Consider the following 72,089-nt stretch of genomic DNA (forward strand, 5'->3'; position numbering starts at 1 on the left):
CCCGATGAGAGATGAAATAGCCTAGATAGTAGCATCTGTAAGAGGCCGAGGCTGAGGTCGTGGTGGTAATGGGAGACTGATAGATCAGAGATCAATCTCCCATACTATAGTTATACCAATCGAGTTGGTGGACTTGCTCGTGTTTATGCTGTGAGAGAGTCGTAGGAGTGTTCGATGATAGATGTGCTAGCAAGTACCTTTTTACTAAAATCCTTCTCTTTATTTTCGCTGATAGACTCAGGTTCTACTCATTCTTATATTGTGAGAATTTGGTGAGCGAGTTGAGGATTTTGGTAGAGACCATTAGGCAAGGATTGGTAGTGATGAGTTTTCTAAGAGGAGGTGCTTTGATTGATCGAGTTTATCGAAGGTGTCTGTTGGCAGTACAAGGATACACTTTTCCCATGGATCTGATGAAGCTAAAATTTTGCAAGTTTGGTGTAATTCTCAAGATGGATTGGTTGACCGACCACGAGGCAAGGATTGGTTTCGAGATGAAGCATATTACTTTAAAGGTCGAAGGCAGATTTGAGATTGTATTCGTGGAAGAGAGACCCAAATTATTCTCTAATACGGTGTCCACGACTAAGGCTATAAAGTGATTACTAAATGTTGTGAAGCTTACTTAGCCTATGTGCTATTTTTTGGGAGAAAAGGTTTGAGAGTTCAGGATATCTGTGCTATGAAGGATTTTCCTGACATCTTTCCAGAGGAGTTACCCAGTTTACCGCTAGATCGGGAAGTTGAGTTTGGTAGTGAGGCTTATCTTGGTACCACACTAGGGTTCATTGCACCTTATCGTATGGCACTAAAAGAACTTAAGAAGCTAAAGATCTAGTTGCAAGAGTTGTGGATCGAGGGTTTATTCGACCAAGCGTATTGCCTTGGAGTGCATCGATGTTATCTGTAGAGAAGAAAGATGGTACCTTGAGGTTGTGTATTGATTATTGATAACTGAACAAGTTAACCATCAAGAATAAGTATATGTTGCCTTGTATTAATGATCTACTTGATCACTTCAATGGAGCAGTAGTGTTTTTAGAGATTGATTTGTGGTTTGGGTATTATCAATTCAAGGTGAAAGAGGCAGATATCCTAAAGACTACATTTAGGACTCGGTATAGGCATTACAAGTTCCTAGTTATGCTATTTGATTGATGAATGCACCTATAGTGTTCATAGACCTGATGAATCGAGTTTTTCATTCGTATTTGGATCAGTTCATAGTTGTCTTTATAGATGATATTCTTGTGTATTCTTATATCGAGGATGGTCATGATGCATATCTACGGGTTGTATTTCAGATTTTATGAAAGAAGTAGATGTATGTAAAGTTAAGTAAGTGCGAGTTTTGACTTTGGGAAGTGATGTTTCTCGAGCATGTGGTGTCTTTAGAATGGATTCATATGGATCCAAAAAAGGATGAGGTTATTCTAGAGTGGAAGCAGACAAAGAGCATTACTGATAGCACTAGAAAGAACATAGGTTTTCTCCCTACATATTGGTTAAATTGTTCCCATTTAGTTATCCTTAGCATATATTTTACCATTTTCAATTTTGTAAATTGCATTTTATAACTCAATGAATCCTAGCCTATTTTATCCTTAGTTTTGCTATCTCATTGCATTAATGTCGCTGCATGAGTTAAATCTAAATTGCATCCAGAATTGTCGCCACACCTGACAGATGTCCACAGTGTCACTATATGTGTTAATTCCAGGTTACGTCCAGAATTGTTGCTGTACCTGATAGCTGCTCAGATAAGAACCAAAATTGCCTGAGCTGTTCAATCTGATATAACCAACCTGTTTGAATAAGGACAAAATAATTTTAGGGAAAGTACACTTGTACTGTGGAGAAGAACATAAGGTGGAGAAGAGAGGAAAAACGAGCGGCTATCGCTTTTTTATCCAACATCATCTTCATCATCCGACCTTGAAGCTTGCAACCATGAAAGCTTAAGCCTCTCACGAGTGATCCAGTGTGAAAACCAGATGCAGACTATCTTCTGACGAGGAGACCTAAGTGTGCAACAAGAGGGAATAAAGAGATTCAGTCAAGTTGTCTAGGAATAGTATTCTCCATTTGATTTTTTCTTATTTTCTTCTAATTGTTTGTGGTTACTCTCTAAATTTTGATTGTATGGAAGTACTAATGAATTCTTGGTGAAATTGTAACACCCCAAACCTGGCCTAGACATTATAGCCGAATCTGGCGACATTACATTGAAGTGTTTTTCATAAAGCGAGATATTGTTGAGAAACCCAGTCTCTATTTAATAATCTTTGATCGATCTTAACAACGTTTGTTTAGGTTCAAAATGTAAGTTGTTTGCCAAATTTTATTCATATTAAAATGTCCTTGTTATATTTTAAAACATTATTCATTTCCAAAATATTATTTTATAGCGGAAGCTTTTTAAAATAGTTGTGTACTTTCCGTTCACTTTGAAAAAACATTATTTATTTTGAAAACTCGTGTTTTCCTAGCACTAGCAGTTATAAACCAAAGAAAATAAAAATTTAAAATCCATAAAGGCCATAATTACAGTAAAATACCCCAAAATTTAAATCACTTATAAATTAAAACCAAATATGAAAGCATGAGCGGTCGTGTGGCCATCTCCGAGTCCCTCGTTGCACTGATCCTCCTAAGGATTACCTGCACGGTTAGACAGATGACTGAGTTTACAAAAACTCAATGTGTAATCCCAATAGTAAACAACAGTGAACAACATAGTCTGGCCTAAGCCCATATCAGTAATAATTCAATATCAGTTAGGGCCTTGGCCCACTGCAGAAATAGTAGCAGTGGCAGTAATCAGTAAAGTAACCATGATCAATGCAGTAATAGTAATCAGTGCAGAATGCAAACAGAAAATCCTAGCCATCCATCCTCTACACTCCACTCCGTCTAGCCCTACACTCCATGTGGGGATAAAATCGACTCACCCATCCCTACACTCCAAATATAGCACCGGTTGTAGCACTAATCAGTAATTGCAACAGAGCTACCAATAATAGGATTAAAGCCATCAGTAGGTCCACAGTCTCTTAGGCGACCTATGCGACCATATCAGTACAGTACACTTCCTCCAAAATAATAATCCCAACCCCATGCAACATGTCATGCATCGTATCATAGTATTTTACATGGATGTAACATACATATAATGTGGCATGCTCAAATACAGTCGTACACATCGTAGGGCAAATCAGTCATTTTACTTTACAGGGGTATTGCAGTCATTTTACCCTATAAGGATATTTCGGTCATTCTACCCTACGGGGGTATTTCGGTCATTTTATCACATGAAGAAAAAATTGACATTTTATCACGTGAGGGCAAAATCGTCATTTTATCACATGAGGGCAAAATCATCATTTTATCACATAAGGGTAAAATCGTCATTTTATCACATAAAGGCAATATCGTCATTTTATCACATAAGGGTAAAATTGTCATTTTATCACATAAGCGCAATATCGTCATTTTATCACATAAGGGTAAAATCGTCATTTTATCACATAAGGGTTCAACTATGCTTACCGACCCAACAGAAGGTCACAGTTGTCTCGGACGACCCGTGCAACCTTAACAGTCAAACAGTGAAAATGGGCCCAAAGCCTATAATGCGGGCCCATGTCGGCCCACACGCCCGTGTGGCCCATGTAGCCCAATTATGGCCTTGGTCGTGTGAACTACACCACCTGGCCCAATAATCTCCACATATCTGTGTAGTTTACCCATGTGGGGCCTACGAGCTCGTAGGCCCACACGACCTATTCAGCCCAACATGGCCTAAATCGGCCTAAGTCCATGGTATCGCCTATGGTGGCCTCTCATAATTTAGTCCCCAAGTTTATGCGTTCGAGGTTACCACACGAGTGATCGCACGCCCATGTGGCATCAACAGTCTTATTTTCTGACTTTTGCCGATTTACGGTAATGGCAGTGTGTTACACACTTGTAATGAAACTGTAGCCTCAACAGTTCCGAGATTTAAAGCACCTATGATTCACAACAACAACTCCACCATTAGTTCATATTTGCAATTAATCAAAAAACCATAGTATCGCCAATACTTTAACTGAATCATCCCTACTTACCAATCGAACTATCGCATAACCCCTCTTGCTCCAAACCCAACATACTCTCCCCAAAGCTTTAACCTTTACGAAACAGTTAGCCGGTTCATCAGAAGTTATAATCCCTTATCAATATAATCACTACTTAAAATACTTACCACGAGTGAAAAGATCACTTGCCATGAAGGAACAATCGGCCTAACCCCTTGACTATAGAGATCGCGCCCCAATAAACAGCCAAGACCCCAGTCTAGATGCCGCCTACATAACCAAAGGGGTATTCGGTTTTAGCAAGAGAAGGTAGCACGATTAGGAGGGAGAGAAGAATCGACCACAAATGCCAGACATATTCAGCCAAGAACTATTTGACCAAGAGAAGAAAGAATATTGCAACAAGGTGTTCGGTTTGCAAAACAGAGTATAAGGGTTCGGCCAACACAAAAGAAAAGCAAAGAAGAATCGATGGAGAGGGAAGTGTTACTCAAGCAATTGGCCAAGTTGAGACAGAGGAGAAGGCAAAATCAGCAGAAAAAAAGATAGGGGATAGAAGAAATCAACCAAGAATAAAGGGAAAGCGATAGCACACCTGGAAACTTTTAGGGGCTACTTGAAACCAAAAGAAGAGAAAACGCAAAATGAACTGTTTGAAAACTTGAAAAATAAGGAGAGGATTCGACCCTAGCTAGACTATGACCGAAATTTACCAACAAAAACCCCTCTATTCGGTCAATGAACTTCCACTTACTCCTCCACACACCTCTACCTAAACTGAAACTCTGTGTTCCAACAGTCCAATTTTGGCACAACACTTTCAAACCACTCAAACTCCCGGATTTCCTCTGCAATTTCTTCCCCTCCATCTATTTAGATTCAGCTAACAACCAATCCATTCAAACCTAATCAAATTCTTGGTGTTTCGATCAAACACAACTTCCTCCCATTGCCAGCAGCAAAAATAACCTCTCCATTTGCACAAGCAAGGATTCGAACCTCAGACCACTAGCACACTCTACATGCCACTATCCACTAGACCAATAGGCTTTTTATGTCATACTTTACCAAAATAAACTGCTAACCCTACTGGCCAAAGATAGGGGTTTTATCCTTAAAAAACCAAAATTTTGTGGAAGCCAGGGCTTGAACCCATGACTTCCTAGACACTTCTAGAGCACACAACCACTAAGCTAAACACACAATTGTTGCACTTCCTTGCACAATTAAATATTTATGTGCAGTCTCCTAACTGCACCCTTGCTCAAAACCTAATACTTCTAGGCCCAAAGCCGGGGTGTTACAGAAATGTTATCTTATTTAATCTTGCTTTTATTGTTTAATCTTGGGGTTTGAATGTTTTTTAACATCGAAGTGTTATTGCAGTCACTGACACTGGAAAGTGCAGTGACAGTTTGAACCAATAAGCATTTGAATAGAAGTTAAGTGAGGATTAAAGGAATTTAGTCCACTTGTTCTTAATACTGTCGTATTGCTTTCATCAAAAGGGGAGTTTAATATGTATGTTTAAGTCTCAAATTAAATAGAGGGGTAACACTAGGTAAGATATACATTGAATTTTATTGCATCGACAATCACCTATATTTTTATACCTTGTGAGCACTTAGTATTCTGCTGAAGATTCATGTTGGGGATCCCAGTTTATCATCATCATATTTTATTTTATTGTTTTTAAATTATTTCATCGACAACTATTACCTGCATCGATAGTGTACGCTTGCACATTATTACTGTGACATTAAACAGCCGACCAAGTGTTTGGCTCTATTACCGGGGATGGCATTTGTTTGATTTTATTTTTGCACTTTATTTTCTTTATGTAATGTTTAGTCTTCATTAATTGGTTTTTTGACCCAAAGAAATTTGGATTTTCTTGTCCATTTTGATCCAGAAATTGAGAGGATTGTTCAAAATAGATTTCGAGAACAAAGAGGTATGGCTTTACCAGGGAACAATGCTGCCATACCCCCGATGCAACAGCAAAATGTTAATAACCCATTGTTGTCGCAATATGCTCACCTACAAAATAGGACTATACGCGATTTTGTAGTACTTTCCTTGGATGATTTGCAACTAGGAGTTGTTAGGCCAGCAATCCAAGCTGGGAATTTTGAACTTCATCCAATAATGTTTCAAATGTTGAATTCAAATTGACAGTATGATGGGCTACCACATAAAGATACGATAGAACATCTTAAATCCTTTTTATTGATTTGTTCTTCCTTTAGTCAATAAGGCATTCCTGATGATGCCTTGAAGATGCAATTATTTCCTTATTTCTTACAGGGAAGAGCCCGTACTTGGTTTTCTAGACTACCTACCGGATCAATTACTTCTTGGGATGCACTAACAACACAGTTTGTTTTGCGATTTAACCTACTGACAATGAATGCTCATCTTCGAAATGATATTACTGCTTACCATCAGTTGGATGATGAAAATCTTCACACCACATGGGAACATTATAAATCTTTACTTTGACTTTGTTCCATGCACGACATTCAACCAGCAACACAAATTGAGGTTTTTTATAATGGGCTGAATTCACATACAAGGAATCTTGTTGAAACATCAGCCAATGGACCTCTGCTCAATTGTACTTATAACAATGCTGTGAGAATTCTTGAGAGAACTATTCAGAATGATTATCAATACCCTATCTCTAGAATTGCATAAGCAAAAACTACTCCATGAGTTATTGAATTGGATGCAATAACCGCACTAAGTGCTCAAGTTTCTTCTCTCACAAACATGATTAAAAATATGCAAGGGACGAGTGGAGTTACACGTATACAAGTTGCTTGATGTTCCTACGTTTTTTTTTTTGAAATTTGTGGTGACAACCATAGCTACACAGATTGTCCACAACATACAGAGAATGCTTGTTATATTAATGTCTACAACAACTCTTATGGAAATTCTTACAATCAACAGCAGCAGAGCTACAATCAGCACACTTCGATTCATCCACAACAAGGCCAAACACATCCACATCAAAAGCCATTGTTGCTACAACACTCCTCAATACCGAATCAACATGTTCAAGGATATCGACAGCAATTGTACATTCAAGCTTCTACTTCTGACCCTTTAGAAACTCTTGTGGCGTTAATGCAAGAGCATATTACTCGAACGAAAGCTATCGTACAAGGGAATTCATCTTCCATTTGAGCATTGGAAGCACAATTAGGACAACTTGCTTCAAATCTGAATACAAGACCACCAAGTTCATTACCTAGTGACACGTAAAATCCTAGTCTAAGTGGAAAAGAACATTGTAAGGCTATCATTCTTAGGAGTGGTAAACAAACTAGCAAATTGATTATCAACTCTAATGTAGCACCTCAAGATACGGATGGAGTGATCATTAGTGAGAAGGTTGAATCTGAAGAATTTTTCAATGCCTTAGACAAAGAAGTTACATAATCTGTTAATCATATGCCTACTATCCAACCTTCAAAATTGTCGATGCAATCAAAGGTGTCGGCACAAGTAGATATATCTCTACCTTTAACTTTCCCACAAATATTCAGAAAGAATGAGCGTGAAAAATAGTATCAGCAGTTCCTGGACATACTGAAGCAACTGCAAATCAACATTCCTTTAGTAGATGCTCTAGTACAAATTCTGAGCTATGGGAAATTTATGAAAGACTTTTTGTCTAAGAATGAGAAGCTCACTGGTATTGAAACTATTGCACTCACAGAAGGCTGTAGTGTTGTTTTGACAAACAAGTTGCCACCTAGATTGAAAGATCCTGGGAACTATAACATCTTATGTTCAATTGGAAATTATTATTTAGGTAAGGCTTATTGCGACTTAGGACCTAGCATTAACCTAATGCGGCTATCTACTTTTAGAAAGTTCAAAACTAGTCACTTGAAATCTATATATGACATTACAATTAGCCGATCGATCATTAGCTTAACCTGAAAGGAAAATAAAAGATGTCTTAGTTCGTGTGGATAAATTTATTTTTCTAGCTGATTTTATCATACTTGACTGCGAGGCAGACAAGGAAGTTCCCATAATCTTGGGACAACCATTTTTAGTAACCGGTCGAACTCTCATTGATGTTTATAAAGGTGAACTAACTATGCGACTGAATGATGAGCAAGTCACCTTCAGTGTTTTTGAATCTATTTAATGCAAGGACAAAGAAGAATGCCATACTGTCGATGTGCTAGATGATCTAATTGAGAAAGTATTCAGTGACCAAAGCTTAGCACTATCTAAAGAGTTTGCAGTGGCATCTGATGCGGAATGCTTAGATGATTGTGACAGTAGGGTTGAAGCTAATAATCTTGAACTCAAGCATGGATGGCAGATTGAATCCTTAAACCTAGCCAATAAAATAACCCCAATTTTGAAACCACCTATTGAATAAGCTCCTACTCTAAAGTTGAAACCACTATCTTATCATAATAAATATGTATTTCTAGGTGATTACAATACTTTCCCATTTATTGTCTCCGCAACACTAGACACAACTCAAGAAGAGAAATTGGTCCATATTCTCAAGCAGCATAAACGAGCTATTACTTGGATTATTACCGATATTCAAGGTATAAGTCCTTCTTTTTGCATGTACAAGATCAAGTGGAAGACAAAGGCAAGCAATCAATTGAACAGCTAAGAAGATTAAACGAGAATATGAAAGAAGTTGTTAAGAAGGAAACTATAAAATGTCTTGATGCTGGAGTTATTTACTCGATTTCTAATAGCAATTGGGTATGTCCAATGCAATGCATGCCTAAAAAGAGTGGCATCACTATAGTTCACAACAATAAGGACTAATTAATTCCTACACGCATTCCTAAGGGATAGTGAGTTTGAATGGATCATCACAACTTGAATGCGACCATAAAGAATGATCACTTCCCACTTCCCTTCATTGACCAAATGCTGGATAGGCTTGTTGGAAAGGCCTATTATTGCTTTTTAGATGGTTATTCTGGGTACAATCAAATTACTATTGCATCGGAGGATCAGGAGAAAACAACCTTCACCTGTTCCTTTGGTACTTTAACTTTTTACTGTATGCCTTTTGGTCTTTGCAATGCACCAGCCATATTTCAAAGGTGCATGATGACGATATTCTCAATATGATCGATGACTCTTTAAAGGTATTTATGGATGATTTCTCAATCTATGGGAATGATTTTGATCATTGCACTGATAATTTGGATAAAGTATTGAAGCAATGTGAAGACACACATCTTGTCCTGAATTGGGAAAAATGTCATTTCATGGCAACTGAAGTAATTGTGTTAGAACACTGCATTTCTAGTCAAGGCATTCAAGTAGACAAAGTTAAGGTGGAAATCATTGAGAAATTAACTTCACCGACAAACATGAAAGGTATTCATAGTTTTTTAGGATAAGGTTTTATTAACAATTTATTAGAGATTTTTCAAAAATTGCAAAGCCTTTATGCTCATTGCTAGAACAGAATCGAAAATTATTCTTTCACAATGCATGTCTAGATGCCTTTCTTCATTTAAAAAAGAAGCTAGTGAATGCACCCATTGTCATTGCACCCGATTAGTCTCAACCCTTTGAAGTTATGTGCGACGCAAGCGACTTTGCTGTGGGTGCAGTTCTAGGACAACGAGAGGGAAAAATATTTCATGCCATCATTATGCTATAAAAACTCTTACAGAGGCTCAACTCAATTATACCACCACTGAGAAAGAATTGTTGGTTGTAGTCTTTGCTTTCAATAGGTTTCACTCCTATCTTGTCAGCATAAAGGTTACTGTTTTCACTAATCACTCGATGTTGAGACATCTCTTTGTGAAAAAGGATGCCAAACCAAGACTAATACATTGGATATTATTATTACAAGAATTTCACATCGAGATAAAAGCCGTAAGGGTTCAGAGAATCAAGTTGCAGACCATCTATCTTGATTGGAAGTTGGCAGTGAAGACGAAAACACATTTCAAATTGTCGATGCATCCCCTAATTAGAAGTTATTTACACTAGATACAACCCCTTGGTATGCAGATTTTGTTAATTATCTAGTGTGTAGAAAACTCCCATTGGGTGTCAGAGATAAAAAATTCCCATTGGGTGTCACAAACCATAAAAAAAAAAAAGATTTCTTTATGGCGTAATGAAGCATCATCGAAATGAGTCGTATTTGTTCAAAGTATGCAATGACAACATCATTCAACGTTGTGTTATTGAAAATGTGATGCTTTCAATCCTGAAGCATTGTCATGATGCTTCTTGTGGAGGTCATTTTGATGGTATGAGAACTACTGCTAAAGTTCTCCAATCAGGATTCTACAGGCTAAATTAATTCAAAGACGCCCACAATTTTATAAATCAATGTTATAGGTGTCAGTACATCGGTTTTATATCCCGATGCAATGAAATGTTGCAGCAACCAATTATGGAGGTTGAGTTATCCGATGTTTGGGTTTTGGATTTTATAGGACCATTTCCAAGTTCATTTGGAAATCTGTATATATTAGTAGCTGTTAACTATGTTTCAAAGTGGGAGGAAGCTGTCACAGTCCTAAAAGATGATGCAAAGACAGTGCTAAAATTTTTCCACAAGAATATACTCACCTACTTTGGTACACCAAGGCATTGATTAGTGATCAGGGTACACACTTTCATTACAACCAAGTGGCGACTGCTCTGAAGAGGTATGGAGTTAATCATAGAATGGCTACTACTTATCATCCGCAAACCAATGTACAAGCTGAAGTATCAAATCGACAAATTAAGAACATTCTTGAGAAGGTTGTAAACTCTTCGAGGAAAGATTGGTCTTTTTGATTGGATGACACTTTATGGGCACTGCGAACAACATACAAAACTCCATTAGGGATGTGGTCATATCAATTGGTTTTTGGTAAACATGTTACCTGCTAGTCAAATTTGAAGACAAAGCAATGTGGGCAATTAAGCAAGTGAACATGGACTAAGAAGCGGTTGGAAAGAAAAGATTGTTGGATATCATAGAATTAGAGGAGATTCAGAGGAATGCTTATGAAAATGTTGCAATCTACAATGAAAAGACCAAACGATGACATGAAAAGGTTATTGTACAGCGACAATTTGTCGAGGGTTAACAGGATTTTATTATTCAATTCTCGACTCAAATAGCACCGAGGTAAATTGCGATCACATTGGTCTAGATCTTTTGAAGTTGTCACCGTATTTTTCATGGTTCAAACACAATTTGAGATTTACATGATGGAAACCAATTCAAAGTGAATGGATAGAGGTTGAAACACTATCTTGGCAACAATGATCAAAAGCAAGCAGAGACCATTAAATTGATCAAAAAAATTTAACTTTTAATTAGTACTTTGTGATTTTAGTTTATTTTATTTTATTTATGTTTTGTTAAAGTTCATTTTCCTTCTTTTTTACAGAATAATTAGGTACCATTGTCAATGCATTGAAATTTTACCGTTAGTGAATTCCATAAAGTTGCAGTACCATTTATAACTCATCAAAATTCAGAAAAATTTTGATTGCTGGTACGTGATATTCTTGACAGGTTTTAAAAATTTATAATTAATCGTTCTTGAAACTAACTATTATCATGATAAAGGCAAGTGTACCTATCAAACAGTAGTATAGCTTTAGCAAGACCGGATTGTCGAACCCAAAGGAAGCAAGAGTACTAGTATACTTTTTTTTATTATCTAGCCTAAAAATTAAGGGATTTGTTTATCTAAACTAATTAACTAAACTAATAGTGCATAGAGAGAAATTGGGAAAAAGCTTTTGGGAAAATTCAATTGATTAAGACAATAACCAAGGAAAAATCCACCTAGACTTCACTTGTTATTTGACTCTGAATCAGACGATTTATTCATTTGACTTGATCCGTAGAAATCCCTAAGTTATATTATTATCTCTCTCGACACTAATAACGTCTAACCCTAGGTTGATTAATTGAAATCTCTTTCTAATTAACGCCCTAGTGTTGCATTAACTCGATCTATGGATCCCTATATTAGGTTTCACCCTAATCTGACAAAATCTTATCATCCTATCTCTAGGCGTGCAATCAACTCCTCTTAATTATGACAAATGATACGTGATATTCGCGACAGGTTTTATATATTTATGAAAGAATCATTCTTGAGACTAACTTATTATCATGATTAAGGCAAGTGTACCTACCGAACAGTAGTATAGTTCAATAAGACTAGCTTTGTCGAACCCAAATGAACCACGAGTACTAGTATTTACTTCATTTTTTTTATCTAGCCTAAAAATTAAGAGGTTTGGTTATCTCAACTAATTACTAAACTAAGAATGCACAGAAAAAAAAATTTTGGAAAATACTTTTGGGAAAATTCGATTGATTAAGACAATACCTACGGAAAAATCCACCTACACTTCACTTGTTATTTGACTTTGAATCAGGCGATTTATTCATTTGACTTGATCCGTAGAAATCCCTAAGTTATATTATTATCTCTCTCGAGACTAAAGACGTCTAACCGTAGGTTGAATAATTGAAATCTCTTTCCAATTAACATCCTAGAATTGCATTAACTTGATCTATGGATTCCCTTATTAGGTTTCACCCTAATCTGGCAAAATCTTGTCACCCTATCTCTATGCGCGCAATCAACTCCGCTTAATTATGACAATTTTACTCTTAGACCATGTTTATTCCTCCTCTAAATAAGAGCATTAACTTGAATCAATATCCTAGAATATTAAAACAGGAATTAAGAACACATAATTAAGAACAAGTCAAATATATATCATACAATTTAGATAATAATAATAACAAGATCTGTCTTAAGTTTCATTCCCCTTAGGTATTTGGGGGGTTTAGTTCATACTTATGAAATAAAACATCTCAAAAGCATAAAGAGAACAAAACACAAGAAAACCCAAAACTCCTAAAGGAACTTGAAGGGAGATCTTCAGTCTTGATGATGAATCCGGCTTCTGAGATCGATCAATCAGCTTTCCTTAAGTAATTCCTTGCTTCCTACTCTGCGTCCCTCTTTTAAGTGCCTCCTCAGGTGTTTAAATAGGCTTTTGAATGCCAAAGATCCCTAAAAATTGGCCTTTTCCGAATAGGACTATACTTGGGCTCAGTAGGGACACCCCCGTGTGCGATTATTCTAGCCCATGGTCAAGGCTGTTGAATAGGCACGACCGTGTAGTCTACCCGTATAAGTTGTGCTTCGATCCTGCCAAATGGACACGACCATGTGACACACCCGTGTGAGGAAGTCCAGGCCATCTTGATTTCCCACGTGGGTCAATTTTCTCCGTTTTCGGCACATTTCTCACTCTTTTTACCCTCCTATGCTCGTCAAAGTATAAAACATGAAACTAAAGGATTAGAAGCATCGCATTCACCAAATCTAAGGAGAAATCATCCGTAAATGTGCTAAGCATGGGATAGAAATATGTATAAATTACGGTTTATCAAATACCCCCACACTTAGGCGTTTGCTTGTCCTCAAGCAAAAATCCTCAACACACAATCAAAATAAATTCTTCTCAATTTATAATCCTTATTAATAATATCTCAAAACAATCCATAAGTATTCATACATTTAAAATTCAAATAAAACTATATCAATGTTTCAAACATTCCAAGTTGAGCAGTTTATCACGAAAACATAGGTGTCTCCTCTTATCTAAGTGATTACCTTTGATCAAAATATCGCAGAGTTTAACATCCTCACTAAAGATTCACTCAAATGACTCAAGGTGTTTAAGGACATCAATTAAAGCACTCATTAGTCAATATGAAAAGTTATTACCATAGGCTTGCTTGAAAATAAAATCTCCACAACTATATATTGAGTCGATACATCAATCAAAAAAGTCTTATAGAGGGTTGTAATATGGCTTTTGTTAGAAGGTGTAGTCGCAAGCTGAAGGAAAAGGTTAGAATCAAGATTGAATTGAAAAATTACCTAGCTAGAAAAATGACTAGTCATCTGTTGAATACAAGTGAGCTTCTTCTCAGAATATGGAATTAACACTCAAGCTCACAAATGATGAATTACTACTAAAATGCATGTAAGTATTGTTTATTTTTTCTTTTTAAGAACAAGTCAAATACATAGAGAAACAAAACATAGCTAAGCAATTAGTTTAAATCAAATCTCAACAAAAAAAAGAGATCAAATTAGGGGATTTCAACAATAATGGGTTATGGGTTAATATTGAGGGTAATTCAATCAATGGCTTGTTAGGCTTAAAGGGGTTCACTAAGGGTTAGTTATGAAGGTAGGCTTTTGTGGAGTGAGTGGGTTAAACCTAAGTGCCTTTATCATCTTGACATATCAAATCAAATGGTGTGGTCTTGACATGCATAATCAAGCAAGTTCTAGAATAACAAATCAATACTGACACGCTCATAATGAAAGTGAGCATGAAAGAAATAAAATATACTCTAAAGGCTCAAGATCTCCAAAAATTATGGCTTTTTGATGTTTAAACTTGTGAATTTCAACTCATGATAATACCTAAACTTAGGGAAACAACCTAAAAGTTTTTAATTCTTCAAAAATCAACTTATCATGCTTGATTCCCTAATGTCTTAAAGTTTAAACAATCAATACATTAATGCCTATGTTTTAATTCAAGACATATCAATAAAAACCATAAATTAATTAAAATTCATTCTAATAGTGATATGAGACCCCCCACACTTAAGATGTACATTGTCCTCAATGTACAAAGATAGATATATAATCATAAGATAGGTAGAGAAGTGAAACTTCCTGAGTGATGAATGAACTCCTTGAATTGGAGTTATGGAGAATAATCGGCCAAAACAATAATGACGGCGGAGGAGGATACTCCGGTGGTGGTAGAGGTTCATTATTCCATAATTCCCGTGCCAAAAGAATATTATATCTGGTGGTAGTTACGGTCGTGGTTGAGCAGGACATGGCAGTCGTGGAGAGCCTTTCCCAGTGGTGTTTTTAGTTCCTATGCGATGATCTTTGGAGCTCTTTATAACTGTGATAGAATCAGGAACTTTTTAGGGAATATAAGAAAGCATAATTACTCATAATGAAATAACCAAAACTATAAATTATTTAATAAAAATTATAAAAACTAAAATAAAAATAATATTAAAGAAAATGAAAATAAAAAGTACTTAAATAAGATAAATAAAGATAAAAGTGAAAATAAAAATAATAAATAAAAAGTTTTTAAATATCGTCATCGTCAGATGGTTCTCAAGGTGGTGGTGGTGGTGAGATGTGGAGGTGCTAACAAATCTGATGAAGTGTAGCATCAATGTGATCAAAACAATGAAAACAATGTTGCTCAAATCGAGTAAAGCACTCAGAGATGTCAGAGTATTAAGCCGCCTCATGAACTGGACGATGGATGGGTGGTGGCTGAGACGGTGGGTCCTCATGACGTGGAGCGACATCATCAGTAATGTCCTCTAGGTCCTCCTCCTCAGTGGACTAGACGAGGGGGTACTGAAGAGGGTAGGTGCCACGTCATTTCTCGATCATCCTCATACTTAGCATGCTCGAGATGCCCTGTGGGGACATCTGGCCGTTGAGAGTGAGGGAGGATAATTGTGCTGCTATGTTGAGGAGCCCAAAGTCTCGAGCCAATCGAGCCACATAGGGCCCGATAGAGATGAGCCCTCTCCTATGTCGCTTTGTCTGATGGCGGATGGCGAGGGCGATGAAGTAGGCAAGGTCAAGGACGTTCCCGTTCACCATGCTCTATAAGAAATAGGCGTCGTGGGTGGTGACTATGCTGGTGGTCTCTCGTCATCCCATCAGAGTGTGGGCCAAAATAGAATGTAGGTATCGTAGGGATGAGGCGAGGGCCGATGCCTTAGAGCGGCTAGGATCATAGGTGGCTGAGGCAGGGACGAGGTCCCTCTAGCATTTTGAGGAGGAGTAGTGGATATGGCAGTGGAGGGTGTCGAGTTCATTGTCGTCCATGTACTCCTTCGTGTACAGCCCTAGTGCAATCCCGAACTCGAGTGCGCTCAACTGGCGTACTAGACCACTAACGCAAAACTGGACCGTTCCAGGATCGTCGAAGTTGGTCATGACGGTCTGAACATGAAACGTCGAGTAGAGGTCCAATGTGAACTTCAGATACATCGGCTCGACGATCTCAAAGAAAAGCCCTCACAGGTCAGTCGTCAAGAGGACTCAAAGCGCCTCAACCAATTGTATCTGTTCAAGTGCAGCCCAGTCAATGCAGCAGCCCACACCTAGGGGTCGGGCCCATAATATCTGATATAATTCCTCTTAGGCTCCCAAGGGGAACTCGAGGAAAGGGTGGCAGATCTCAGCGGTAGGACCCGAGGATGACGCTGCTCCTTCCCTTTTCTTCGAGGCGGGGACAATGGTCTTCTTAACACGTGAGAATGACATTGTATACTTGCATTTAAAAGTCAAAACTCAACCAATACGCTCCAAAAATAGCATGTAAAAACAAAACTAAATAGGAATAATTCATGAGACTCATGTACTAGATGAAGTAAACAAAACTAAAACAACTAAAGCAAATACACCAAGTTATTAAAATAGGACTACGAGAATAATGCTACAGGAAATATCTAATGCGTGAGTGCATGTGCATAAGAATAAAATCTATGGAAACAAGAAAAAGGGATGAATGTAGTATGAAAAATGGTAACATTTTTTAATGACAAGCATGATATTTCTATTATTCTACTATGAATATTCACTTAAGATAGTCAAATGGATCAGAGATATCATGAAATAGACAAAATATTGAAAGAATATAGAGAGAAAAGAGGAAACAAATGCAAAAGGGAGAAGCATGGGTCATTAGAATCAGTGTTGTAGGCGGCGCACGGGCGTGGCAGGTAGGGCGTGTGGAGTTGCAGCGGCTAAGGTTAGGGATTTTTGGGGAGGGGGATGATGAATAGTGAAGGGTTTATATAGATTTTGGCCTAATTTTTTGCCTGTGTGTTTCGCGATTTTTAAAATTAGGGGCGTCTGGCATTTGCCCCATGCCCATGTTCCTTGGGCGTGTGGGTGCACACGACCGTGTCACACGATCGTGTCTTGCTTTGTTCACTTCTCCCACGCCCGTGTACATAGGTCCACGTCTGTGTTCGTTTGACAGTGTCAACCACGGGTGTGACAGCCCAAAATTGACCCTAGTCGAGAAGTGGTTTCGGGACCGCTAAACCGAGTCACCGAAATGTTTGAACGTAATATTTATTGTCTAGAATATGTATATATGAATGTGTGAAAATTTCAAGCTTCGATTTAGTCGATTGCATGTGAATTCAGTTATTAGGACTTGTGTGACACTTTTGAAATGTGATAGGCTAATCTATAAGGACCTAATAGTGCATGTAATCAAAAGGGAGGACTTGCATGTCAAATTTCCCCCCCAATAGCTAGTGGCCGGCCTAGACAAGGAATTATGGGCAAAACATGTCATGAAACATGTTGTGACAATGGTGTATGTAAGAAAAAAATAAAATAATGAGCATGGGAATTGAATAATGAAAGGGAAGAAAAAAAAAAGAAAGAATGTGTGTGTTACCCCCCCATTGCCGTGAGTTGAAGAAAAGAGAGAAAAAAAAAATTGTTGTTCATCCTTTTTTCATTTCTTTGAGCTGAAAATTCTAAGGAAGAAGGAAGGGGTTTTTGCTTCATGCTTGGTTTGGAAGAGGATTAGGAGGAGGTTTGGCCATACTTGTATCTAGATTAAGGTATGTTGAGGTTGTGCCATGAGATTTATGCATGTTTTAGTTGCTAGCTTGAGTTCTAATTAGCCCATGGTTCAAATCCTTGCTATGTCATGGGGTGGTATTCGCCAAGGTGGATTTTGTGTTAATGCCATTGCATGTTAAATATGAAGCTTGCTAATGATACATGTGATGGTGGATTGATGGCTCTTGGACTTTCTTTTTAGCATTTTTGAGTGAGACATTAAGTTCTTTGTTTAACCATGACCAAAATTGAAATGGTATGGTGTTGTGATGTATTCGGCCTTGGTACATCCATAAGTATAATTTATGCTTATTGCATGGTAGGTAAGATTTGTGTTTTGGATTTATGTTCATGTTTAGTTATAATCAACTTTGAGATTCGGCTCTAGCATATATATATATATATATATATATATATATATATATATGTTTGCACATGATGTATTGGTATGACATATAAACTATCTCAAGGTATATATTTTCATATGATGATGTTTCGGTTATGAAGTAAATGATTGATGCGTATTGAGTTACAATATGGAATCGTTAGTTAGTAAAATGTATGCCGTTTATGTGTGGTATTAAGTGTATAATTGGCCTCAACATGGACATGCATATTCGCCACATGAGGGGATTGGTGTGCATGCATTCGGTTAGAGGCAAGCATATTGATGCCTATTCTTGGCTTGGAAAATTCGCTAAGGAGAGTACTAACTAATGTGTTGAGTTTGATTCATGATTTCGTACATATGTGACTTTAATGTCTAATGAAAATATGTGGGCTAAGTACCTTGAATTCCTCTTTCGATGCTCAAATGATTAAATCAATTTATTTGTTAAATTAAGCTCAAGAGCAAAAGGGGAGCTAAATCCGATAAAGGGAAGGAAAAAGTGGTCGAATAGCCATCGGAATCATTCGACAACATCCGAGGTAAGTTCTTGAGTAATAGAGCTTAAATTATGATTTGATTAGATTATGTTTTAAGCAAATCGAAATCATGCTCTTTGTGTGTGGCTATTGAGCCAAAATTGTAAATATGATAAGTGTCTTGTGTTTGAGCTTTGGTAATGAGAATGTAATAAGAATGTGTTATGATTTGTTGATATATGTGCTTGGTTATTCGAATGGTATCCGAGCTAAGTCCCGAAGGCTTTTGTGCTAAGTGACTAAATCCGGGTCAATTCCCGAAGGCATTTGTGCGAGTTACCAAAACCGGGTTAAGTCCCGAAGGCATTTGTGCGAGTTACTAAATCCGGGCTAATTCCCGAAGGCAATTGTGCGAATCACTATAACCGGGCTATGTCCCGAAGACAATCGAGCGAGTCTCTATATCCGGTTAAATTCCGAAGGTACGTGATTCGGGAATGAGCAATCTTGCTATAAAAATTTCAGTTAATACGCTTACAAAAATTCCAGCAATGAGGTATGTCCGTATGTGCTTTGAATTAGTTGAGCCCTTACAAATAAGTATTCGCTCAGTTGATAAATGAGCTACCGGCCTTTGGCTAAGTTGATCTTTTGTGTATGAACATAAGGGTTGGTAATGTGAAGTAAGTATGGTATTGAGAATGTATGCATATGAAATTATCCGTTAGCTATATGAATGCTATGCTTTTGTTGTGCTGGAATCCCTTGCTCAAAACTAACTAAGCATAAATTGCTTACTCCGTTTCTTTGCTCTCTGTTTTATAGATTTTGGCTCGTTAGCTATCGGACTCAGGATTTTTGGAAGTCAAAGTCTCCCACACTATCAAAGTCCCCTTTTGGTACAAATTTTGGTTGAACTTTGAAATGGCATGTATAGGACTACTCTTTCGTTTGTTGGTCATAGACCCCTTTGATTTTGTATAAATTTGGATAGCCATGCGAAAATGGCTTATATACACTTGGGCATGGTATCATAATCATTTTGTATGTTGTTCATTAAAAGGTATGGAAATGTTTGGAAACGATTAGCCATTGGAATGGTTAATCATGATCATTCTTTGTGCCATGTATGCAAAAAGGGCTAATTGAATCATGGAAATTATGAAATAGGTAAAGTCTACCTCAAAGGCAGATGCTAACAGCAGCAGTGATGTGGATGTGAAAAATCACTAAAAATAGTAGGGATGGAATTAAATAGTGAATAAATTATGTAAATGAACCTTGATTAATCTACTTTCATATGGAAGAAACAAAACGGTCATATGAGTTATATGTGAAGAGATATTTAGGTTTTCGTGGAACAGGGCCAGAATGGTTTCTGGAATCCCTGTTCCGAATTTGGAAATTCATTGTAAATTAACCAGAGATAATTAGGAGTCATTCCATATATTTATAGATTCCTCTTTGAGTCTAGTTTCTATAGAAACAAACGGCATCAGTATTGAAGCCCTGTACAGGGAGATATCCAAGTCATAATGTGCGAAGGTCAGTGTTGTCGATCCCTGTAATAGGGGAGACTTTAACTAATAAACTGTACTAATTGACCTGACCAAAAATTCTAGAAAAAAATATGTAGATGGAAATATGAGTCTAGTTTCAGGGAAAAATTACGAAACTGATTTTCGAGCTTTGAAACTCAAGATATGATTTTTAAGGTGACAGTGATGCAGTAACCAGCTTGTCTAGAAATTTCTAAATGGACTGTGAAAATAATTAAGTTAAGTCTGTGTGCACCTTGTGTTCGATTCCGGTAACGGACTCGGGTATAGGGTGTTACAATTTTATTGGTATCAGAGCTATGGTTTAGTCGATTCTAGGACTACCGTAATGCGTTTGGGTCTAGCTATACATGCCATTTTATGTGATTATTTGATAGTGTGGTGATTTCTGACAATTTCAAATGTGTTTATTTATAGTAATGGATTCCGATCCCGACCGAAGCAAGATGGTGATGATCTTGAGAGTGTAGCGCTTTGCTCCTCAAGACAAGGGACAATGGCGGACTCTCAACCTAATGCTAGTAATCCAAATGATGAAGCTAGACAAGCTTTTATAGCATGATGAATGATTGGTTCAACCAATACATTCGAACTAATACTGTTGTTCCACAACCTCCATTCCCAACAAACACACCAAGACCTACAATGCCTCCCAGAATCGACCAAATAAGGTCGAATAAGCCCCCAGTTGACAGAATCCGAAAACATGGGGCTACTGAATTTAAAGCTACGGATAGCGACGATGCCGAGCAAGCTGAATTTTGGTTGGACAACACTATCCGGGTACTCGATGAGCTATCTTGTACACCCGATGAATGCCTAAAGTGTACTATCTCCTTGCTACGCGATTCTGCCTACTATTGGTGGAGTACTCTGACTTCTATTGTGCCCCGAGAGCAAGTAACTTGGGAGTTTTTCCAAACTGAGTTTCGGAAAAAGTATATCAGTCAGAGATTTGTTGATCAAAAACGGAAGGAATTTCTTAAGCTTAAGCAAGGTTCTATGTCGATCCGCGATTACGAGCGAAAATTTGTTAGACTTAGTAGATACGCTCAGAATGTATTTAAATGCGAGGCTATCATGTGTAAACGCCGAGGATGGGCTGAATGAAGATATAAAATGTTCGTTGGCATTCTTGAAATACGAGAGTTCGTAGTACTTGTCGAGCGAGCTTGTAAAGTCAAGAGCTTAGAAAAGAAAAACAAAAAGTTGATGTGGGACCGGAGAGTTTCGTAAAAGATCCTCGGAAAGTCTCTTCAACAGCATCGAAGAAATTTCATGATGATGTGGGCGGTCTAGAGGCACTTGGCCTTTTAGGCGAGATCATGACCGACCCACAATGGGTACACGAGGCACTTCGCCGCCGGTGTTGGGAATGAACGTCGAGACGAGCGGAGTGTCGACATTGTGGCAAATGGCATTCGAAGTTGTAGATTCCATGACCGCTCCTGTTACAAGTGCGGATCGTTGACCACTTCATTAAAGATTGCCCGAGGTTGCTTGAGCAGAATGTAAATCGAGTGGGAAACCGGCGCTACCACTTGCTCGGGGTAGACCATCTAGAAATATGGGCAATGCTAGTGGTGGTCGAGAGGATCTAGAGATGCTACAACCAGATCCGAGGCTCGCGCTCTGCTAGGGCTTATGCAATCTGCACGCGAGGATGCTTCCTCGCCGGATGTTATTACTGGTACTTTCACTCTCTTTGATACTAATGTGATTGCTTTGATTGACCCCGGTTCTACTCATTCTTATATATGCGAAACCTTAGCATCCAAAGAAGACTTTACCTATTGAGTCTCTCGAGTTCGTAATTGATGTCAAATCCCTTGGGTCGTTCGTGCTTGTTGACAAAATGTGTAAGAAATGCCCCTAGTAATTCGAGGTTCCTGTTTTCCGGCGGACTTGATGCTTTTGCCGTTCAATGAATTTGATGTTATTCTTGGTTTGGATTGGTTGACCGTGCATGATGCGGTTGTGAGTTGCAAAAGCAAGACTATGGATTTGAGGTGCGCAAATAACGAGATGATCCGAGTTGAGTCTACGGACTTAAAGAGGTTGCCAGCTGTAATATCATCAATGTTGGCCCAGAAATATGTAAGAAAGGGGTGCGAAGCATACCTTGCGTATGTACTTGATGATAAGGAGTTAGAAATAAAACCCGAGTGCATGCGGTGGTTTGCGAATACGAATGTTTTTCAGAAGAATTACGGTTTGCCACTGTTCGGAGATAGAGTTTGGTATTGAGCTTGTACAGGACTACACCAATTTCGATAGCTCCGTGATCGTATGGCACCAACCGAGTTAAAGGAGTTGAAAGCTCGATTGCAAGAATTGACGGATAGAGGTTTCGCTCGACCAAGTTTCTCACCTTGGGGTGCACCAGTATTGTTTGTGAAAAGAAGGACGAAACCATGAGGTTGTGTATTGACTATCGTCGGTGAATAAAGTGACGATAAAGAATAAATATCCGTATCAGCGTATTGATGATTTGTTTGATCAACTAAAGGGAGCCTCGGTGTTTTCAAAGATAGATTTGAGATCGGGTTATTATCGATTATGGATTCGAGATTGGACGTACCCAAAACCGCTTTCGAATGAGGTACGGTCACTACGAGTTCTTAGTGATGCCGTTCGGGCTCACTAATGCCCTCGCGGTATTTATGGATTTGATGAATCGGATCTTGACAAGATTTGGACCGGTTCGTAGTTGTGTTCATCGACGACATCTTGGTCTATTCAAGAGATGAGACCGAACATCTTTGAACACCGAGATTAGTGTTGCAAATTTTACGGGATAAGCGATTATATGCTAAGTTCAGCAAGTGTGAGTTCGGTTAAGGGAGGTTAGCTTCTTGGGTCATGTGGTATCTGCAGACGGTATTCGAGTCGACCGAGCAAAATTTCAGCCATACTTAAGCGGAAGCCTCAGAAATATTACGAGGTTCGAGCTTTTGGGACTTGCGGTTACTACCGAACGGTTTGTGAAAGGTTTTCGATGATAGCCACACCCATGACGGCTACTTCAAAAGATGTTAAGTTCGAATGGACGGAAAAATGTCGAAAAGTTTTGAGCAACTGAAAACTTATTTGTGGAAGCTCAATTTTAGTGCGGCCGAATCGGGCAAAGAGTTTGTCATCTATAGTGACGCCTCCCTACTTGGGTTGGGTTGCGTATTGATGCAAGAAGGTCGAGTTGTGGCCTATGCGTAGAGACAATTAAAGCCACATGAGAAAAATTATCCGACCCATGATCTCGAACTAGCTGCCATCGTATTCGCTTTGAAAATATGGCGACACTACCTATTTGGGGAGAAGTGCCATGTATTTTCGGATCACAAAAGCCTCAAATATTTGATGACTCAAAAAGACTTGAATCTGCGACAAAGACATTGGCTCGAGTTGTTAAAAGATTATGAGCTTGTCATTGATTATCACCAGGGAAAGGCTAATGTGGTTGCGGACGCCTTAAGCCGAAATCACTTTTTGCTTTCTGACGATGAATGTACACTTGTCTATTCTACCCGACAATGTGTTAGTAGCCAATTAAAGGCCAAACCATTATTCATTCATCAAATTCGTGAAGCTCAGAAAGTCGACGATGAGTTGGTTGCAAAACGGGTGAGTGTGTTCGAACAAGGAATCGAGTTTCAAATTGATGATGATGATTGTTTTAGGTTCGAAGTCGTCTGTGTGTTCCAAGGAATTGAACTCATTTCGATGATTTCGAACGAAGCCCATTGTAGCCGAATGTCAATTCACCCGGGAGTACGAAGATGTACAACGATTTGAAACGTCGGTTTTGGTGGCATGGTATGAAACGAGACATCTCCGACTTTGTTTGAGATGTTTAATATGTCAACAAGTGAAAGCGGAACATTAAGTGCCTTGAGGTTACTTCACCGATCACGATACCCGAGTGGAAATAGGATCGAGTCACAATGGACTTTGTGTCCGGACCGCCATTGTCGACAAGTAAGAAGGATGCGATTTGGGTTGTTGTTGATAGGTGACTAAGTCACTCACTTTATCCCCGTGCGTCTGATTTTCATTGGATAAACTAGCTGAATTGTACGTTTCTCGTTGTGAGATTACACGGGTACCGATTTACTGTTGTGTCGGATAGAGATCCGAGATTCACCTCGCGATTTTGGAAGAAATTGCAAGAAGCTTTGGGTACCAAGTTGCATTTCAGCACCGCCTTTCACCCCCAAACCGATGGTCAATTCGAGCGGATAATTCAGATACTTGAGGATATGTTGAGATGTTGCATCCTCGAGTTCAGTGGTTCATGGGAACGGTATTTACCTTTGATTGAATTCGCTTACAACAATAGTTTTCAATCAAGTATTAAGATGGAGCCTTACGAGGCCTTGTACGGGCGTAAATACCGTACACCATTGTTTTGGCCCGAGCTTGGTGAAAGAAAAATTTTCGGAGTGGATTTGATTAAAGATCTTTGAATGAAAGTAAAAGTAATCCGTGAAAATCAAGATAGCCTCCGATCGTCGAAGTCGTATGCGGATCTGAAACGAAAAGACATTGAGTATCGTGGGAGATAAAGTGTTTCTTAAAGTTTCGCCTTGGAAAAGATACTCGATTTGGCAGAAGGCAAATTGAGTCCGAGGTTCATCGGGCCATATGAGATATCCGAACGAGTCATCCGATTGTGTATCGTTTGAATTTGCCCTCGAACTTGAAAAGATTCATGACGTCTTTCATGTTTCGATGCTTGACGTTATAGATCCGATCCGTCGCACGTAATTAGTCCATCGAGGTTGAAATTCAAGCCGATATGAGTTATGAAGAAGAAGCGATTCGTATCCTAGCTCGTGAAGTGAAGGAGTTGCGAAACAAAAGGGTTCCGTTAGTAAAAGTGTTATGGCTCAAACACGGATGGAAGAAGCTACTTGGGAACCCGAGAACTCTATAAAAGAGCGATACCCAAACCTATTTACGGTAAGATTTTCTGGGACGAAAATTTCTTGTGTGGGGAGAGTTGTGACAGCCCAAAATTGACCCTAGTCAGAAGTGGTTTCGGGACCGCTAAACCGAGTCACCAAATGTTTGAACGTAATATTTATTGTCTAGAATATGTATTTATGAATGTGTGAAAATTTCAAGCTTCGATTTAGTCGATTGCATGTGAATTCAGTTATTAGGACTTGTGTGACACTTTTGAAATGTGATAGGCTAATCTATAAGGACCTAATAGTGCATGTAATCAAAAAGGAGGACTTGCATGTCAAATTCCCCCCCCTAATAGCTAGTGGCCGGCCATGACAAGGAATTATGGGCAAAACATGTCATGAAACATGTTGTGACAATGGTGTATGTAAGAAAAAAATAAAATAATGAGCATGGGAATTGAATAATGAAAGGGAAGAAAAAAAAAAGAAATAATGTGTGTGTTACCCCCCCATTGCCGTGAGTTGAAGAAAAGAGAGAAAAAAAAATTGTTGTTCATCCTTTTTTTCATTTCTTTGAGCTGAAAATTCTAAGGAATAAGGAAGGGGTTTTTGCTTCATGCTTGGTTTGGAAGAGGATTAGGAGGAGGTTTGGCCATACTTGTATCTAGATTAAGGTATGTTGAGGTTGTGCCATGAGATTGATGCATGTTTTTAGTTCCTAGCTTGAGTTCTAATTAGCCTATGGTTCAAATCCTTGCTATGTCATGGGGGTGGTATTCGGCCAAGGTGGATTTTGTGTTAATGCCATTGCATGTTAAATATGAAGCTTGCTAATGATACATGTGATGGTGGATTGATGGCTCTTGGACTTTCTTTTTAGCATTTTTGAGTGAGACATTAAGTTCTTTGTTTAACCATGACCAAAATTGAAATGGTATGGTGTTGTGATGTATTCGGCCATGGTACATCCATAAGTATAATTTATGCTTATTGCATGGTAGGTAAGATTTGTGTTTTGGATTTATGTTCATGTTTAGTTATAATCAACTTTGAGATTCGGCTCTAGCATATATATATATATATGTTTGCACATGATGTATTGGTATGACATATAAACTATCTCAAGGTATATATTTTCATATGATGATGTTTCGGTTATGAAGTAAATGATTGATGCGTATTGAGTTACAATATGGAATGCGTTAGTTAGTAAAATGTATGCCGTTTATGTGTGGTATTAAGTGTATAATTGGCCTCAACATGGACATGCATATTCAGCCACATGAGGGGGATTGGTGTGCATGCATTCGGTTAGAGGCAAGCATATTGATGCCTATTCTTGGCTTGGAAAATTCAGCTAAGGAAAGTACTAACTAATGTGTTGAGTTTGATTCATGATTTCCGTACATATGTGACTTTAATGTCTAATGAAAATATGTGGGCTAAGTACCTTGAATTCCTCTTTCGATGCTCAAATGATTAAATCAATTTATTTGTTAAATTAAGCTCAAGAGCAAAAGGGAGCTAAATCCGATAAAGGGAAGGAAAAAGTGGTCGAATAGCCATCGGTATCATTCGACAACATCCGAGGTAAGTTCTTGAGTAATAGAGCTTAAATTATGATTTGATTAGATTATGTTTTAAGCAAATCGAAATCATGCTCTTTGTCTGTGGCTATTGAGCCAAAATTGTAAATATGATAAGTGTCTTGTGTTTGAGCTTTGGTAATGAGAATGTAATAAGAATGTGTTATGATTTGTTGATATATGTGCTTGGTTATTCGAATGGTATCCGAGCTAAGTCCCGAAGGCTTTTGTTCTAAGTGACTAAATCCGGGTCAATTCCCGAAGGCATTTGTGCGAGTTACCAAAACCGGGTTAAGTCCCGAAGGCATTTGTGCGAGTTACTAAATCCGGGCTAATTCTCGAAGGCAATTGTGCGAATCACTATAATCGGGCTATGTCCCGAAGACAACGAGCGAGTTGATATATCCGGTTAAATTCCAAAGGTACGTGATTCGGGAATAAGCAATCTTGCTGTAAAAATTTCAGTTAATACGCTTGCAAAAATTCCAGCAATGAGGTATGTTCGTATGTGCTTTGAATTAGTTGAGCCCTTACAAATAAGTATTCGCTCAGTTGATAAACGAGCTACCGGCCTTTGGCTAAGTTGATCTTTTGTGTATGAACATAAGGGTTGGTAATGTGAAGTAAGTATGATATTGAGAATGTGTGCATATGAAATTATCCGTTAGCTATATGAATGCTATGCTTTTGTTGTGCTGGAATCCCTTGCTCAAAACTTACTAAGCATAAATTGTTTACTCCGTTTCTTTGTTCTCTGTTTTATAGATTTTGGCTCGTCAGCTATTTTTTGGAAGTCGAAGTCTCCCACACTATCAAAGCCCCCTTTTGGTACAAATTTTGGTTGAACTTTGAAATGGCATGTATAGGACTACTCTTTCGTTTGTTGGTCATAGACCCCTTTGATTTTGTATAAATTTGGATAGTCATGCGAAAATGGCTTATATACACTTTGGCATGGTATCATAATCATTTTGTATGTTGTTCAGTAAAAGGTATGGAAATGTTTGGAAATGATTAGCCATTGGAATGGTTAATCATGATCATTCTTTGTGCCATGTATGCAAAAAGGGCTAATTGAATCATGGAAATTATGAAATAGGTAAAGTCTACCTCAAAGGCAGATGCTGACAACAGCAGTGATGTGGATGTGAAAAATCACTAAAAATATTAAGGATAGAATTAAATAGTGAATAAATTATGTAAATGAACCTTGATGAATCTACTTTCATATGGAAGAAACGAAACTGTCATATGAGTTATATGTTAAGAGATATTTAGGTTTTCGTGGAATAGGGCCAGAACGGTTTCTGGAATCCATGTTCCAACTTTGGAAATTCATTTTAAATTAACCAGAGATAATTAGGAGTCATTCCATATATTTATAGATTCCTCTTTGAGTCTAGTTTCTAAAGAAACAAACAGCATCAGTATTGAAGCCTGCACAGGGACATATCCAAGTCGTGTCTTGCGAAGGTCGGTGTAGTCGGTCCCAGTAACAGGGAGATTTTAACTAATAAATTGTACTAATTGGCCTGACCAAAAATTCTAGAAAAAAATATGTATATGGAATTATGAGTCTAGTTTCAGGGAAAATTACGAAACTGATTTTCGAGCTTTGAAACTCAAGATATGATTTTTAAGGATGAAGTGACGCAAAGAACCGACTTTGTCCGGAAATTTCTAAATGGACTGTGAAAATAATTATGTTAAGTCTGTGTGCACCTTGTGTTCGATTCCGGTAACGGACTCGGGTACGGGGTGTTACAACGGGTGGATGGCACAGGCGTGTCGAACGCCCATGGTTAATTGAAAGGTTCACCCACGATTTCAAAACACAGGCGTGTTGAACGCCCGTGTTGTTTTGGCAGTTGCGCCCACGGCCTTATCACACGGCCGTGGCGACTTATCGCATCCTGTGTTGGGGAAAAATTTTACCCTATTTTCACACGGCCGTATTGTACGGCCTTGTCTCCTCCTGTGGTGTGAGTAGCCTAAAGCATGCCCGTGTGCTTGGCCATGTGGATGGGAAAGCCCTGTGTTTCAAGACACAGTTAGTAGGTTAGATGTGAAAAACTAGAACTTAAATAAATCATTACTGTTAGTGCTCGGGTTGCCTCCTGAGAAGTGCTTATTTATAGTCTGAAGCTAGACTTACCTTTCTGGTGCATGGTCATAGTGGTGCGAGGAGATTGCACTCCTCATCCCTACTATCAATTTTATCAAAATAAGGTTTAAGACGAGTACTGTTTACCTTAAAAGTGCCGAATTTGGGATGAATTACCTTGATTGTACCATATGGGAAAATATTAAGTACCGTAAGAGGGATTACTCCGTTAGGTTCGGAAGTGGCAATGCGAGGGTCTACTGCATCTAGTAGTACTTTGTCTCCAACCTTAAGTTGATTTGGTGCGACATTGAGCTAGTCCTGGTTCTGTTTCAGTTTCTCAGTTGTTCTCAATTTCTGTGTCTGCCATTCATCTAGCTCCTTGATTTGTAGCCTTTGTTCTTCACAGATAGGTCCTTTGATATTGCTTGAACACGGCTCATATGTGCTTTTCGAAACTGCTTTCTGCATGGAGGGTTTCACCACATGATCAGTACTAGTAGTATGATTTATGCAATCGCCCTCGATTTTTGATGTGTTACTCATAGTACGAGCTTGAAGGGTGATTTTTTTGTCTCCCACACAAAGTGTGAGTTCACCTGTACCGACATCAATAATGGTTCTAGCAGTTGCTAAAAAGGGTCATCCTAAAATCAAAGGTGCGTTACTATCCTCTTCCATGTCTAGAACAACAAAGTCTACTAGGTATATAAATTTATCGATCTTAACAAGAACATCTTCAATGATACCCCTAGGAAATCTAATGGTTTTATCAGCTAATTGAATGCTCATCCTAGTTTGTTTGGGTTTCCCAAGACCTAGCTGTTTAAACATTTTATAAGGCATAACATTAATGCTTGCCCCTAAGTCAGCCAATGCATTATGAACATCTAAACTACCAATTAAACAAGGAATCATAAAACTCCCTGGATCTTTCAATTTGTTGGGCAGCTTATTCTGTAGAATGGCTAAGCAAACTGCATTCAACTCCACATGCGACGCCTCATCCAACTTTCATTTGTTTGCTAGAAGCTTCCTTAAAAATCTGACTGCGTTTGGCATCTGCGAAAGAGCTTCGATAAACAGTAAGTTAATATATAATTCTTTAATAGTTTAAGGAATTTACTGAATTGTTCATCTATACGGTCTTTCCTTATCGCATTGAGGTATGGCACTCGTGGTTTGTACTCTTTACTTACCATTTTTTGCTCACTGTAGACTACCTCACCTTTATCTTGACTTACCACAATGCCTTGCCTCGGTTCTAGTGCAAGCTCAACTAACCCTTCTTTTTCATGAGTGGTAATCGTATTGAGTTGTTCCCTTGGGTTAGATTTCGTGTTACTCGGCAAACTACCTTGTGGTCGTTCAGAAATCAGTTTAGCGAGTTGACCTATCTGAGTTTCAAGCCCTTGGATTGACACTTGTTGATTCTTAAGGGCTGTCTCGATATTCTAGAAATGAGTTTCTGACACCGAGATGAATTTTGTTAACATCTCCTCAAGGTTTGGCTTCTTTTCTTGCTAGTAATGTGGTTGTTGAAAACCCGGAGGATGTTGTGGCCTTTGATTTCCTTGACCCCCACGAGAAATTGGGATGGTTCCTCCAATCTGTATTATAAGTGTTACTGTACCGGTTATTTTGGAGTCTAGAGTTATTGTTACTCATATGTTAGGCTTGTTCCTCCTCGATGCTAGGGTCGAAGGGTTGATATTCTGTGTATGTTCCTCCTCCATTTGAATCACACCTCGTCACTGGATGTACCTAAGTAGAACCACACAAATCGTCAATCTTTTTATTTAAGAGTTCTACTTGGTTAGATACAATAGTAACCGTATCGAGGTTGAAAACACTGACTGCTTTCATCAGCTTTGTCCTCATAACTTACCACTGATAGTTATTCAGTGACATCTCCTCAATAAATTTTTAAGCTGCCTCAGGTGTCTTATTATTGATAGTTCCACCAGTGGCTGCGTCAATCATCTGCCGAGTCGAAGGATTCAGGCCATTGTAAAACGTTTGAACCTGTAGCCAGAGTGGCAACCCATGGTGAGGGCATCTCCGCAAAAGGTCCTTATATCTCTCCCATGCATCGTAGAGTGTTTCTAAATCCATCTGCACAAAAGAAGAAATGTCATTCCTCAACTTAGTCATTTTAGCCGGCGGAAAATATTTAAGTAAAACTTTTCGGTCATTTGTTCCCAAGTATTTATTGACCCTCGGGGTAACGAGTGCAACCACTATTTAGCTTTGTTCCTCAATGAAAAGGGAAACAACCGAAGGTGAATGGCATCATCAGAAATGCCATTGATCTTAAAAGTATCGCAAAACTCCAAAAAAATTGTCAAGTGATTGTTTGGATCCTCATCTTGCAAACCATCAAACTAAACAAACCATTGTATCATTTGAATTGTGTTAGGTTTTAGTTCAAAATTATTTGCAGCAATAGCAGGTGTAACTATACTTGACTCAATTCCTGTTAAATTTGGTTTATCATAATCATACATAGTGCATGGAGGAAGATTCTGATTTACTAGAACAGCAGCAATCGCAGGAGGTAGCGAATTTCCTTTGTCTTCAGCCATCTCCTCAGTTGTGGTTGAAGTATCGTCCTCTTGCTCTTCCTCTATGTATCTTAGGCTTCGCCTTATTTCTCTTCGGTTTTTACAAACTGTGCGATGGATCTCACTGTCAAAAAGTAGTGGTCCTGACAGGTTTCTTCTGGTCATAAACTAGAAAAAAATAACCTGTCAGAAGTAAATAAATGAAAAATTAGAAAAGAAAATAAAAATTTAAATTGCAATAAAAGTAAAATGGCTAAAGTAATAAAAATCGAGTGTTCCTAATATCCTAGTTCCCCAGCAACGGTGCAAAAAACTTGATACGTGATATTCATAACAGGTTTTAAAGATTTATGAATGAATCATTCTTGAGACTAACTTATTATCACGATTAAGGCAAGTGTACCCATCGAACAGTAGTATAGTTCAGCAAGACCGGATTTGTCGAACCCAAAGGAACCATGAGTACTAGTATTTACTTCCATTTTATTATCTAGCCTAAAAATTAAAAGGTTTGGTTATCTAAACTAATTACTAAACCAAGAATGCACAGAAAGAAAATTTGGGAAAATACTTTTGGGAAAATTCGATTGATTAAGACAATACCTACGGAAAAATCCACCTACACTTCACTTGTTATTTGACTTTGAATCAGGCGATTTATTCATTTGACTTGATCCGTAGAAATCCCTAAGTTATATTATTATCTCTCTCGAGACTAAAGACGTCTAACCGTAGGTTGAATAATTGAAATCTCTTTCCAATTAACATCCTAGAATTGCATTAACTTGATCTATGGATTCCCTTATTAGGTTTCACCCTAATCTGGTAAAATCTTGTCACCTTATCTCTAGGCATGCAATCACTCCGCTTAATTATGACAATTTTACTCTTAAACAGGGTCTATTCCTCCTCTGAATAAGAGCATTAACTTGAATCAATATCTTGGAATATTAAAACAAGAATTAAAAACACATAATTTAGAACAAGTCAAATATTTATCATATAATTCAGATAATAATAACGAGATCTGTCTTAGGTTTCATTCCCCTTAGGTATTTAGGGGGTTTGGTTCATACTTATGAAAGAAAACATATCAAAAGCATAAAGATAACAAAACATAAGAAAACCTAAAACTCCTAAAGGAAATTGAAGGGAGATCTTTAGTCTTGATGATGAATCCGGCTTTTGAGATGGATCAATCGGCTTTCCTTGAGTAATTCCTTGCTTCCTATTCTTCGTCCCTCTTCTAAGTGCCTCCTTAAGTGTTTAAATAGGCTTTTGAATGCCTAAGTGCCCTAAAAATTGGCCTTTTCTGAAGAGGACTACAGTTGCGCTCGACAGGGACATGCCTGTGTGACACGCCCGTGTGCGATTACTTCAGCCCGTGGTCAAGGCTGTTGAATAGGCACGGCCGTGTAGTCTACCAGTGTAAGTCGTGCTTCTATCCTGCCAAATGGACACGGCTGTGTGACATGCCCGTGTGAGGAAGTCCAGGCCTTGTTGATTTCCCACTTGGGTCCATTTTCTCTATTTTCGGCCCGTTTCTCTGTCTTTTTATCCTCCTATCACCTAAGTATAAAACATGAAATTAAAGGATTAAGAGCATCGAATTCACCAAATCTAAGGAGAAATCATCCGTAAATGTGCTAAGCATGGGATAAAAATATGTATAAATTACGGTTTATCAACAAATTTATTCTTAGACAGGGACTTTTGCTCCTATGAATAAGTGTATTAACTTGAATCAATATCTTGGAATATTAAGACAAGAATTAAGAACACATAATAAAGAACAAGTTAAATATTTATCATACAATTCAGATAATAATAACAAGTTCAGTCTTAGTTTTCATTCCCTTTACGTATTTAGGCGGTGTAGTTCATAATTATAAAAGAAAAAATCTCAGAAGAATAACGAATACAAAACATAAAGAAAACCCAAAACCCCTGAATGGAAATTGAAGGGAGATCTTCAGTCTTGACGATGAATCCAGTTTTTGAGATGGATCAATCGGCTTCCTTTGAGTAAATCCTTGCCTCCTACCCCGTGTGTCCGTTCTAAGTGCCTCCTCAGGTGTTTAAACAGGCTTTAGAATGCCTAAGGGCCCTCAAAAGTGGCCTTTTTTGAATAGGACTATACTTGGTCTCGTCAGGGACACCCCCGTGTGACACGCCTGTGTAAGTCATGGTTCGATCCTGCCAAATCAACACGGCTATGTGGCTTACCAGTTTGAGGAAGTCTTAGCCGTGTTGATTTCCCATGTGGGTCCATATTCTCTGTTTCCGGCTCGTTTCTCGCTCTTTTTACTCTCCTATGCTCTCCTACTTATAAAACATGAAAGTAAAGAATTAGGAGTATCGAATTCACCAAATTTAAGGAGAAACCATCCATAAATGTGCTAAGTATGGGATAAAAATATGTATAAATTACGGTTTATCAAATACCCCAACACTGAAGCGTCTGCTTGTCCTCAAGAAAAATCCTCAACTCACAATCAAAATAAATTCTTCTCAATCTATAATCCCTATCAATAATATCTCAAAATAATCCATAAGTAATCATACATTGAAAATTCAACTAAAAGTACATCAAAGTTTGAAACATTCCAAGTTGAGCATTTTATCACGAAAACATAGGTATCCCTCCTCATCTAAGTAATCACCTCTGATCAAACTATCACAGAGTTTAACATCCTCACTAAAGATTCATTCAAAACACTCGAGGTGTTTAAGGACATCAAATAAAGCACTAATTAGTCAATATGAAAAGTTATTACCATAGGCTTGCATGAAAATCAAATCTCCACCACTATATATTGAGGTTATACATTAATCAAAAAGGTCTTTAGATGGTTGTAACGTGGCTTTGGTTAGGGGGTGTGGTCACATCCTGAAAGAAAAGGTTAGAATCGAGATTGATTTGAAAAAAAATCACCTAACTAGAAAAATATCTAATTATCAGTTGAATACAAATGAGCTTCTTCTCAGAATATGGAATTAACACTCAAGCTCAAAAACGATGAATTACTACTAATATGTATATAAGTATTGTGTTTTTGTTTAGAACAAATCAAATAACATAGAACTTAATTATCGTAGTGAAGAATAAAACATAGCTAAGCAATTAATTCAAATCAAATCTCGACAAAAATAGGGATCAAATTAGGGGATTTCAACAATAATGGGTTATGGGTCAATATTGAGGGTAAATCAATTAATGGCTTGTTAGGCTCAAAGGGGTTCACTAAGGGTTAATTATAAAGGTAGGATTTTGTGGAGTGAGTGGGTTAAACCTAAGTGCCTTTATTATCTCGACATATCAAATCAAATGGTTTGGTCTTGACATGCATAATCAAGCAAGTTCTAGAATAACAAATCAGTACTAACACACTCATAATAAAAGTGAGCATGAAAGAAATAACATATACTCTAAAGGCTCAAGATCTCATAAAAATTATGGCTTTTTGATGTTTAAACTTGTGAATTTCAACTCAAGATAATATCTAAACTTGGGGAAACAATCTAAAAATTTTTATTTCTCAAAAATCAACTTATCATGCTTGATTCCCTAATGTCTTAAAGTTTAAACGATCAATGCATAAATGCCTATGTTTTAATTCAAGACATATCAATAAAAATCATAACTTAATCAAAATTTATTCTAATAGTGGTGTGAGAAGATTACATGAGAACAAGACAAAATTCAGGGATTTCTGATAATGATATAAAAGACCCCCCACACTTAAGATATACATTGTCCTCAATGTACAAAGATAGATTTATTGAAAAATATAGATCTATAACCATAAGATAGGGAGAGAAGTGAAACTTCCTGAATGATGAATGAACTACTTGAATTGGACTTATGGAGAATAATCAGCTAAAGCAATGATGAGAGTGAAGGAGGATACTCCGGTGGTGGTAGAGGTTCATTAGTCTATAAGTCCTATGCCAAAAGAATATTATATCTGGTAGTAGCTATGGTTGTGGTCGAGCAGGACATGGCAGTCGTGGAGAACCTTTCCCAGTGGAGTTTTTTGTTCCTAAGTGATGATGAGCTTTGGAGCTCTTTATAACTGATAGAATCAAGAACTTTTTAGGAAATATAAAAAAGCATAATTACTCGTAAAGAAATAGCCAAATAAAAATTATAAAATCTCAAGATAAAATAGTATTAAAAGGAAAAGTAATTTCAAAATACAAAGATAAAAATAAAATAAATAATAGGTGTTTATAAAGAAATTGGGGCACACGGCCGTGGGGCACGCTTGTGTGCCATCATTTCAGCCCGTGCATTTCTTGGTTTTCGAAATTGGGTGCATTGGTGTACACGTCCATTTTGCATAGCTGTGTCAATCATCATTCACCTCTCCCACGCCCGTGTATGCAAGCGCACGCCGGTGTTATTTTGACAGGCTTGACCATGTTGGTGGGCACGGTTGTGTCGTACGCCCGTGTTAATTTGGCAGGATTGCCTACGGCCATGTCGCACGGCTATTGTAACTTATTGGATCCCGTGATGGGGAAACGTTTTTCACTCTGTTTTCATACGGCCGTATCGCACGACTGTGTTGCCTCCCGTGGTATGTACACAGCCTACGACAAGCCCATGTGCCTGGCCATGTGGTTCTGGAAATCCTGTGTTCAATGACTTAGTTAGTGAATTAAATGTTAACGACTAAAATTTAAAGAAGTTAACACCGTTAGTGCTTGGGTTGCCTCCCGAGAAGCACTTATTTATAGTCTAAGCTCGACTTACCTTTCTGTTGTATGGTCATGGTGGTGCGAGGAGTTTACACTCCTCATCCCTACTATCAATTTTATCAACAAAAGGTTTAAGACGAATATTGTTTACCTTAAAAATGCCAAATTTGGGATGAATTACCTCGACTGTACCATATGGGAAAATACTAAGTACCGTAGGAGGGATTGTTCTGTTAGGTTCAGAAGTGGCAATACGAGGGTCTACTGCATCTAGTAGTACTTTGTCTCCAACCTTAAGTTGATTTGGTGAGATATTGAGCTCGTCATGGCGTGGTTTTGGTTTATCGTGTGTCCTCGGTTTATGAGTCCGCCATTCATCTAGTTCCTCGATTTGTAGCCTTTGTTCTTCATAGATAGGTCCTTTGTCGTTACTCGAACATGGCTCAGGTGTGTTCTCTGAACTTGTTTCCTACAAAGTAGGTTGCACCACATGGTCAGTTTTAATAGTATGATTTATACAACCACCTTCAATTTTCAATGTGTTATTTGAATTACGAGCTTGAAGGGTGATTGTTTCGTCTCCCACACGAAGTGTGAGTTTACCTGTACCAATATCAATTATAGTTTTGGCAGTTGCTAAAAAGGGCCTTCCTAAAATTAAATGCACGTTACTATCCTCCTCTATGTCTAGAACAACGAAATCAACTGGGAATATAAATTTGTCAATTTTAACGAGTACGTCTTCAATAATACCCCTAGGAAATCTGATAGTTTTATCGGCCAATTGAATTCTCATCCTATTTTGTTTGGGTTTCTCAAGACCTAGTTGTTTAAACATTTTATAAGGCATGACATTGATACTAGCCCCTAAATCAGCCAAAGCATTATTAACATCTAAGCTACCAATTAAACAAGGAATCGTAAAAATCCCTGGATCCTTCAATTTGTTGGCCAGCTTATTTTGTAATATGGCTGAGCAAACTGCATTTAACTTCACATGTGACGCCTTATATAACTTTCGCTTATTTGCTAAAAGCTCCTTTAAAAATTTGACTACGTTCGTCATCTGCGAAAGAGCTTCAATAAATGGTAAGTTAAATTATAATTTCTTTATAGGTTTAAGGAATTTACTGAATTATTCATCTAAGTGGTCTTTCCTTATCGCATTTGGGTATGGTACACCTGTTTTGCTCTCTTTACTTACCTGTTTTTGGTCATTGTGGTCCACCTCACCTTTACCTTTACTTACCATAGTTTCTTGCCTCGGTTCTGGTTCAGGTTCAACTAACCCTTCCACATCTTGAATAGTAATTGCATTGAGCTACTCCCTTAGGTTAGATTCAGTGTTACTAGGCAGGCTACCTTGTGGGCGTTCAGATATCAATTTAGCAAGCTGGCCTATCTAAGTTTCTAGCCCTTGGATCGATGCTTGTTGATTCTTAAGTGCTATCTCGGTATTCTAAAAATGATTTTCTGACACTGAGATGAATTTTGTTAGCATCTCCTCAAGGTTTGGATTCTTTTCCTGCTGGTAGGGTGGTTGCTGGAAGCCTGGAGGTGGTGGTGGTCTCTGATTTCCTTGGCCTCCCCATGAAAAATTTGGGTGGTTCCTCCAACCTACATTGTGAGTGTTACTATAAGGATTATTTTGAGATCGAGGATTATTACCCATGTAATTTAACTGCTCGTTCTCAATGTTGTGGCCATAGGGTAGGTATTCTAAATTGCTTGATCCACCTCCACTTGCTTCGCACTGCATTATTGGGTGAACATGTGAAGAACCAAGAAAACCGTCAATTTTTCTATTCAAAGGTTCTACCTGATTAGAGAGCATGGTGACCGAATCGATGTTAAAAACGTCAGCTGTTTTCGTTGGTTTTGTCCTCATGACTTGCCACTGATAATTATTCAGTGACATCTCTTTTATAAATTCATAAGCATCCTTAGGTGTCTTATTACTGATAATTCCTCTAACAGCTGCGTCAATCATCTATCTAGTCGAAGGATTCAAGCCATTGTGAAATGTTTGAACCTGTAGCCAGAGTGGTAACCCATGGTGAGGGAACCTACGCAAAAGGTCCTTGTATCTCTCCCATGCATCAAAGAGTGTTTCTAAATCCATTTGCACAAAAGAGGAGATATCATTACATAATTTGGTTGTATTAGCCGGCGGAAAATATTTTAATAAAAAATTTTCAGTCATTTGTTCCTAAGTAATGATTAACCCTCGCGGTAACGAGTTCAACCACTGTTTAGCTTTGTTCCTTAATGAAAAAGGGAATAACCGAATTTGAATGGCTCATCAGAAATGCCATTGAATTTAAAAGTGTCGCAAAATTCTAAGAAATTCGCCAAATGAGCGTTTGGGTCCTCGTCCTGCAAACCATCAAACTGAACAAACTGTTGGATCATTTAAATAGTGTTAGGTGCCAGTTCAAAATTATTTGCAGCAACAGCAGGCCTAACTATGCTCGATTCATTCATGTTAAAGAAGGTTTAGCATAATCATACATAGTATATGGACCAGGATTTTGATTTACTGGATTAGCGGCAACCGCAGGAGGTAGCGAATTTTCCTAGTTTTTAGCCATCTCCTCGGTTGTGGTTGAAGTATCGTCCTCTTCCCCTTCCTCTGTGTATCTTAAGCTTCGCCTTATTTCTCTTCGATTTCTGGGAACTTTGCGATCGATCTCACTGTCAAACAGTAATGGTCCCGATGGGTTTCCTCTAATCATACAATATAAAAACCTACCAGGAGTGAATAAAAGAAAAATTAGAAAAGAAAAAAAAATTTAAATTGCAAATAAAGTAAAAAAGCTAAAGTAATAAAAATCGAGTGTTCTTAATATCTCAGTTTTCCGGCAACGACGCCAAAAACTTGATACGTGATATTCGTGACGGGTTTTAAAAATTTATAATTAACCGTTCTTGAAACTAACTATTATCACGATGAAGGCAAGTATACCTATCGAACAGTAGTATAGCTTTAGCAAGACCGGATTGTCGAACCTAAAGGAACCAAGAGTACTAGTAATTACTTTCTTTTTATTATCTAGCCTGAAAATTAAGGATTTTTTTAATCTAAACTAATTAACTAAACTAAGAGTGTACAGAGAGAAATTGGGGAAAAGCTTTTGGGAAAATTTGATTGATTAAGACAATACCCAAGAAAAAATCCACCTAGACTTCACTTGTTATTTGACTCTGAATCAGTCGATTTATTCATTTGACTTGATCTGTAGAAATCCCTAAGTTATATTATTATCTCTCTAGAGAGTAATAATGTCTAACCCTAGGTTGATTAATTGAAATCTCTTTCTAATTAACGCCCTAGTGTTGCATTAACTCGATCTATGAATCCCCTTATTAGGTTTCACCCTAATTTGGCAAAAACTTATCACCCTATCTCTAAGCGTGCAATCAACTCTGCTTAATTATGACAAATTTACACTTAGACAGGGACTTTTGCTCCTCTTAATAAGCGCATTAACTTGAATCAACATCCTGGAATATTAAGACAAGAATTAAGAACACATAATTAAGAACAAGTCAAATATTTATCATACAATTCAGATAATAATAACAAGATCCATTTTAGGTTTCATTCCCCTTTGGTATTTAGGGGGCTTAGTTCATAATTATAAAAGAAAACATCTCAGAAGAATAATGAATACAAAACATAAAGAAAACTCAAAACCCCTGAGTGGAAATTGAAGGGAGATCTTCAGTCTTGACGATGAATCCGGCTTCTAAGATGGAACAATCGGCTTCCCTTGAGTAATTCTTTGCCTCCTACCCCGTGTGTCTGTTCTAAATGCCTCTTCAGGAGTTTAAATAGGCTTTAGAATGCCTAATAGCCCTCAAAAGTGGCCTTTTCTTAATATAACTATACTTGGGCTCATCAGGGAGACTCTCGTGTGACACGTCCGTGTAAGTCGTGCTTCGATCCTGCCAAATCAACACGACCGTGTGGCTTACTCGTGTGAGGAAGTCCAAGCAGTGTTGATTTCCCATGTGGGTCCATATTCTCTGTTTTTGGCCCGTTTCTTGGTCTTTTTCCTCTCTTATGCTCTCCTAAGTATAAAACATGAAATTAAAGAATTAGGAGCATCGAATTCACCAAATCTAAGGAGAAACCATCCATAAATGTGCTAAGCATGGGATAAAAATTTGTATAAATTATGGTTTATCAATTGCACCGTTGGATCAAAACTCACTTAACCATTTGATCCTTCTGAGTAGCCACAATTTTATTTGGACACAATTCTTCCCACCAAATCTGCTGGGAACATGGATGCTCTACTACCACAGTCTGTGAATCGGAATCCCCAAGGCGAATGCAGGCAAAGGAGCCAGTAGTATTTTTGAATAAAGCGGCAAAGGAACAATTTCACAACAACATATTGAAGCTCAAATTTCATCTCGATCAGGACATTTCTCTTTCGCCACAATAGGATTTGGGTAAAAAAGTCTTCAAAACCATCTCGAACTTAAAGTGCGAAACTTTTTGCAACCATCCTAGAAGCTACTCACCTTCACTGGTATGTGAGTTCTAGGCACACTTGTGTAGTCAGCCATCTAAAAATAGGGAATACATACTGACTTGGGTCACATGGCTGTCCTCACGCCCATGTGTCTAGCCTGTATGCCCTTTGAAGTGGCCACACACGCCTGTGTGCCAGGCCTGTAGGGTATACTAACTTATGCAACACGACCAAGTCACATGCCCGTGTGTGAGATCGTGTGGAGCATACTAACTTCAATTTAATTTCAATACCAAGAGACACATGGCCGTGTAATATGACCGTGTGTTACACACGGTTGAGACACATGCCCGTGTCTCTACCTATGTGGACAAAAATAGGCTATTTACCAAGCCATTCTGCCACTAATGTTTCACACACCATCAACCAATTTTCAAATCATACTTTTTGTTTACCATCTATAAAATTTACAAATATGATACAATTTGCCATCTAATTTCATACCTAATCCACATATTCAATTTAATCAACTAACCATTCCATACATACATTATCAAGCATCAATTCTCAAGCACATAGCTTTCCAAATTACCAAATATCATTAAACTTATCAAAATAACCCATATCACATAGGAATATATATACTTTAAACCACAAAACCTATACATGCCAAATAACCAAAATTGCAAAGCTTATAAGTACCAAACTATATCTGAATAGTGTGATATGATCTCCGATGACTTCCAACCGGAGCGAGCCTTCGAATCACTGTAAACATAAAAAGATAACAAAATAAGCTATAAAGCTTAGTATGCTCGTATAATAATAACTCATCTCATCAAATAAACACATTTTAAACCATTATAAATACTATAATTTTACTTTTATAATTCCACCTTTATGTCATGTATCCATTCACATAGTTAACCAAGAATTTCACAAGTTTATTCCTGTCAATGCTTATATAATTTGAATACTTCTCATCCATTCATTCACATTTACATAAACATAAGCAAATAGAAATAAAATATATTCAATTCAATAGGCATCACATTTATATATATAATCAATTGAACCATATGAATTCTCATAATTTTCCACTGACTCATCATATGAAATTCACTTTTAACACTTACTTGTCAATTTCTGTCATGAATACCTCAACTGAGTCATACCATCACTTGTAACCATGTTTCATCAACATTTCCCGTTGAACCATTTGGGATACTAAAGGATACTCAGGAATCTCGTACACATAGTACTGTACCAATGCCATATCCCAGATATGGTCTTACATGAATCTCGTATCGATGCCAATAGCTCAGCTATGGTCTTACACGTAATCTTAGTAATCCTAATGTCATGACATTTGTTTCCTATCTATTCTTTAGGTTCAACCGAGATTTTCGTTGTATCGAATCTCTATCTATTTCTGTAGTATCGTACTTATTAGCATTCACATTTCATTTCAATATTATAGCATTTACCACAATTATATCATTTAAGCATTTATACACAAATAATTTAATACTTATTAAACATACGAACTTACCTCGTTTGTTGTAACGTCGACTTAGGTCGACTAATCTGATACTTTGTTTTCCCCCGTTCTAGATCCAAATCTCATTTATCTCAATCTATATAATATAAAAATTTACTTATTGAATCATCATTTCATTCAATTTAACACAATTTACACATTTTGGTAAAATTACATTTTTGCCCCTATTATTTCACATTTTTGCAATTTAGTCATTCTGACATAAAATCACAATTCATTCAATTTAATACAAATTCATTCTGACCGAATATTATCTATTCTCATATCAGCCCATATTTTTGATTTATTTTAAAATTCAACCACTAAATTTTCATAATTCACAATTTAATCCAAAATTGACATTTTTTACCAAAATTCACTTTACAAAACTTGTACATCTAACAACAATGATTTATTTTCCATCATTAATTAACAAAATACTCATGCATTTAGCAATGGCAAAATTCAAATACTCTAAAAGTTTTGAAATCAGAGATACGGGTTAGTTAGATTAAGCTGCAACGATCTCAAAAATGTAGAAATTATTAACAATGGGACAAAAATGGGACTTACAATTGAGCATCAACATGGCCAAACCCTAGCAAGCTTTCTTCCATGGTTTTTCACCTCAATATTCGGTGGAAGATGAAAAATAACAAAGATGATATCTTTGTTTCCATTATTTTATTATACCAAATTAATGAATTACATATTTATCCATTAATAAAAACATCAAATTCACTTGATAAAGTGCCCATAATTGTCCACCATCTTTATAAATGGATGAATTACCACTTAAGGCCAACATATTTAAAAACCATAGCAATTAGACACCTTTTTCTTATAGAACTCAAATTTTACACTTTATGCCACTTAGTCCTTTTTACCGAATTAAGCATTTAAACGGTAAAATTTCTTTACGAAACTTTCACGTAATAATTCTATCATGCTGTAAAATTTATGAAAATAATAAAATAAATATTTTGACCTCATATTTGTGGTCCCAAAACCACTGTTCCAATTTGACCCAAAAACGGCCTATTACAACTCTCCTCCTTAGAGCTTTTTGTCCCAAAAAATCTTATCAGAGAATAAAATAGAGATTTGCTTTCTTTTAACCTTATCATATTCTCACATAGCCTCAATTTTCTCAACTCTTTAATCTCATGAGTTCAGATTGTGATCTATCCTTCGCTATACGTCATATCAAGCTGAATTTCAACTTCTAAAAGAGCATTATATACAAAAGGGTCTTAGTTGTATCGTCGTATCATAGATATAAGGAATATCTTATGGATCTTCTCAAGTACTGACAACAATATAAGTTGAATAAGCAACTGGCTGTATTTTCTCAATAATCTCATACGACCCGATAAATCACAAACTCAACTTCTCTTATAGCTAATTCAAAAAATTCTATTCTCACAGCAATGTTTTTATAAACACTCAATTCATTAATTGAAATTCATGCTTTTACGTATCAAGTCTACATATGTTTTTTGTCAACCTGAAACTGCTTTCTAACTTTTACGAATTACTTTCACTCTCTCTTCAATTTCTTTGTTGAAATCAATCTCGTGAATCTTTTTCTCATAAAGATCGATCCTATAACAACAGAGTTCGGTAATTGTAATCATACAATACTTTATACAATGTCATCTTTATACTCATATGATAACTATTAATATGCTCAAACTCAACCAACAGTAATTGCCTTTCTTAATTGCTCTCACATACTAAGATACAGTAGCAAATCGTATCTTCGAGAATTTGCATCACTTTCCCATATTATCCATCAATTGGAGAATGAAAAGTGGTGTTACAATGCAACCTCATACCCAAAGTTTACAGTAGTTTTCTTCAGAAATACAATATAAACCTCGGATCTCTATCCGAAATAATGAAGACTGGCACTCTGTAAAAACTGACAATTTCATAAATGTATAACTTATCTAGTCTATCAAGAGAGAAATTAAACGTACTGAGATAAAATTTCCAGACTTCTTCAACATTCAACAATAGTTCAAATAACATCTTCCTTTTACAAAATCCAACGAAATTCTATTTCATCTCCACTCAAATAATAACACAGATTGTAACAGTCCCAAAGGTGCTTGATAATCAGCTTTAACCACTGTGAGCTAGATATAACAATGGTTGTATAATCTCTGGATTTCTCGTTACACGAACTCTGTCTTGAAACAACCAATAATCATTAGTTCCAATCTGAAGCTCTAATCAGAAATCAATTCACATTGAAACCCAGCTAATATCTATCCATCATTCGATAAGATCAATCATGTATTCATCACTTGTAAAGCACACAAAGATTTCTTGTTCAAAATATTCGTAACTATAATCGTTTGTTCAGGATGATAACCAATTGTAACACCATGAATTTGGGCCTAGAAGTATTGGACCTTGAGTGTGGGTCCGTAAGGAGGTGATATATAGGTATTTAATTGTGTAATGAAATGACACAATTAAATGTCCGCTTTGGTGGTTAATGGCCTTGAGAAGTGTTAGAGAAATCTTGGGTTCAAACTTGGGCTTTAGCAAAAAATTTTGGTATTAAGTGAAAAAAAAACCTGGATGCTTGGATGAGGGTTTTGAAATTATTGTGTTAAATAAATGACACAAAATGTCTTGTGGCTTAGTGGCAAGTAGCGTGTGGAGCATTTAAGGGGAGGCATAGGTTCGAATCCCATGGCAAGCAAAGAGCATTTATTTTGCTAACAGGGGGCGGCAAGAGTTGGTGTTGAATTTAAACTCTAATGTTGGAGGGATCCCACATCAGGAAGCTAATATAAGAGTGGTTGTGAAGTCGGCTTTAAATAGAGGAACCATGAAGAGAGTAAATGTACCTTTCTTGGTGATCCCTTTCATTTGTATGGCGTGCTCGTTTGGGTTGGGCATCGGCTAAGAGTGCTCGGAGCGTGGATTAACTCCGCTTCCTATCGGTGTGTATTTCTTACTACTCTAGATGTAGGATGGCTACTTGGGCGCGATAATGAAAGGGCCATATGGGCCCAATGGGCCTACGGGCCCAATTTGATAAGTTGTTTGATTGTGTAGTAAATATTGGATTAGGCTAGGTGAATCGCATATATGTGGCTAGGTTTGGGCTAAAAGGGCCACACGAGCGTGTGGGCCCATTTGGGTCGAGAATGGGCTTTAGAGCCATTAGTATTGTTATCCATGTTTAGAATACTTTAGTTTACTAAAATTACCGAAATACCCTTAGTTTGTAAAAATCTTTGAAATACCCTCGATTTGTAAAATTGAAATACCTTCGACTTGTAAAATTACCAAAGTACCCCGATTCTGTAATTATTGTTTTACCCCGATTTACATAATTACCGCTTTTCCCTCGATTTACAAAATTACCATTTTACCCTCGATTTACAGAATTACTATTTTACCCTCGATTTATAAAATTACTGTTTTACCCTTGATTTACGTAATTCTTGTTTTACCTTCGATTTACAAAATTATCGTTTCTTTGTCGATTTATAGAATTACTATTTTACCCTTGATTTCTGTAATTACTATTTTACCTCGATTTACAAAATTACGTAAATACCCTCAATTTGTAAAATTACCAAAATACCCTAGTTTGTAAAATTACCAAAATACCATTGGTTTGTGAAATTACCAAATACCCTCAATTTGTAAAATTACCAAAATACCCCTAATTTACAAAGTTACGTAAATACCCTTGACTTTCTAAAATTATAGAAATACCATTGGTTTACAAAATTACTGAAATACCCTTAGTTTGTAGATTTACCAAAACACCCTTGTAGGATGAAATGACTATAATACCCCTATTAGGTAAAAAGACCGTAAAGCCCCTGTAGGGTAAAGTGACCGTAAAGCCCCTGTAAGGTAAAGTGACCGTAATACCCCTGTATGGTAAAATGACGAATATGCCCTTATGTTTCGTATGGTGATGTGCTTAGGATTTACATATATTGATATTGGATTAGTTAAGTTTGAGTGATGTGGTGGTTATCGAGGCGATTGATTTTGGAAACGTTTCAACTTCAACCCATAACAGTGTGTACTAACCTCTAAATAGCTTAGATTAATATTTCTTGAAAAGTCAAAGCTTCATATTTTAGTGATTCGGAATTAATATTTAGATCTATTTTCTCACGACGTTTAAGTTGGATTCACAATGGATATGGGGTAGGAAGGTATTTGGAACGTTCTTCAATGAGTAGATCTCTTGGTAAGTATTGAACCTTCTTTCCATTTGTATCTTGTGGTTTAAGAAAAGTGAAAACCCTCGTCGACTAAGGCTAAAAGGGTTTTGGTGTTATTTGGTTTGTTGGTACTAGTGAGGATTAAAGGCTACCGATGGAGGAGTGTGTGAAAAGCTTGGATCATCGGAGTGACTAAATCTAGTCATCAACTTCGGCAAAGGTATGAACCCAAGGGCCATTGTGGATGGTGGCGAATGTGTAAGTGATGATAATAGGTAGTTTTCGATTTGGTTTAATATTAACATGGTCTAATCTATAAGTGGTTGATTATAGGAGAAATCGCATAGGAGATCTCGTCAAGGAATATCGCAAATCGTGTGTAACGAACCCTTTTCATAGCTTAAAGCGATAAAATGCGAAAAGCGAAATGCCTAAATTCGGCATTTCGAGGACTTGTGAGCAAGCTTAACGCTCACTAGTTAGTTAGAATCGATGAGATGATGATTGGGAGCAATGGAAACAAGAAGGACGTGATTTGGCGTTCACGGTAGGTTGGGCCTCGAGGGTGAATTAGGGCCCAATAGGCTTTCGGCCCATTTAGGCAAATTTGGTAGAAAATGGGAAATCTGTTAAATTGCATGATAAGACTGTTATTATCTTGTTATGGATATAGGCTAAATGGGCCTAGATGACAAAATCGGCTAAGTAGGGCCCATTAGGGTTTTTTGGCCCAATAACTCGTTTTGCTAAAAGTGGGCGAGAATCACTTGTATGCACCCATGAATTGTTTGTAATCAGTTAATGAACATGGAAACCCTAATTTTGGTAAAATTACAAGATTACCCTTATAATATGAAAATGACCGTTTTGCCCTAGGTAAAAATAACCATTATACCCCTAGGGTTTATATATGAACTTAATGCATGGGATTTTGATAAACATGATATGTATGATATGCACATGACATGTATGATATGCACATGATATGTATGATATGCACACGAGATGTTCATAAATGCATTGGGTTGGGTTTTTTATATGAATGGAGGAAGTGAAAAAGGGCTTATGCCCCAGTTATCAAAAGGGCTTATGCCCCAGTTATAAAAAGGGTTTATACCCCAGTTATCAAAAGGGCTTATGTCCCAGTTATCAAAAGGGCTTATGCCCCAGTTATTAAAAGGGCTTATGCCCCAGTTATTAAAGGGCTTATGCCCCAGTTATGATAAAGGGCTTATGCCCCTGTTATTAAAGGGCTTATGCCCCAGTTATGATAAAGGGCTTATGCCCGATTATTAAAGGGCTTATGCCCGATTATTAAAGGGCTTATGCCCGATTATTAAAAAGGCTTTGCCCAGTTATTAAAAAGAGGCTAGGCCTCGGTTATATGATAAAGCAAAACTATCTTGCAAAGTGGAGAGTTATGGCGGGGTGGGTCGAGTTAATCCCACATGGTGTGTTGGTTGGTACGGTGGAGAGTAGCGGATGGTGGGTTGAGTAGTCTCCTCAAATGGGTTGCATTCTTTCATTGACATTATATGTGATATTGAAATGGGCCTATGGGCCATACCGTTTACAGTAAAGGCTTCGGCCCAGTAATATGAAATTTGAAAAGGCTTCGGCCCAGTGTTATGTAATATGAAATTTGAAAAGGCTTCGGCCCAGTTTTATGAAATATGAAATATGAAAAGGGCTGTGGCCCAGTACATGTTTGAGATTTGATTTGGGCTTAGACCCAACAGGCTGTTATTGTTTTGGGCTCTGAAAGGGGCTTGTTGCACACTGAGTTTCCAAACTCACCCCCTTTCCTTAACCTTGCAGGTTAGCCTTGATGTGGGGACTTGGGCCAGAGGGGATTCAGAGTGGCCACGGTGATTGTCTTTGGACTTTTAAATAAGCGTTGGTTTTCATTAAATTTCCTTTATTATTTATTTTTGGTTTGTAATAAGGCTATTTTTAACTTTTCTTTTATTTCTTTTCGGGATTATTTTATTTTCAATAACTTTAAAATTGGTTGATAATTATTCAAAAGGGGCTAGACTTAGGACGTGATTTAAAAACAATATTTGATTTCAAAATATCACAACACCATGATTAATCGATTTATCAAAGACGTCCACTTAAACAAACTTAAACTCGATATAACAAAATGTGGCTATGGTTGTGGGCATGTCTAGGATTGGATCCAATCAAAGAGCTTGGTACTTAAGTAGCCTTCATGGCTCACCTCCTCTATCTCAGATACCTACCTGGTGCCCAGCTTCCATACACTTTGTTAACTCAACAAAATATATGGTTTTTAAAACACTAAAACGGAACATGGGTTCTCAACTCCAATGTGGCACGTCAAATTCGGCCATAACGTCTGGGCCGGGTTTGGGGTGTTACACCAATTACTAACTCAAAATCTTTTGACAGTTCAGGCCATCTTTGCTGTCCAAATTTAAATCTCTCTACAACATTAAATAGGTTACATTACTCACCAATTACAATGTCAACCATCTCTAATTCATGTGTCAAATAACCCTTTTCATGCAACTTTAACTGTATGGAAGAATAAGCCATCACTATACATTCTTGTACTAAAACATACTCAAACCATTCAATAACGCATGACTAAAAATCATAAACTCAGGCTGAACCAAAACTGATGCTTTAGTTAACAATATTTTCAACTGTTTATAACTTTATTAACATATATTATACTAAATCAAACTTTGCACAAATGAAAACTTCAACAATTGAAACAACTTTAGTTTACAATAATATTTCAGAAATAGAACCATTCTAATAGATATAATTCTATATCTTGTCTTCTAAAATATGAATTCATCATTCAGACTATCCATCTATTTACCTGTGAACGCACATAATTTATTTCCGAACCCATGTTTAAACTCAAACACATATAACTTAATTAACCTTTCAAACAAATAACCCAGTCAAACTAAACAACTGAATTGATCTTGGCTGTCAAACAATAACTTTTCAAAGAACACCTTTCTTCCTGCTGTCGAGATGACTCAGACATACAATTTATTGCAATTTCTTCAGGATACTAGTCAAAGATCTTCTTAAAAACTGCATACCTTGAATATGACATAACATACAGTCTTTACTCATTGAAATATATTAAGATTTACCTGAAAGTGATAACTATTATACAGATTTGAACTTGATCATCTATCATCTATGCTTTTGCCGATGTTAATTCCCTTCCGAGAAACTTGAAAGGATTATATAATGAAGCTATCTTAACTATTAATCATCGAAGCGTTGTATTATACTGAAGCCACTTCCGTTAGAAGAATATTTTTTACAGATAATCACATAGAATCATACTAAAATCGAAGTAGCACAATCTCAAAGTATGGAACTATACAAAATTTCTGAAAATAACAACCCATATAGAATGATAAAGATCTCAATGATATCCCAGAGAAATTCTAGAAGAAAACATCACTCATAAGCACTGAAATCAACTGTGACAGATGCAATATAATCTTCATGTATATTCAACAAAATAATAACCAGTAGAAATAGAATACTAGTATCATACAAAATTTACTGTTGACTTTTCTATCAACACAATAGAATAGAATACCAGGGAAAGATAGAGCAATGCCAATCATAACCCAAATAAACCACCAATGCTTTTGTTTATCAGTATGTTTAGCTAAAGTTCTCATACGATAAAAATTTCATCTGAAAATAAATAGCCACATATACATCTGAGAATAATTGATCACATAGAATGCCTAAAAGAGATCATTACAAGCTATTCGACTACACTGCTGTACTCAGATATCATTACAGTTCACACATTATTCCACTGTCTAATTTTTTTATTATTGATTCCTCTTTATCCCATCACTAATAGAAATCAATTAAGTAGAACTTCCAGTTAATACATTCTTTAGATATCATACCTGAATATTTTGTTTCATCAAAGTCAACTTCTTCTTTATTAGTGACTTTGCATAATCCAAATACTCTTTAAAATGATCTGATATCTCTTCTAGTACTATCTTTACTGTTGACTCATTCTCTTATCTAACCACAGTATTAATCCTTCAATCACGGAACTCTGTAATTCTACTCTTGTAAGCTTATTCAATCTACATCTTACAGATTTCAATGTCTCACTAAACTGATATGGGGGTGAGGGTCGTAAAGCCTCAAAATTAACTCTCACATACACATGCACATAATATAACATTTATCAATAACATAATATTATGAACTTTTATTCATACCTTTATGAATTTCAACTCGTCATAAACACATTTTCACTCAAATATTTGAGTACCACTTTCTGTACTATCGGAATTAGCTCGATTGGAAAGCATATCTATCTAATTAAAAAAATTTTTGTCATAGTCGGGAGATACCACACTATCATTGGTTCTATATGGAATGTATAGCTAGACTCACATATGCTACTTTAGTCCTATAATCTACTAAACTGTAGCTCTGATACCAATAAATGTACATCTCTCACCACCGAAATAGGGTTATGGAGAATCATCAGACTTAAAGCATTTATAAACATATATTTCATAAACAATTTATCAATGCAAGTACCATTCAATCATACTAAATCATATTATCCCTTACACGAGCCTACGAGGCCTTAAACATGCATTAGAAGTGGTTTCGCACTAAACCGATAACTTGAAAAACTTTTCAACACTTAGAAAATTTTTCTCCAAAACAGGGATCACATGCTCGTGTGGCTAGGCCATGTGTTTCACACGACCACTAGACACGCCTGTGTCATCAGCCACATATGCCCGTGTGTCAAGCCGTGTGCTAGGTCGTGCCAAACGTGTTGGGTATATTGACTTATGCAACACAGCCAAGTCACACGCCCGCGTGTGAGACCGTGTGGATCATACTAACTTCAATTCAATTTCAATACCAAGGGACAGACGGCTGTGTAACATGACCGTCTGTCACACACGGCTAAGACACATACCGTGACTCTGCCCGTATGGATAAAAATAGGTTATTTACCAAGTCATTTTGCCACCCATTTTGCACATACCTACACAAGCACAATTGGTACCCATTCAAGGCACTAATACGTATTCAAACACCATCAACCAATGTTCAAATCATGCCTTTTCTTTACCATTAATACAATTTACAAATATGCTACAATTTGCCATCTAATTTCATACCTAATTCACATATTCAATTTAATCAACTAACCATTCCATACATACATTATCAAGCATAAATTCTCAAGCACATAGCTTTCCAAATTACCTAATATCATTAAGCTTACCAAAATAACCTATATCACATGGGAATATATATACTTTAAACCACAAAACCTATACATGCCAAATAACCAATATCACAAAGCTTATAAGTACCAGACTATAGCTGGATAGTGTGATATCATCTTTGATGACTTCCAATCCGAGCGAGCCTCCGAATCACTATAAACATAGAAAAGATAACAAAATAAGCTATAAAGCTTAGTAAGCTCGTATCATAATAACTCATCTCATTAAATAAACACATTCTAAGCCATTATAAATACTATAATATAACTTGTATAATTCCACCTTTATATCATGTATCCATTCAAAAATTTAACCAAGAATTTCACAACTTTATTCCTTTTAATGCTTATATAATTTGAATACTTCTTATCCATTCATTCACATTTACATATACATAAGCAAATAGAAATAAACTATATTTAATTCAATAGCCATCACATTTATATATATAATCAATTGAACCATATGAATTCTCATAATTTTCTACTTACTTATCATATGAAATTCACTCTTAACAATTACTTGTCAATTTCTGTCATGAATACCTTGACTGACTCATACCATCACTTATTACCATGTTTCATCAATATTTCTCGTTGAAATATTTGGAATACTAAAGAATACTTGGGAATCTCGTACACACAATACCGTACCAATGCCATATCCCAGATATGGTCTTACATGTAATCTCGTATCGATGCTAATAGCCCAACTATGGTCTTACACGTAATCTCAGTAATCCTAATGTCATGACATTTGTATCCTATCTATTCCATAGGTTCAACAGGGATTTTCGCTGTATCGAATCTCTGTTGATTATTTCCGTAGCATCGTACTCAATAGCATTCACATTGCATTTCAATATTATAGCATTTCCCACAATTATATAATTTAAGCATTTATACATAAATAATTTGATGCTTATTAAACATACAAACTTACCTCATTCGTTATAACGTCGACTTAGGTAAACTAACTCGATAATTTGTTTTCCCCCGTTCCAGATCCAAATCTCATTTATCTCAATATATATAATATCAAAATTTACTTATTTAATCATAATTTCATTCAATTTAAAATAATTTACATATTTTGGCAAAATTACATTTTTGCCCCTGTTATTTCACATTTTCATAATTTAGTCATTATCACATAAAATCACAATTCATTCAATTTAATACAAATTCATGCTGACCAAATATTATCTATTCTGATATCAGCCCATATTTTTCATTTATTTTAAAATTCAACTACTAAATTTTCATAATTTACAATTTCATCCAAAATTGACATTTTTACCAAAATTCACTTTACAAAACTTGTACATCTAATAAAAATGATTTATTTTGCATCATCAACTAAAAAAATACTCATGCATTCAACAATGGCAAATTTCAAATACTTTAAAGTGTTTGAAATCGGAGATACGGGCTAGCTAGATTAAGCTCCAACGGTCTCAAAAACGTAAAAATTATTAAAAAGGGGACAAAAATGGGACTTACAATTGAGCATCAACATGGCTGAACCCTAGCAAGCTTTCTTCCATGGTTTTCACCTCAATATTCAATGGAAGATGAAAAATAACATCAAATTCACTTGATAAAGTGCCCATAATTGTCCACTATCTTTATAAATGGATGAATTACCACTTAAGGCCAACATATTTAAAAACCATAGCAATTAGACACCTTTTTCTTATAGAACTCAAATTTTACACTTTACGCAATTTAGTCCTTTTTACCAAATTAAGCATTTAAACAGTAAAATTTCTTTACGAAACTTTCATGTAATAATTCTATCGTGCTGTAAAATTTATTAAAATAATAAAATAAATATTTTGACCTCAGATTTGTGGTTCCAAAACCACTGTTCTAATTTGACCCAAAAATAGACTGTTACGACATCGATCACAAGATTCTTAAGTATCTTTTATACCAAAAGGAGCTAAACTTGAGATTGAGGCACTGGATGTAGTCACTAAAGGACTATGATTGTGTGATTGAATATCACCCTGGTAAAGGGAATGTGGTTGTTGATGCTTTGAGTTGAAAGTCGATGGTTGAATTGCGAGCTATGCTTGTACAGTTGAATTTAACCTGTGATAGTGGGTTGCTGGTTGAGCTTTAGGTTAAGCCAATTTTTTCTTATAAGATTAAGGAAAGGAAGTTAGTGGATGAATTCTTAGTGAAAAAGATTGGGCAAGTTGAGATGGTAGCGGTGGAGATTTCAAGTTGAATTTTTAGGGAATCTTGAGTTTTTATGGGGGACTGTATGTGTCTATTGATGTGGAGCTTAGGCATGTAATTCTTACTGAGATGCATAGCAGCCCATATGCTATGCACCCGGCAGTATCAAGATCTATCGGGATCTCATGGAGTTGTATTGGTAACTTTGCTTGAAGTAGGATGTTACCAACTGCGTGGGTCATTGTATGGTTTATTAAAGAGTAAAGGCGAAGCGTCAACATCCTTCGATTTGTTGTAGCCAATATAGATTTTGGAATTGAAGTAGGAGAGGATCACAATGGATTTTGTTTCAGGTTTACCATTAACTTTGGTGAAAAAAAGATTCAATTTGGGTGATTTTGTATCAGTTCTCGAGAAGTACGCATTTTCTAGTAATGTGTACTAATTAGTCGATGGAGAGATTAGCTGAGTTGTACGTGACGGAGATAGTTTGACTTCTTAGTGTACTGATTTCGATCATCTGTGATAGAGATATGCTATTTACATCAAAATTTTGAATAAGTCTTCAAGGAGCTTTGGGTTCAAAGCTTAACTTTAGTATGACTTATCATCCCCAGACAAATGGTCAGTCGGAATTAAGATTCTTGAGGACATGATGCACAATTGTATCATCGAGTTTTATGGTTGTTGGGAGCGATATCTACCTTTAGTGAAACTTTCTTACAATAATAGTTACCAATCGAGTATTCAGATGGAGCCGTTCGAGGCAGTATATGGTAGGAGGTGTAGAACTCCTCTTTGTTTGTTTGAGTTAGGTAAGAGACATGTTGTGGGTCCAGATTTATTCGGGAGACTGAGGAGAAGGTGAAACTGATTGGTGATAAACTGAAAGTCGCTTTTGGTAGGCAGAAGTCTTATATAGATATAAAACATCGTGACATCGAGTTTCAGATTGGGGATCAAATGTTCCTTAAGGATTCACCTTGGAAGAAAGTTCTAAGATTCAGATGAAAAAAGAAAAAACTCTGAGATTTATTGGGACTTATGAGGTTATTGAGAGGATTGGACTAGTAGCCTATCGACTCAAATTACCAGTTGAAGTTAAGCAAATTCATGATGTATTTCATATGTCTCTATTGTGTAAGTATCAATCTGATCCATCGCACATTGTTCTGATTGAGGAGATTGAGGTTCGACTTGGTCTTACTTATGACAAGGAACCAGTTGAAATCTTAGCTCATGAGGTTAAGATGTTGTGTAACAAAAGCATATCTTTGGTAAAGTTTTTGTGGTGTAACCATAAGACTGAGGAAGTTACTTAGGAAACTAAGGATGCGATGAGACGATAATATCCTTATCTATTCAATTCAAGTAATTTTAAGGACAAAAATCTTGTTAGAGGGGGAGAGTTGTCACATCCTGGAAATCGGGCTGGTAGTATTGAAATTAAATTATAGATTAAAAATAGAGTAAATAGAAAACATGTTACACATTAGGAGTAAATAGGAATATAAGCTAAACTAGGGAACTTAAATAGGCAATTAAGACTAATGGTTAGTGAGGGATTTATTAAAACAAGGGTAGAGTTAGGAGGGAACTATAGAGTAACACCCCTCACCCTTATCCGATGCTGGGATAGGGTTCAAGGCGTTACCGGGGTTTCACATTCAAAAACATATTAAATCAGATCACCGAGTTTCATTCAAATTTAAAACTTTTCAAACATGTATGTCTCGTCCCTTAAACAGGCCTTCGAGGCCTAAAACATACCTAGGGGCAGTTCGGGACAAAACTGGGGACATTCGATAAACTTTGGATACCTTGGAAAAAATGCCCTTTACATTGAAGTGCCACACGCCCGTGTGGGTGGGGCCATGTGATCACACACGACCATGTGGCTTGGGACACACCCATGACCTCAGCCCGTGTGCAACACTGACTTTAACCTTATCATACAATTAGGGGCACATGGCCAAGACACATGCCCGTGTGGCCTACCCGTGTACAACATTGACTTAAACTTTTCGGTGCAGGAGACGTACGGCCATACCACACACCCATGGGAGTGGTCCGTGTGTCAAACATGGCCTAGACACATGCCCGTGTGCCCAACCGTGTGGACCCTAATAGGCTATTTTCCAAGCCTTTGGTCACCCTTTTCAACACTTATACTTAATGATTATCAAATGCAATGGAAAGCATGATCGTATTCTTATAAATGTTCTTGGCAAAACTTATTGCATAGAAACCTCATATCATTGGTTTCATACATGCCAGGTTATTTCCCATCTTGTATTTATGGGTTTCCATGTCACTTTAACACATTAAAGATTGGCTCGTTCTTGTGACTCATTTCCAATTGGAAACAAAACATCATATATGAATATAAACATGCTTGGAAATTATTGTAGGTCATAGCCTACTTCAACCAAATCTTAGTACCTTCTTCCATGGCGAGATCTTAAGAAAAATGAAGTCTCCCACAGAATACTCGATCTCACGATGCTTCAGATCCGCATAGGACTTTAGCCTGTCTGATGCCACTTTCAGTCGATCCCGTATTAATCTGACCTTATCCTCAATTTTAGAAACCAATTTAGGACCCATAACTCATCGCTCGCCCAATTCAATCCATCATAAAGGAGTGCGACACTTACGACCATAAAGTGCCTCATAAGGTGCCATCTGTACACTAGACTGGTAACTATTATTGTAAGTGAACTCTACCAATGGCAAATACTCCTCCTAACTGCCTCGAAAGTCAATCATACTACTCCTCAACATATCCTCTAGTATCTGAATCACCCTCTCAGATTGACCATCTGTCTGAGGATGGAAAGTAGTACTGAAATCTAACCTGGAACCCAAAGTATCATGTAAATTTTTCCAAAATCGAGACGTAAAATGATGATCACTATGAGAGATGATTGAAACCAGTACCCATGCAGTCTCATATCTTAGACACATATAGTTTAGCCAGCATCTGCAGCAAGTAGTCAGTAAGAACCTGTATGAAATGGGTGGACATGGTCAATCGATCCACGATGACCCATATAGAATCCTTCTTAAAAGGAGTGAAAGGTAACCCACTAACGAAGTCCATAGTCACCCGCTCCCATTTCCAAAGTGGAATCTTAATTGGCTGTAACAAACCCGAAGGTAACTGATGCTCAGCCTTAACCTGTTGGCAAGTCAGACACTTCCACAGAAAATCGGTAACCTCTCGCTTAAGTCCTGGCCACCAGTATAACTCGCGATGGTCTGGGTACATCTTATTTCTACCAGGATGCATAGCATTGGGGCTACTATGTGCCTCTCTCAATATCAACTACCTTAATTCAGTGTCTTCTAGAACACAGATTCTCCCACGAAAATAGAATACCCCTTTACTATTCAATCCAAACTTTTCACTATGCCGACTCTCAACTTGTCGGAAACGAAGACCCAATGATTCGTGTTTCAACTGTTTTCCCTTAATCTACTCAATCCATGTAGACTTAACCTGAAACTCAGCAAGCAAACTTCTATCGTCAAATAAACTGAGGCGGGCAAGCATCACCCTCAAATCAGTCATAACCTTACGGCTCAGTGCGTCGACAACCACATTGGCCTTACCAGGATGGTATTCAATTGTACAGTCATAATCCTTAAACAGCTCAATCCATCTAGGCTGCCTAAGATTTAGCCCTTTCTAAGTGAGGAGATACTTGAGGCTCTTGTGATCCATGTAGATGATACACTCCTCACCATACAGATAATGCCTCCAGATTTTTAGCACGAATACCACAGCGGCCAACTCTAGGTCATACGTTACATAATTCACCTCATGAGTCTTAAGCTGACGCGACGCATACGCTACCACTTTACCCTCTTGCATCAATACACATCCCAAACCAACATGTGATACATCGCTGTAGATGGTAAAATCTTTTCCAAACTTTAGCTGTATCAAAATAGGAGCCTTAGTTAGTACAGTTTTGAGCTTCTCAAAGCTCTCTTGCTGTGCATCAGTCCAGTTAAATGGCATACCCTTACGTAGTAGCTTAGTCAAAGGTGCTGCAATCAATAAGAAGCCTTCTACAAATCACCTATAATACCCTGCCAATCCCAGAAAATTGTGGATCTCAGATACAGTCTTAGGCTGCTTCCAATCAAGGACAGCCTCAATCTTTCGAGGATTGACTCTAATCCTCTCAGTAGAAACTACATGTCCCAAAAATGCTACTTCACGTAACCAGAACTCGCATTTACTGAACTTGGCATAAGTTGTTTCTCTCCCAAAATTTGCAGAACCATCTTGAGGTGTTCATCATGTTCATCTTCAGTCCCCGAATACACCAGTATGTCGTCAATAAATACCACTATGAACTGATCTAGATAGGACTGGAATACTTGATTCATCAGATCCATAAAAGCTGTTGGTGCATTTGTCAATCTAAATGGCATCACTAGGAACTCTTAATGACCGTATCGAGTCCTAAATGTGGTCTTGTGTACATCAGTCTCCTTAACCCTCAACTGATGATATCCTGATCAAAGATCAATCTTGGAGAAAAACAAAGCCCCTCAAAACTGGTCAAATAGATCATCTATCCTAGGTAAGGGATACTTATTCTTGATTGTCAACTTACCCAATTGTCGATAGTCAATATACATACACATGGATCTATCCTTCTTTTTCACGAACAACACTGGATCCTTTCTCCGAAAGAATCCACCTAGAAGGGGAGGTATTCCAATGCAATAAAGTTACATATCCAATTCTATTTTTTGGGTTGAGAAAACCATATGAATTGGAATATCAGTTAATGAAAGAGCCCAATGCCAAAAAAAATGCATGTTGGGTCTTTGAAATAGGCCGAATCATTTTGATAATAATCAGTTCGATCTGTTTTACCGAGAAGGTCTACGGTTCGAGTCCGTATAGCCCTATATTTTCGAATTTTCTCGAAACAAACGAAAAGGAAACGAAAGCTGAAACATAAATCATGGATCAACTAAGCCCCACGAAGACACACTAGGGTGGATGAATCCACGATCCGGTAACTCTTGAATCTGAGCCTTAAGCTCCACAAGCTCTTTCGGTGCCAATCTATAGGCAGCGATGGACATCATCAGTAATGTCCTCTGGGTCGTCTGCTCGGCTGACTGGACGAGACAGTATTGAGGAGGATCAAATCCACGTCGTCACTCGATCATTCTCATATGGAGCATAGTTGAGATGCCCTGTGAGGACATCTGACCGATGAGAGTGAGGGGGGATGTCTGTGCCGCCGTGTTGAGGAGACCAAAGTACCGCGCCAGGCGAGTCATATAAGGGCCAATGGAAATGACTCCCCTTCTGTGCCGCTTCGTCTGATGGCGAATCGTGAGGGTAATGAAATAGGCGAGGTCGAACATGTGCCCATTCACCATGCTCCACAAAAAATATGCATCGTTAGTGTTGATGACACTGGTACTCTCTCTCCGTCCTGTCAGCACTAAAGCAATGTCAAACTGAGGTATGCTCAACTGGCGGACTAAACTGCCTAGACGAAACTGGACCTGTAACACCCCTCACCAGTATCCAACGCCGGGACAGGGTTCAAAGTGCTACCGGACTTAAACTTAACCAACTATATAAAACTGGGCTGTAAAATTTTGATCAATTTAAAAATTTTAATTTCACATACATTTTGTTCCTTAAACGAGCTCATGAGACCCAAACCATGCATTAGAGGTGGTTCGGGACTAAACTGAGAACTTAAGAAAAACTTGAAACATTTCACGCTCTAAGGCTCCACACGCCCGTGTGGATATAGACCGTGTAGTCACACACGTCCGTGTGGCTTGGGACACGCCCATGCCCTTAGCCCATGTGCAACACTAACTTTAAAACACGGCCATGACACACACCCATGGAGGCAAACCGTGTGTCACACATAGTCTAGACACAAGCTCATCTGTCTACCCGTATAGACAATTACAGGGCTATTTTCCAAGCCATTTGTCACCTTCACAACATATGCACACATACTTATCCAATAATCCAATAACATACAACATGACATAAATGAGCTCTTAAACATCTACAAACATGTTATGCTTATATCAATTTCTTATGCAATAAATATCATAGAACTTACTCACATCATTACCACATACTTGTCATAAGTTACGGCACAAACCTCATGTCCATCACTAGGCATGCATAATCATATCCACAAACCATTCATGAGGCATTATTAACTATTTACCAATCACTTAATCTTGCATCATTACAAACTCATCAATGAATCTCAATTCAATCTCTAGGCATACATGCAGTAAGCCACATCACAAGAGATAATAACATACATGCATAAGAATAATCATATAGGCCCATAACTTCATTAGCCTACATAGGCTAATTCACATGACTATAATCTACCTTAATAATAAGCCAAAGCCTTTGGATAAATCATAATATCACATACTCAACATTAAGACCCTATACATGCCATAGACTCAAAACACTAGGATTTATTTACGCCGATAATGTTAACTCGATAGTGTGATAATATCTCTGATGGCCTCCAACCCGAGCTAACCTGGCAACCTTAGGAAACATGGGAAAGAAAAGGGGTAAGCTTTACACTTAGTAAGTTCATATGAAAACAATAAGCAACTCATTAACATGTTTTATCAATGTTTACAACATATTCTAAAATTCACGAGAAGCAATCTTCCTAAGAAAAAGTAACTAAATTATTTATATCTGGATCTAAGAAACTCCAAATTAAGTTCCATTAATTTTATTTCAAACTAGACTCATGTACCTTTCTACCATAAAATTTACAGAATTTTTGGTTTAGCAAATTAGTACAGTTTATTCCTCAAAGTTACCCCTGATTCACTGTTTGACAGTTTAGAGCTTTCTGCACTAAATTTCAATTATCTCATAGCACAGGACTTGAATAATGTTCTTGTCTATTTATCTCAAAAATAAACTTATTAAGGATTCTAATAATATAAATAATAACTCATAAAATTTTTTTTACAATTTATAATGATTTTCTCAAATCAGAACATGGGATTTCAAAGTCCTTCTGACTCTGTCCCATGCAACTTCATATATATCATTATAGGAAATTCTTTTGTTTACATGGTTTCTTTTATAAGAAACTAGACTCAATAAGATTTATTTCTATATTTTATTCAGCTTATAACTCATTTTCCACTATTTTTAGTGTATTTTCAAAGTTACACTACTGCAGTAACTCAAATCTGTCAAGGCTAAGTAACTCATTCATGGTCATTGTTCACAAATTTAATACAACAACATTTTATCCATCATGGTAAGAACACATATTTATCCATCATAGATCATTACATGCCAAAGCATTCTCATAGGCTTAGTCTACATACCTGCACAACTCATAACATAACTCAAGTGCATACTCACCAATGACTTACCTTATTGGGACCATCATCAACACTTTCCTCGGATTTCCCGTTGAACATTTGGAATACTAATTGGATACTCGAAAAACCTTTGCACATAAGTGCCTCAATTGTAGCTAAAGCTACCTCATATCTCATGAAATTTAAATGCTCACTCTCAAGCTAGTCATCTAGACTCATAATTCCTAGTGACATGTCACTCGTATCCTATTTTATTCCTAAAGTTCAAACGGGATTTTTCCTCGCTTATGAAGGCTTCGTCTCATCATATTTATATGAATCACATACACATTAATATTTGTACAATTCATGTGATGATAACAGTTAAATACATGTATAGCATGGTATTATTTACATACAAACTTACCTCTACACCACAAAGGTGAAAAAGACGTAATCGTCTATAAATTGATTTTCCCCGTTCTAGGCCCAAATTGCATTTTTCAACATCTAAAACATCACATTTAGATAATTAAAACAATGTATTGATCAAATTAGTCCATTGACACACTTTGGCAAAATTTACAATTTTGCCCCTCTATTTTGCCAAAATTACCAAATTGCCCCTAGGCTCGTAAAATGATTTTTATCATATTTATTTACTCCTTGAGCCTAGATGAACCATTTTTATAACTATAGCAACTCATAATTTCAACTATTTCACACATTTACAACTTGTTTTACAACTTTGCATAATAACCTATTTAAAGTATTTTCATGCAAATTTCCTTCACAAAAGTTGTTTATTAGAAAAATATAATTCATATTCTTCCATAAAAACTAAGCAAACAAAACATATACATTCATGGAAAAACTCTAGACTCTTTATCATTTTGCAAACTAGACCCCTCATTTGAAAGCTTATGCTTTAGGGGTTCCAAAAATGTAAAAATCATCAAGAAATAGCCAAAGATTACTTACTTGTTAGGGCTTAAAGTGGCTGGAAGTTTAAAGCTCAAAACCACCATTATTTACTTCCATTTTTTTGAAGAAGAAGAAGAAATGAAAGAGAAAATGACATTTTATTTCTTTTTTTTCTTATTTTATTACAAATTAGTCAATTTAAAACACCTAAAAGCCACAATTTTTGGCTTTTTGACCAATTGGTCTTCCCTTGGCCGGCCACACATTTAAAAAGGGTCTAATTTCCCTTTAAAGGCCTCCAATTTTAGTTCTCTAGTTTATTAACACATTTAGGCATTAACACACAACTTTTATATTTTACGCAATTTAGTCCTTTTTCGAAATTGGATTAGAAATCGCTAAAATTACCTTACCAAAATTTACATGCACTTATAAAATTATATTATAACACATAAAATAATACTAAAAATAATTTTCTCCAGCCTCAGAATAGTGGTCCCAAAACCACTGTTCCGACTAGGCCCAAAATCGGGCTGTTACAGGATCATTCCAGGATCATCGAACTGTGTCATGACAACTTGAAGGTGGAAGGTTGAGCAGAGTTCGAGTGTGAGCTCGAGGTACATTGGCTCGATGATCTCGAAAAAGAGGCCCCATGGGTCAGTCATCAGAAGGGCTCGGATCGCGCTAGCCAGTCTGCTGGCCAATCAATGCAACAACCCACACTTAGGGGTCGGGCCCATAGTATCTGAAAAAGTTCCTCCTGTGGTCTTTATGGAAACTGGAGGAATGGATGCCTGATTTTCGCATTAGGACCCGATGATGATGCTGCTCCTTTCCTCTTCTTCGAGGCAGGGACGGCGGTTTTCTTGCCATGTGGATTTGACATGGTATCTACAATGGCAAGACGAATTTATAGAAATACCCCCCAAGAATAGCATGGAAAGGTATGTAAGCATGTTAAAATTAAAGAAGAATATTTCATGGGCATCATAGGCAAAAGGGAAGATGTACCGAAAAGTAACTAAATCCTAATGGAAAGATATATCAAGTCATTAGTAACAATAAGAACATGAGAATGGTGCTAAATGGAATACCTAGTGAATGAATACATGTGGGATTGATAATATGTAATATGGTATGGGTAAGCATGAAATCGATGGAAACAAGAGAAAAATGGATGAGTGTAGCATAATGTATCGACTAAAATGGCAAATTTCTAACAAAGAGCATAAGCATTACTATATTAGAACCATGAATATTAAACAAAATAGTCAAATAACACAATAAAAAATCATAAAATTAGTAAAAGAATTGAAGAGAATAGAGAGAAAAGAGTGAATAAACGCAATAGCTAGGTAGAGGGAGGAGCTTGGGTCATCAATGGTGGTGCTGTGGTCGATGCACGGCATGGCAGGGAAGGTGTGTGAAAGGATTCTGGCGGCTAGGGTTTGATATTTGGGGGGATGATGAATAGTGGGGGGTTTATATAGATTTTGGGGCACACAGCCGTGGGACATGCCCGTGTGTATCGTGATTTTCAAATTTGGGCGCATCTGAAATTCAGCCCACGCCCGTCTTCTTTGGGCATGTTGATGCACACGGCCGTGCTGCACGGCCGTGTTCTGCTTCGTTCGCTTCTCCCACGCTCGTGTATGTACGTCCTCGCCCGTGTTGCTTTGTCATTATTGACCACGAGTAGTAAGCAAGGGCATGTTGCACGCCCGTGTTGTTTTCTCAGTTTCAACTATGGCCTCTAGACACGGGCGTGTCACACGTCCGTGTTGTTTTGACAAATTCACCCACGACCGTGTCGCACGACTGTGGCAACTTATCAACTCCTGTGTTGGGGAAAAAAAATTTTCCCTGTTTTCACATGGCCGTATCACACGGCCGTGTTGCCTTCCGTGGTATGGGCACAGCCTAAGGCACGCACGTGTACCTAGCCATGTGGTTCTAGAAGACCTATGTTCAGTGAATTAGTTAGTGAATTAAATGTTAAAACTAAAATTTAAAGAAATTAACACCGTTAGTGCTCAGGTTGCCTCCCAAGAAGCGCTTATTTATAGTCTAAACTCGACTTACCTCTCTGTTGCGTGGTCATGGTGGTGCGAGGAGTTCACACTCCTAATCCCTGCTATCAATTTTATCAAAATAAGGTTTTAGATGAGTACTATTTACCTTGAACGTACCGAATTATGGATGAATTACCTCGACTGTGCCGTATGGGAAATGCTAAGTATCATAAGAGGGATTTCCATTAGGTTTAGAGGTGCCAATCCGAGGGTCTACTGCATCTAATAGTACTTTGTCTCCAACCTTAAGTTGATTTGGTTAAATATTGAGCTTGTCATGGCGTGGATTTGGTTTATTGTGTGATCTTAGTTTCTGTGTCTGGCATTCATCTAGTTCCTCGACCTATAGCCTTCATTCTTCATAGATAGGTCCTTTGTCATTACTCGAACATGGCTCAAGTGTGTTCTTTGAATGTGTTTCCTGCAAAAAAGGTTTCACCACATGATCAGTATTAGTAGTACGATTTATACAATCACCCTCGATATTCGATGTGTTACTTGAATTACGAGCTTGAAGAGTTATTATTTCCTCACCCACACGAAGTGTGAGTTCACCTGTACCAACATCAATTATAGTTCTAGCAGTTGCTAAAAAGGGCCTTCCTAAAATTAAAGGCATGTCACCATCCTTTTCTATGTCTAGAACAACAAAATCAACTGGGAATATGAATTCATCAATTTTAACGAGTACATCTTCAATAATACCCCTAGGAAATCTGATTGTTTTGTCTGCTAACTGAATGCTCATCCTAGTTTGTTTGGGTTTTCCAAGACCTAGTTGTTTAAACATTTTATAAGGCATGACATTGATACTAGCCCCTAAACCAACCAAAGCATTATTAACATCTAAACTACCAATTAAACAAGGAATCATAAAACTCCCTGGATCTTTTGATTTGTTGGCCAGCTTATTCTGTAGTATGGCTGAGCAAACTTCATTTAGCTTCACATACGATGCCTCATCCAACTTCCACTTATGTGTTAAAAGCTCCTTTAAGAATTTGACTACATTTGGCATCTGCGAAAGAGCTTTAATAAATGGTAAGTTAATATGTAATTTTTTTAATAATTTAAGGAATTTACCGAATTGTTTGTCTGTGCGGTCTTTCCTTGTAGCATTGGGGTATGGCACACAAGGTTTGTACTCTTTACTTATCAATTTTTTCTCACTGTGGACTACCTCACCTTTACCTTTACTTACCACCATTCCTTGCCTTAGTTCTCGTTCAGGTTCAACTAACCCTTCCTCACCTTGAGTGGTAATCGCGTTGAGTTGTTCCCTTGGGTTAGATTCAGTATTACTTGGCAAGGTACCTTGTGGTCATTCAAAAATTAGTTTTGTGAGCTATCCTATCTGAGTTTCGAGCCCTTGGATCGATGCTTTTTGATTCTTAAGTGCTACTTCAGTGTTCTGAAAGTGAGTTTCTGACACCGACATAAACTTTGTTAGCATCTCCTCAAGGTTTGGCTTCTTTTCCTGTTGGTAAGGTCATTGTTGAAAACCCGAAGGATGTTGTGGCCTTCGATTTCCTTGACCACCCCACGAGAAATTAGGATGGTCCCTCCAACTTGCATTATAAGTATTACTGTATGGGTTATTTTGAGGTCTAGAATTATTGTTACCCATATATTGAACTTGTTCCTCTTCGGTGCTGGGGTTGAAGGATTGATATTCTGTGTGTACTCCTCCTCCATTTGAATCTCACCTCATCACTAGATGTACCTAAGTAGAACCATACAAACCGTAAATCTTTTTATTTAAAAGTTCTACCTGATTTGATAGCATAGTGACCGCGTCAAGGTTGAAAACACCGACTGCTTTTGTCAGCTTTGTTCTCATGACTTGCCACTGATGGTTATTCAGTGACTTCTCTTCAATAAATTCGTAAGCCACTTCTGGTGTTTTGTTATTGATAGTCCCACCAGTAGCTGGGTCGATAAGTTGCCTTGTCGATTGGTTCACGTCGTTGTAAAACGTTTGAACCTGCAGCCATAGTGGTAACCCATGGTAAGGGCACCTTCTCAATATATCCTTGTATCTCTCTTGTAACACCCCGAATTTGGGCTTAGAAGTATTGGGCCTTGAGTGCGGGTCCGTAAGGAGGTTGTATATAGGTATTTAATTGTGCAATGAAATAACAAAATTAAATGTCTGCTTTGGTGGTTAATGGCCCTGAGAAGTGTTGGAGAAATCTTGGGTTCAAACATGGGCTTTACCAAAAATTTTGGTATTAAGAGAAAAAAAGCCTAAATGCTTGGATGAGGGTTTTTAAATTATTGTGTTAAATAAATGACAAAAGGAAGCTTGTAGTCTAGTGGTTGTGGCATCATTAAGGTTGTATGGGAGCCTGGGCTCAAGCCTTGGCTCTTGCAATTTATTTTGGTTTTTTTTAAGGGAACCTAGACTTTGGCCTTTAGACCTTATAATTAATTGGGGATAAAAATGACACAAAAGCCTTGTGGCTTAGTGGCAAGTAGCGTGTGGAGCATCGAGGGAGGCATGGGTTGAATCCCATGGCAAGCAAGGAGCATTTATTTTGCTAACAGAGGGCGGCAAGAGTTGGTGTTGAATTTAAACTCTGATATTGGAGGGATCCCTCATCGGGAAGCTAACATAAGAGTGGTTGCGAAGTTGGCTTTAAATAGAGGGAACCATGAGGAGAGTAAAGGTACCTTTCTTGGTTGATCCCTTTCGCTGTATGGCGTGCTCGTTTGGGTTGGGCGTTAGCTAAGAGTGCTCGGAGCTTGGATTAACTCCAGTCGCCAATCAGGTGTGTATTTCTCGCTATTCTAGCTGTAGGATGGCTATTTCGGGCCGCGATGGGCCGAAAGGGGTCATGTGGGCTTACGGGCCCAATTGGATAAGTTGTTTGATTGTGTAGTAAATATTAGACTAGGCTAGGTGAATCTCATATCTGTGGCTAGATTTGGGCTAAAAGGGCCACACGAGCGTATGGGCCCATTTGGGCCGAGAATAGGCTTTAGGCCCATTCGTATTGTTATCCTTGTTTAGAATACTTTAGTTTACCAAATTACTGAAATACCCTCAAATTGTAAAATTACCAAAGTACCCTCGATTTATAGAATTATCGTTTTACCCTCGATTTACAGAATTACCGGTTTACACTCGATTTATAGAATTATTGTTTTACCCTTGATTTACAGAATTACTATTTTACCTTCAATTTACAAAATTACTAAAATACCCTCGGTTTACAAAATTACCAAAATACCCTCGATCAGTAAACTTACCAAAATACCCTAGTCTGTAAAATTGCTAAAATACCCTTGGTTTGTAAAATTACCGAAATACCCTCAATTTGTAAAATTACCACTAGTTTGTAAAATTACCAAAATACCACTGGTTTGTGAAATTACCGAAATACCCCTGATTTACAAAGTTATAGAAATACCCTTGACTTTCTAAAAATTATGGAAATACCATTGGTTTACAAAATTACTGAAATACCCTTGGTTTGTAAATTTACCAAAACACCCTTGTAGGATGAAATGACTAAAATACCCCTATTAAGTAAAAAGACCTTAAAGCCCTTGTAGGGTAAAGAGACTGTAAAGCCCCTGTAGGGTAAAGTGACCGTAATACCCCTGTATGGTAAAATGACGAATATGCCCTTTTGTTCCGTATGACTGATGTGCTTAGGATTTACATATATTGATATTGGATTAGTTAAGTTTGAGTGACAGGTGGTGGTTATCGTAGGCGATTGATTTTGGAAACGTTTTAACTTTAACCCGTAACAGGTGTGTACTAACCCTCGTAATAGCTTAGATTAATATTTGCTGAGAAGCCGAAATGCTAAAATACCGGTATTTCAGGAACTTGTAATGTTGCGTTTGGGTAGATGCGATAAATACGATAAGATCGGTGTTTGGATCGATGGAACAGGTAAGAACTTAATTTTGTGCACGATGGTAAGTTGGGCCTCAATAGGCTGAAATTGGGCCCAATGGGCTTTCGAACCCATTTGGGTAGAATTGATAGAAAATGGAATTTGGAAAAGTTGCACGTTAACACGGTTAGTATTGTTGTAAAATTTGGGTTAAGTAGGCTAAATCAGCATTCGTAGGGCCCATTAGGGGTTTTGGGCCCAAAAGCCCGAATTTGATAAAGCGGGTTAAAGATTATTGTTTAAACACTCGGAAATATTGATAATTGTAATGAACATGGAAAACCCTGATATTTGGTAAAATTACGAAAATACCCTTATAATGTGAAAATGACTGTTTTGCCCTTGTGGGCAAGTGATGAACTTGACCTGTGTGGTTGTGGATTGATTGTGAATATATATTGGTGATATGAATGACTTGACTGTGATTGTTTATTCAAATATGGGCATGACATTTCGCATACATGACATGTTACATTGGGTTGGGTTTTATATGGATGGAGGAAGTGCAAAAGGGCTTATGCCCCGTTTATTGAAAAGGGCTTATGCCCCGGTTTCAAAAGGGCTTATGCCCCGATTTATTGAAAAGGGCTTTGCCCTGGTTTACAAAAGGGCTTTGCCCGATTATTAAAAGAGGCTAGGCCTCGGATATATGATAAAGACTATCTTTGCCGGTGGTGTGTTGGTTGGGTGGGTTGAATCATTCCCACATGGTGTGTTGGTTGGTACGAGTGGAGAGTAGCGGATGGTGGGTCGAGTAGTCTCACCAAATGGGCTTGCATACATCCATTGACATTACATGTGATATTGAAATGGGCCTAAGGGCCATACCGTTTAGAGTAAAGGCTTCAGCCCAATGATATGATTTATGAAAAGGCTTTGGCCCAGTGATATGATTTATGAAAAGGCTTCAGCCCAGTAACCGTTAAATGAAAGGCTTCAGCCCAGTATATGTCAAGACTAAATAGGGCTTTGGCCCAGATTGTACTGATACTGTGTTTTCACTGTTTGTTTGTTATTGAGATTACACACTGAGTTTTCGTAAACTCACCCTGTTTCTAACTGTGCAGGTAATCCCTAAGCTTAGATGGTTTGGAGCTGCAAAGGACTCGTAGATGGCCACACTAGTGTTTCTGTTTCATTTAATTGCAATAAGTAGCCGATTTATTTCTTTATAAGTTTTATCTTATTAATATTATTGTTTGGTTTTGAGTTGTAATAAGGCCATTTTAATTATTTTTCTGGGATTATTTTATTTTTAATAACTTTAATCTGTTTGTTAATAAATGGGCTAGACTTAGGACGTGTTTTCAAAATGATAATTGTTTTCAAAATAACACCACGCCACGATTATCCGATTTATCAAAGATTTCAACTTAAATAAATTACAACTCGATTTAACCAAGTGTGGCAATGGTTGTGGGCATGTCTAGGATTAGATCCATTAGAAGAGCTTGGTACTTAGCGACCTTCATGGCTCACCTCCTCATTACAGATTCCTACCTGGTGCCTAGCTCCCATTCACTTTGTTAGCTTAACAAAAGTCGATTTTTAAAGCACTAAAACGAAACATGGGTTTTTAACTTCAATGTGGCACATCATATTTGGCCATAACGTCTAAGCCGGGTTTGGTGTGTTACATCTCCCATGCATCATAGAGTGTTTCTAGATCCATCTGCATAAAAGAAGAGATATCATTCCTCAACTTAACCATTTTAGCTAGCGGAAAATATCTAAGTAAAAATTTTTAGTCATTTATTCCCAAGTAGTGATTGACCCTCATGGTAACGAGTTCAACCACTGTTTAGCTTTGTTTCTCAACAAAAAGGGAAACAACCGAAGGTGAATGGCATCATCAAAAATGCCATTGATCTTAAAAGTGTCGCAAAACTCTAAGAAATTTGCCAAATGAGCGTTTGGGTCCTCGTCCTGCAAACCATCAAACTGAACAAACTGTTGGATCATTTGAATTGTGTTAGGTTTCAGTTCAAAATTATTTACAGCAACAGCAGGCCTAACTATACTCAACTCAATTCCTGTTAAAGTAGGTTTAGCATAATAATACATAGTGCGTGGAGTAGGATTCTGATTTACTGGATCAGCAGCTATCGCAGGAGGTAGTAGGTTTTCCTGATTTTCAGCCATCTCCTCGGCTGTGGTGTGAATATCGTCCTCTTGCCCTTCCTCTATGTATCTTAAGCTTCACCTTATTTCTCTTCGGTTTCTGCGAGCTGTGTGTTAGATCTCACTGTCAAAAACCAATGGTCTCGACGGGTTTCTTCTAGTCATAAACTATAAAAACCTACCAGAATCAAAAAGAAAATTTAATAACAAAAATCAAAATAAAATTTAAATTGCAATAAATAAATGGCTAAAGTAATAAAAATTAAGTGTTCCTAATATCTTAGTTCCCTGGCAACGGCGCCAAAAACTTGATCATGTGTGAACCATGATAAGTTTTATAATTTATGAATGTCCGTTATTGAAAACTAGCTATTATCAAGTCAAAGGAAAGCACACCTTATCGAACAGTAGTATAGCTTATGGCAAGATCGGGATGTCGAACCCAAAGGAACTAAAAGTACTAGTATTAACTTTCTTTTTATTATCTAGCCTAAAAATAAAAAGGGTTTGTTTTATCTAAACTAATTATTGAGCTAAGAATGCACAGAAAGTACATTGGGGAAATAACTTTTGTGAAAACTGAATGATTTGGACAATACCTAAGGGAAATATCTGCCTAGACTTCACTTGTTATTGACTCTGAATCAGACGATTTATTCACTTGACTTGATCCATAGAAATCCCTAAGTTATATTATTATCTCTCTCAAGATTAACAACATCTAACCCTAGGTTGATTAATTGAAATCTCTTCCTAATTAAAACCCCTAGTGTTGCATTAACTCGATCTATGGATTCCCTTATTAGGTTTCACCTTAATCCGAAAAAATTATGTCACCCTATCTCTAGGCGTGCAATCAACTCCGCTTAATTATGTTACATCTACTCTTAGACAGATACTTTTGCTCCTCTGAATAAGTAAATCAATACTTGAATCATTATCTTAGAATATTAAAGCAAGAATTAAGAATTCATAATTAAGAACAAGTCAAATATTTATCATATAATTTAGATAATAATAACAAGATTCATCTTAGGTTTCATTCCCCTTAGGTATTTAAGGGGTATGAAAGAAAACATCTCAAAAAAATAATGATAACAAAACATAAGGAAAACCCAAGAACTCTTGAAGCGAATTGAAAGGAGATCTTTAGTCTTGAAGGTGAATCCGCCTTCTAAGTTGGATTAATTGGCTTTCTTCGAGTAATTCATTGCCTCCTACTCTGTGTGTGTCTTTTTGGTACCTCCTGGGGTGTTTATATAGGCTTTAGAATGCTTATAAACCCTCAAGAGTGGCCTTTTCTAATAGGACTAGACTTGGGCTCGACAGGGACACACCCGTGTGTGATTGCTTCAAATCATGTTGGAGTTTGTTGAATGGACACGGGTGTGTGAACTACCCGTGTGAGGAAGTCCAGGCTGTGTTGATTTCCCATGTTGACCCATTTTTTCCGTTTTTGGCCCGTTTTTCGCTCTTTTTACTCTCTTATTCTCTCCTAACTATAAAACATGAAATTAAAGGATTAGGAGCATCAAATTCACCAATTCTAAGGATAATTCATCCAAAATTATGCTAAGCATGGGATAAAAATATGTATAAATTACGGTTTATCAACGGTGCTCTCTAACCACGGCCCAACCCATTACCACTTCTGACCTGTCCACGACCTCTCGATGACTGTCGAACTACTCTCGGTGGTGGTTCGTACCAGTACCCGGAGGTTGCATCTGATCATACCTTCGCGGACACTCTCTAGTACAGTGCTCTGATGAACTGCACCTCAAACAAGTACCAGCTATTTTCCAACACTCGCCCTGATGGCGTCTACCACATTCAATACACAGTGCCTATCTAGTAGCAATAATAGGAACCCCAATTCTGATTGGCCCATCACCTATG

The 72,089-nt window shown here is 37.4% G+C and overlaps 2 non-coding genes across 2 annotated transcripts; both read left to right on the plus strand.

Moving 5' to 3' along the window:
* The first annotated feature begins 30,861 nt into the window (after positions 1 to 30,861).
* Positions 30,862 to 30,968, plus strand: LOC128281031 (small nucleolar RNA R71). Its single transcript, XR_008271248.1, has one exon. It is a non-coding gene; the product is annotated as a small nucleolar RNA R71 (small nucleolar RNA).
* A 7,168-nt stretch (positions 30,969 to 38,136) lies between these two features.
* Positions 38,137 to 38,243, plus strand: LOC128281273 (small nucleolar RNA R71). The gene has a single exon (XR_008271486.1). It is a non-coding gene; the product is annotated as a small nucleolar RNA R71 (small nucleolar RNA).
* The last annotated feature ends 33,846 nt before the right edge of the window (positions 38,244 to 72,089 follow it).

Source organism: Gossypium arboreum, chromosome 9, assembly GCF_025698485.1.
Source record: "Gossypium arboreum isolate Shixiya-1 chromosome 9, ASM2569848v2, whole genome shotgun sequence".
NCBI classification, from domain to species: domain Eukaryota; kingdom Viridiplantae; phylum Streptophyta; class Magnoliopsida; order Malvales; family Malvaceae; genus Gossypium; species Gossypium arboreum.